Source organism: Squalius cephalus (assembly GCF_949319135.1).
Source record: "Squalius cephalus genome assembly, chromosome: 3".
Lineage (NCBI taxonomy): Eukaryota > Metazoa > Chordata > Actinopteri > Cypriniformes > Leuciscidae > Squalius > Squalius cephalus.
This window is the reverse complement of record NC_137124.1, coordinates 48,549,000-48,621,088: the sequence shown is the minus strand read 5'-3', so window position 1 is coordinate 48,621,088 and position 72,089 is coordinate 48,549,000. Positions and strand designations below refer to the sequence as shown.

The 72,089-nt window shown below is 39.1% G+C and overlaps 1 protein-coding gene and 3 long non-coding RNA genes across 4 annotated transcripts in view; 1 reads left to right on the top strand and 3 right to left on the bottom strand.

Annotated features, from left to right (window-relative positions):
- Positions 1–11,250: 11,250 nt before the first annotated feature.
- Positions 11,251–14,659, bottom strand: LOC307155764. The gene is made up of 4 exons (XR_013820564.1): positions 14,542–14,659; positions 11,810–11,901; positions 11,597–11,714; positions 11,251–11,353 (listed from the first exon to the last, which is right to left on the bottom strand). It is a non-coding gene; the product is annotated as an uncharacterized lncRNA (long non-coding RNA).
- A 20,550-nt stretch (positions 14,660–35,209) lies between these two features.
- Positions 35,210–35,750, bottom strand: LOC307155898. Its single transcript, XR_013820607.1, has 3 exons — positions 35,651–35,750; positions 35,379–35,557; positions 35,210–35,252 (listed from the first exon to the last, which is right to left on the bottom strand). It is a non-coding gene; the product is annotated as an uncharacterized lncRNA (long non-coding RNA).
- Positions 35,751–48,011: 12,261 nt separating this feature from the next.
- LOC307156140 lies at positions 48,012–49,303 on the top strand. Its single transcript, XR_013820659.1, has 3 exons — positions 48,012–48,072; positions 48,211–48,302; positions 48,560–49,303. It is a non-coding gene; the product is annotated as an uncharacterized lncRNA (long non-coding RNA).
- Positions 49,304–65,246: 15,943 nt separating this feature from the next.
- The window catches only part of LOC307155267 (uncharacterized protein), a gene marked incomplete at its 5' end in the record, with an annotated part of 8,949 nt that continues 2,106 nt past the window's right edge, over positions 65,247–72,089 (bottom strand). The window contains 2 exons of the mRNA XM_079865829.1: positions 65,247–65,594; positions 70,483–70,815. Of these exons, the coding sequence (XP_079721955.1) occupies positions 65,560–65,594; positions 70,483–70,815 (368 nt within the window). The 3' untranslated portion in view covers positions 65,247–65,559. The remainder of the gene's footprint in view (positions 65,595–70,482; positions 70,816–72,089) is intronic.

Genomic DNA, 72,089 nt, shown 5'->3' with positions numbered 1-72,089 from the left:
CACGCAGTCTAAATGCATCGGACCAGTTAAAGGGATATTCCACTTTTTTTGGAAATAGGCTCATTTTACAACTCTCCCAGAGTTAAACAGTTGAGTTTTACCATTTTCGAATCCATTCAGCCGAACTCCGGGTCTGGCGGTACCACTTTTAGCATAGCTTAGCATAGATCAGTGGTTTTCAAACCCTGGGTCGCGACCCTCGGGTGGGTCGCGAGACTTAAAAAATGGGTCGCCAGGATGATTTAAGGAAAATATAATTAAATTAAAAAACATAAACATTGTTTTCATAAAATCATAGTCTATAGGCCTATATAAAAGAAACACGCGCAATATGGCCATTTAAACAATTAATAGATTAATAAAACGAAAGAAAAAACTGACAGCATGCTGCTGAGTTTGGTTCATTTCTGTGAGGCGCGGCGCCTCACAAACCAGTTGACGGAAAGGAAACCGAGACGGCAGTTTGTTTGTTTTCTTTATTTTACAAAAGCACAATGTTGTGTTTTATTGCGAGTGTACACAAATATAAATAAATACTTTGCAGTTTCGAATGATGTCCTGAACAAAATAACGGAGTATATTTATATGATTCCATCGTGCCGGTGGCGCCTCACACGAACGTATTCCAGCATTGCAATATTGACATCGCAGCCGGTTCATTATCAAAATAAAATAGTCAACCTCACATAAAAATTACACTGCTCTGTTTAAATAGTCAATAGCCTACAATTCGTGCCATTCAGCGTAAGCACCGCTCCACTGTGATGTTTCCAATCACATTTTTGCGCATGTGAAGAGGGTGATTTTCTGAAGAGGGATCGATATTGGAACGTGAGTGAAGTACAAAGAAGCCCACGAGCGTAAATTCCTATGGGGACAGGGGGGACATGGCCTCCCCACTTTTCAAAATCCCAAATCCCGTTTGCTATTTGTTTATATAGTGTGCACGCGATGTTCCCGGACGCGCGCGCATCGACATAGGCTCGGTCCTGCTCCTCCGTGGTATCGCGTTTGCGGCACAGGCGATGAAACGCCAGAAACAACAGGTGACTAAGCTATCGTTATATGATCCCGCTCTTATTCATGCAAATGCTTTTTCATGCGCGACAAGACAAAAGAGAACGCGCTGTCAGTGAATGTCCTCCTGACACACACACACACACACGACCCACAGATAGACGCGCGCCAGTATCAAGTTCTCTTTCGCGCTAGAACGAACAACACACATGTATGCCAAAATGTCCGTTTTGTCGAGGATCCTCACAAGAACAGTCTTAAATGAGTTAAATAAAATCTTAAAATTAAAGTAAAGAGTAGTGAGAGAATGGGATGCGTGAGATCGTCAGCTAAAGTGGCAGCAGCTAATTCTCGGAGTCGGAGAAAATTACTAACTGCTCTTGACTAAAGAATGCTTGTAGCTTTAATAAGGATTTATCTATATTTAGTTTATAATTTATGCAGTGCAGAATGTTTTGATAACCTTATTCAATTTCTGTATATTTCATACCTGTTAGACAGGAAAGGCACAGGTAGGCTAAATATGACATTTATAATGGGTTTATGTAGGCCTAAGGTTTGTTTGAAGTTCACTTAAATTAAAAGTTTTTATATTTTTTGAAGCCTATAATCAATATTTAAAATTTGGGGGGATAATCATTTTAATTTTTTCTTAGAAGCCTATAATAAATAATAGTTTAGCATCCAAATAAATCGCGAATATGGAAAAAAAAATATTCGAATGAGAGAGTTACGTGAGCCCAACGCCACTTACTTTCACTTTCGCTTTAAATTATTTTGCTTTGGCTTGTTTATAGATATATATTTTTTTCATTCTTGTTCTGTTCTGAATATCATTAAATTTAAAGGATTTGTTGTGGAATATTTTTAGTGAATTTTTTAAGCATACAGCAAACGATAGTAGGCTATTAATTGGTTAAAATTCTTACAATGGTTAATCGGTTAATTAGCATCCCTGTAGCTTTAGCTAGATCAAAAGAGTGCAGAATCAACTTTGCGTTACGATCGCGTCATGGATAAGCCACTGCACGTGCATCATCAAAAGCGGTTGTTAACAGAAGGCTTAAGAATAGGCCTATATAGGCCTATGGGTCACGTCAATTAAAAAAAAAGAAAAAAAGGGTCGCTCTTGAAAAAGTTTGAAAACCACTGGCATAGATCATTGAATCAGACAGGACCATTAGCATCTCTCTCAAAAAAATGACCAAAGAGTTTCGATATTTTTCCTATTTAAAACTTGACCCTTCTGTAGTTTCATCGTGTACTAAGAGATGCTAATTGTCTTGTCCGATTCAATGATCTATGCTAAGCTATGTTAAAAGTGGTACCGCCAGACCCGGAGATCGGCTGAATGGATTTGAAAACGGTAAAACTCAACTGTTTAACTCTGGGGGAGTTGTAAAATGAGCCTATTTCCAAAAAAAGTGGAGTATCCCTTTAAGAAGCACTCATTTACACTGCTTCAAAATCACTGTCATCTGAACTCTCAAAATCAACTTCTTCATGGTCCTCTGGTATCTCCTCGGGCCCATCCTCCAGCAGAGAAGCAGCATTTGGTCCTAAAGCCAGGCTGTAACTTGAGCATACGACTTGGAATTTCTCCTCTACATCTGCAAGCCTTTTCTGAAGAAGACACAAGAGCCCGCGATGACCCTCTTCACTTAAACTGCCTAGAAGGAAAAATTAAAAGCGAGGTATGACAATACTTCCATTGTTGTTGAGCTATTCATTAACTGACTTTACTAAAGAACTACAAACCATTTAGATCCAGCCACAAGGAATCCATAATGTAACACTTGAGGATCTCAAAATGAGTGAGGTTATAGGATCCACAAAAGCATTACAGCAAGAATGTAATAAAAGTTAGCTTCTTACCACTGTTTCTGCCAGAAGACATTTCTGATATCATTGTCCTAATGTTTCTAGCCAGCTCTCTGAGATAGGTGCAGTGCTGTCTCATCTCCCTCATCACAATGATCTTTTCCTCTTGAAGCCGCACTTTTGACATGAACACTTCTCATCTTCTTCTTGGTGAGGATGTTGCTGTATTCTGAAGTCACACAAATAACATCCCTTCAATACAAATTTGACCTGTACAGTCTAAACAGCAGGCAAAACACAAGTAGTGTATGGACATCCCATATACTGGTGCAGAGTGCAAAAATGAAATAGAAATTTAATCAGATAAAACGTGGCATATGTTTACAGTAGCATATTCAACATATCATTAGTTTGCTTAATCACACAGACAGAGACACACACACACACACAGACAGACACACACACACACAGACACACACACACACACAGACACACACACAGACACAGACACACACACACACACACACACACACACACACACTTAGAGAGAAATTGCTACTTACCACTGCTGTGCACTTCCCACGGCCATATTAGACTGTCTCCTCCCCCCACGGAGAAACTGCTCTCTACCTTCTCCTCAACGATGCGTTCCTCATCTGGCACCTGCTCATTGTAGAGCTTGATTGTTTGCAGGAGTTTTCTCTTCTCTTCCCACAATTTTCTTCGACGCAAGTGTCGAATTTTGTTGCTGTCTAAATTTTTTTAAAAACACAGAAAACATGATGCACAAGCATATGTATACAGATATCAGAAAGTTACATGAAATACTTATAACTGACTTAAGAATTAATACATCAAAATGAAAAAAAAAAATCAAATGACTTAAAAGGCATAATAATAGGCCTAATATCTGTAAAATTAAAAAGAAGACATTTTAAAATGAAGGACCTAAAAACACTATAATACAAAAACAATCCACATAAGACATCTGCAAGTAATAAAAAAGACACAAATATTAGATGAGTTTTCAACATACCAGTGTGTGTGACGTTTTGAGGTCTTTGAGTTCTGTTTTATGAATCTGTTTCTATGTTTTCAGTTTCTGTGATCCGTTTTCCCCTGTCTTTTGTGATTTTGGTTTAGTCCTGTTTTCCCCGGTCTGTTTAATTAGTTCATTTGTGTCAGCTGTGTCTTGTTTATCATCCTGTTTGCCTGTGTATATATACCCCAGTGTTTTACTCAGTCTTGGTCTGTCGTCGTCAGATTATGGTTGTCTTTGTATGGTTAATGTTTGATTCCTGGAGTTTTGTCTTTTGATTTTGTAATCTGAAACCATTTCAGTTCTAATAAATAAATACTTTGTTTTTGAATTACTTAAAGGTGCTCTAGGTAACTTTTTAACCTTAACTGAACAGCTTCGGAGTCAGTGGAATGGTTATATTACTTATTTCGGGTTGAATGGTGGTGGTTTCGCACCCCCCTGGTGCCCGAGAGCGGAAAAAACTCACTTGCAACTTTGGGACGCGGGTCGGTGTCAGGAAGTATCGCGTGATATCAGGTCTCGCGATGTAACGAATTGCTTGACGGCACTGCACACGTACACGCCCCTATTCAAGCACCGGCGGGCTAGCTATAAGCAAAGGGCAACGATAGATTGAGTTATGGCTGAGGCTGAGCCTGTAAAAAAGAAGCAGAAAGCTAGGAAATCTTTGTCGGAGGACCAACGAAAGAGGAAACGGGAGACTGACCGAGCAAGAAGTCAGACTCGAGTAAATATATCGGACCGGCTTTTTCAGAATGGTGAGAACTGAGAGAAACAGAAGCCTGCAAAACGGATGCTGATCCTGCTGTTGCACTTGTAAGTTAAGTATCTTTGGAATAAACTGTTTAATATTTAAATTTCAAGTAATTGCGACCTCAGGATGTTTGCTATTGTCTGTAAAGGTTTTTATTATGATCGCTGTCTGTTAGGGGCTTACTAGTACGCTAGATACTATAACTTTGATGTTAGCATTGTCATAGCAAACACGTTTGATTTCTGTAGTTGTTTGGCCGTTCCTCTGTCGGTTTTATTTGTGTAACTTACACTTTTATTTTATGTCACTAAGTCAACGCGTCTGATAGTAGGCAATATCAGACGCGCAAAATGTTGCACATATCATGATCGAGCTAGAAAAAACGTTCTGATGTTTTCTTAGACAAGCAAAGGTAAACCATCATTCTACCAGATGAACTTATAGACCTTGCTAATATAACTTTAGACAAATATTAGCCTCCGATATATATATTTTTTTATGCTCATGCCCATTCTCCCAAAAACAAACAAACAAACAAACACGAAAGCAGTAGTTCGCCTCGTTCATATCGTTCGTTCCCGGTAAAAATACTAGTATGCATGACAACCAAGGCCGCCTTAATGCACGGGCTTACCTGGGCTGAAGCCCAGGGGCCTCCCAAGTTCAGGGGCCTCCCATGTTCAGGTTCATGATGAGCTGAAAAGGTCATATTGTTTTGTAACTTGTCAGATTTTGTCGCTAGTCTCTATACTGTGAAGTCGCTTGTGGCCGTTGGTAGTGCTGTCGCTCTAATGTTATTGGTAGACTGCTCGTCTGGCCACATACAAAACACCATCACAAGTGATACAACTATATTATTTTAATTTAACTAGGAATTAGGCTCAAAAGAAACAGTATGCTGTTCGGGAGAGTGTTTTTATATTACCACACAACAGTGTTCAGGGATTAAATAATTTACTAGATTAACGATCGATCAATCTACAAATTAAACTCACTCATACTGTCATAAATTACTAAAACGTCATCCGAATTTAACAAATAATACATTTTATTGTCCCTAATAGTCAACATAATGCAGGGGAAACTGTAAAATGAATCGAGGGGATGGGGGGCCTACAAAACCTCTCAGCCCCGGGGCCTAACATTAGGTTAAGGCGGCTCTGATGACAACACAATAAATAAAAAAAATCGCCATCAGTTGGAAAGAAAGTATTGCTTTACTTGCCTCGGTAGACATAACTGGTTTTGAAATAGCCGGTTCCTCTGCTCAGCTAGGTTGACAGCTGATCAGCTGGGTTGCTCGTGGCAAGGGGGGAGGGACAACAGTTCGTTTTTACGACAGAGTGTTTGAAAGCATTATACTACCAGACACTAGGTGGAGCTCGTAGAGAAAAAACACTCAGACTTGCATAGTGTCCCTTTAAACCTCGTCTCAGCATTAGTGATGGCAAAATGAGGCTTCCTGAACCACTGAAACCTCGCAGCCCATTGCTTCAGCCAAAGGTTCATTACTCGAAGCTTCATTCAGCATTGCTCACTAGTGACACCTAGCTACTGTGCAAAGAAATAGCAGACAAATTCATTCATTCTGAACCAGTGTCGCGCCCCCCCCCCTCCTTTCCTCCTTTTATATATTTTTTTATATATATATAAAAATGTATATTTTATAAAAATACTTTTATAAATACAAACATTTATTTGTAATGTAAATATACAAATACATATTTATATTTATTTGTATATTTATATTTAAATGTATATTTTATAAAAAAATATATTTTTATAAATAAAAATATTTATTTATTTTGTACTCACTGTTGATGTCTGTAACCTTTCATTTGCAATAATAAAAAGACAGGATCATTTGTCCATTACTGTGTATAATATAAAATATGTATCTTTCTCTGTCTGAATTTACTTGTGCAGTCACACACAGAGTTAATTAATTATTCATAAATTGTTTGGATAGTGACAGTATGAACAACAACAGTGACACTGTGTTGAGTGCAGTGCTTATGTTGGAGGGAATGTAATAAAGTACATTTATTCATTTAGAAGATTATAGATAACAGATTAAAGTAAACTGCAACAGAATATTCTGGAAGGAAGGATACCAATAGATTTTTTATTGAGAAACATAATTATTTCAAGTGTGTTGGGGTTTAGACGATTCCTCTTCTTGGACAAAATCTCTCCAGCCTTGGAAAAGATCCTTTCACAAGGAACAGAGGATGCAGGGGAACATAAAAATGCCAGCTGGTATAAATGAGGATACTGCTTCTGTTGAGCCCAGACAGGGGAGGATTCCCTCTTTCTTGCTGCTCCGTTACCAGGAAAAAGGAAGAGTCACAAAAAGCAAACAAATCCAAAAGGGCAATCCAAATCAAAAAGCAGTCCAGTCCAGAGGCAAAAATCCAGAGCAATCCAAATAAACTTATCTAATTAATATAACAAGACTATAATATAGCTAGGCCTACTATAATAATAATATACTATAACTATTCTAACCAGAGGGGTATTGCACAAAAGTAGAATTAAGAAAGCCAGGATAACAGAACAGTCGCGGCTTGACCTAGTTTAATCAGTGTATCCTGGTTTAATCCGTTGCACGTTTGCTGAGCCAGGATGAGAACGCGCGGATATGTCAAGCCGGGTGCATATAGTTTGGATAAATGCGCGTTCACGGCATTCTTAAAAAGATCACGAAATCGATCACAGAATCACCGATGCAAAAATGGACAAAACCCGTGCGGCATACTTTTCGCCTAATGAGCAACAGCTTCTTATGGAAACGTATAAAGAAGTGAAACATATAATGTAAAAAAGCAAAGAGAGAATGCTTGGCAAACAATACGGGACCGATTGAATGCATAAGTAGTCCAAATAACCAGTACTCCACTGAAACCCTCATAATTACAATTCAAGGAATTAGGCCCTACTTGTCATTTTCAAAAATAATTGTATACTTTGCCTTAAATGTGACCAGTGGACATGCATTTAACATGTAGAATAATTGCAAACACCTACCCACTATGTGCATCTATTTGATCTATTTAGTTTATTTTATGTCAATAATCTGTTTAATCATTTTACTCTTATCAATTTGTATGTAGGTTTTGTTTCTAATTGATTTGATGTAATCTATAATCAGATAATTTGCTCTATTTTTATCCATCTAATAGCCCCACATCATCACATAGCCTTCACCATACCTAGAGATTGGCATGGAGTTATTTCCATAAGATCATCTCTCAATGCAAATCATTAGGCTAACTGAAATACAACCATGCCAGTCTCTAGGTATGGTGAAGGCTATGTGATGATGTGGGGCTATTTTAATTCCAAAGGCCAAGGGAACTTTATCAGGATGCATAGTATCCTGGCTCCATGAAGTAACTGGCCTTTAAAAATACAAATCTGCCTGCCTCTATGGGAATTTAACATAGGGGTGTCCAGACTTATGCACCCTGTATTTTAAGGAAGAACATTTATTTATTTTTACGATACATTATTCATTCACAAAGAAAATTGGTGTCCTTAAAGGTTGGATTTTTCCTAATTTTTTTAATTAAGGCATTAAGTTCAATTTCCAAAAGATGATTTTTTTATTCCTCTTTTTAGTCAACTTTAGCATGGGTGTCTAAACTTATGCAGCACTGTATCTCATCAACTGCAATAAAATATAATATATTGATATTTTTTCTCATTCAACAGTACATTTCTACTCTATACTTGCATATATAGATATACATAGTCTATATTCTATTTCTCATATTGTATTGTATAGTTCTTTTGCACTGTGTTGGCATTCATTGTGGACAGTAAAGTAATAATTGCTCAGGAAAATCGGTTTTTCTCACTGGGTTTATGACAATAAATGCTTTAAATCTCGAATAATATTCATCAAACCTCTGACATTGAAATAAACAGCAGTTTTCAATAATAACTAAAATAACAGTATGCATACTTGGATGAATGACAGTATATATCACTAGGATTAATCTTAGCCTGGTTGTTAGCCTGCTCCGGAGCAGGCTAGCTGCAAAGTGTAAATCTCCATAGTAACTTAATGTAGATTAATTTAGCCTCCCTTCATGCAACCGAGTCAGGGCTAAATTCAGCCAGGATAACTGGAAAATCCCAGCTTAATCCCTTATCTTGCTTTTGTGCAATACCCCCCTGATAATGTAATAATATACAGCCCTCACATATGACACAATAACGACAATGGCAATGATAGTTATCTAACTCTCTGACTCTCTGACACTACTACAACTGCTTCTACTACTCCTGACAACACCCACAAGGAGGCGCGAGTTTCGAACCGGCTTTAATCCGGAAGCGACACTCAGACCGAACCGATGACGTATCCACACAAACCGAGGCCTCGTTTGTCATTAGTCACGTGATTTTCACGTTAACAACACAAGCCTCGAATCGCGGCTTCATCTGGCACGCCCACTTTTTCTCGACACACGCTCCGATACCTCGCTTCAAATGTCACATCACTACTCAGCATCCTGCCTGCATCAACCCTGACAGAACGACAGACCCTAACAAAAAAGAAAATGTGCTGGGATCAACTCACAGGGGTAATTAAGGAGAGCCACGACCTGCTGGAGTATACGGTGAAGTTCAGTGATATGGCTAAAGACTGGAATGTATGTGATGAAACCATTATCACAGCATATATGATCGGTGCTGTAAGCGTCGATCCTCATCAACTCCCCGATTTCTCGGGGTTGAGCTGGAGGGAAGCTGTTGCCATCTGCTGGCAAAGTTTTACCCCCCAGTACGCCTCACATCCAACCAACCCAACCGATTCAGTTCCAGTGCCAGTTCCAGTGCCTGAGCCGTTGGTGCCAGTTCCAAGTCTTGTTCCGAAGCCTGTTCCGAGTCCAGCACATTTTAAAAAGATCACCTGGCCCAGAGCACGAAAACTTATTTCTAATAGTGCTGATCTTGGGTCTAAAATGTTTGACCCACCTTGGGTATCCGTTCGGAGAGCACGCAAGTTTTTTCCACATACCACCAGATCTACTGATCCTCTCATCAGCCCAGCCGAACCTGAACCTAAGCCTGAGCCGGTGGCATCTGTTCCTGAGCCTGAGCCGGTGACGTCTGTTCCTGAGCCTGAGCCGGTGGCGTCTGTTCCTGAGCCTGAGCCGGTGGCGTCTGTTCCTGAGCCTGAGCCGGTGGTGCCAGTTCCAGTGCCTGAGTCGGTGGTGCCAGTTCCAGAGCCTAAACCGGTGGCGTCTGTTCCTGAGCCTGAGCCGGTGGCATCTGTTCCTGAGCCTGAGCCGGTGGCGTCTGTTCCTGAGCCTGAGCCGGTGGCGTTTGTTCCTGAGCCTGAGCCGGTGGCGTCTGTTCCTGAGCCTGAGCCGGTGGCGTCTGTTCCTGAGCCCGAGCCGGTGGTGTCTGTTCCTGAACCTGAACTGGTGGTGTCTGTTCCTGAATCTGAGCCGGTGATGTCTGTTCCTGAATCTGAACCAGTGATGTCTGTTCCTGAGTCTGAGCCGGTGGTGTCTGTTCCTGAGACTGAGATGGTGATGTCTGTTCCTGAGCCCGAGCCGGTGGTGTCTGTTCCTGAGCCCGAGCCGGTGGTGTCTGTTCCTGTTCCTGGGCCGGTGGTGTCTGTTCCTGAGTCTGAGCCGGTGGTGTCTGTTCCTGAGCCCGAGCCGGTGGTGTCTGTTCCTGAGTCTGAGCTGGTGGTGTCTGTTCCTGAGCCCGAGCCGGTGGTGTCTGTTCCTGAACCTGAGCTGGTGGTGTCTGTTCCAGAGCAAGAGCCAGAACCTGTCAATTTCCCCATTAAAATTTTGGGGGGGCGCATACCTGCTAGGGGAACAGCGGAGGGTTCTCTGACGTGGTTCCCAATACCACCATGGCCACCTGAAAAAATATCTCCACCATGGCCGCCTGAAGGGTCATCTCCACCATGGCCACCTGAAGGGTCATCTCCACCATGGCCACCCGAAAGGTCATCTCCACCATGGCCACCTGAAGGGTCATCTCCATCATGGCCACGCCCACAGCCTGCTCCACCATGGCCACGCCCACAGCCTGCTCCACCATGGCCACGCCCACAGCCTGCTCCATCATGGCCACGTCCACAGCCTGTTCCACCCTGGTCTCCTGACCAACCTGCATCCGCCTGGACCGTCCTGGAGTCTAGGATGCCCACCCTCCCACCCCTTTGGATGTTTTATACGGCGCGAGGACGCGCCTTTGGGGAGGGGGGAGGTACTGTGACGTTTTGAGGTCTTTGAGTTCTGTTTTATGAATCTGTTTCTATGTTTTCAGTTTCTGTGATCCGTTTTCCCCTGTCTTTTGTGATTTTGGTTTAGTCCTGTTTTCCCCGGTCTGTTTAATTAGTTCATTTGTGTCAGCTGTGTCTTGTTTATCATCCTGTTTGCCTGTGTATATATACCCCAGTGTTTTACTCAGTCTTGGTCTGTCGTCGTCAGATTATGGTTGTCTTTGTATGGTTAATGTTTGATTCCTGGAGTTTTGTCTTTTGATTTTGTAATCTGAAACCATTTCAGTTCTAATAAATAAATACTTTGTTTTTGAATTACTTAAACCTCGTCTCAGCATCCTGCCTGCATCAACCCTGACAGTGTGATTATAAAGGCTGGCTTTATTTTGATGAACACCAAGAAACATTTGTTCAATTGATTTCTGAAGGTTATGTTGGTCATCACATCTGGTACCTACAGAATCTTAAAGCAACAACAATAATACAAGTTTATTATGATGTCTTTCAAGTTCAAGTTCATTTAGAGCCCCAAATCACATCACTGTTAACAGTGTCAAAGGAGTTTACAAGCCCACAAGTTTATAGCAAACAAAAACAGGACAACGCCCCCTTACTTAATCCTTATGCATGGCAAAGATTCTCACTTTGTATTCTCACTAAGTAGTATTAGTAAACTACTTAGAAGAATGTCCATAAAATACTGTACCGTCAGTAGCCCATTGTCTGACATCATGTACCCACTGATGCACAATGTTCTCAGGACACCCCAGTTCACTGCTCAAATCCTCCAGTTTCTGAGACTCAGCCTCAGCCTTTTTCAAAGTCTGGTGTAAAAAAAAAGATTTTTGACTTTGCAATCTTAAAAAGTGAGGAAAGTCATGAAAGGCTTAGTATACATTACTCAGGCATAACATAATACCTTGATGTATCTGCTGGATAGGGCAAGATGAAGGCCTTCCCACTTCCGTCGGTTCCACCCAATAGCATGGACAGTTAGCATGTCATTCCTGGCTTTAAACAACAGAATGATGTGATGGAGGAAAGTACCATTAATGCTCATGGTATTGCAGTTCATCCACGCATTGACAATTGATTTTTAGTTTAAGAGAGATGTAATGCAGTTTTATTAATGTACTTCTGTCATGATTCTGCCTTCATGTCCTAGATCTCTCTTGTTTTGAGGCAGGATCATGACAGACCCATGTTTTATGTGTAAGCACATGGCCATTTGTTTTGGCTGTGTGCTTGCGTTGTCTTGTCACCTTACCCCGCCCCCTAGTTATCTCTTCTTGTAATCATTAGATTGTTGCTTTCACCTGTTCCTGATTAGTTTGCTCCCTATTTTATCCCCTCATGTTCTCTGTCCTGGGTCGGTACATTGTCTAACATTGCGTGTTATTCATTGTGAAACCTTGTGAGTATCCTGTCAAGAGTATTGTCTAGAGAAAGTTCTGTTTTTGCTGTTTGTTTATATGGAGTTTCACAGTCGGGAGGAGTTACAGGCTTCTTCCACGGGATCTCCTTCTACCAGGCTTCCGGTGGTCCCGGAGGGTCGAGTCCTTGCTGTCGTCACTCAAGGGGATCAGGCTCTCTCCGTTACTTCTCCCGAGGTCTCCTCCACTCCCGTTGATCTTCGTGGCAAACGAGGGAGACGGACTTCGTGGGATTTTCCGTCGGAGTCATCCTCGACCGAGTCAGCGCTGCCTGAGACTGCCCTTTCAATTCAAGTCACAGATCCCGCTGAGCTTCTCCAACCGGCCACAAGTCCTGCTATGACTTCCACACCGCGACCTAGGAGAAAGAAGAGAAAGGGAGCTTCTCGTCCTTCATCTCAGCCTGTTCCAGAGCCCGCTACTGCAAGCGCTGTTCCAGAGCCCGCTGCTGCAAGCGCTGTTCCAGAGCCCGCTTCTGCAAGCGCTGTTCCAGAGCCCGCTACTGCTAGCGATGTCTCAAGCGCCGTCCGAAAGCCCGCTACTGCAAGCGCTGTCCCAGAGCCCGCTACTGCAAGCGCTGTCCCAGGCGCTGTTCCAGAGCCCGCTACTGCAAGCGCTGTTCCAGAGCCCGCTACTGCAAACGCTGTTCCAGAGCCCCCTACTGCAAGCGCTGTTCCAGAGCCCGCTACTGCAAGCGCTGTTCCAGAGCCCGCTACTGCAAGCACTGTCCCAGACCCCGCTACTGTAAGCGCTGTCCCAAGCGCTGTTCCAGAGCCCGCTACTGCAAGCGCTGTCCCAGGCGCCGTCCCAGAGCCCGCTGTTGCAAGCGCTGTCCCCGGATCTGCTGAGAGAGTTGTGGCCGATCTAGCCGCAAAAGAGGTTCTGCAAGAAGTTTCTGCCCAAAAGGAGATGCCTGTCGTCTTAGCTGCTCGAGCCGTGTCTGACTATCTTACCGCTCTTGCCAAGATCCTTGAAATGCCACCCAGACCCAAGTTACTTTCAAGTCACAAATCCTCGACATCAGACAGCGCTTCTCCCGAGTCAGATGTATCAAGTATGGATGATTCTGATGAATCGAGTCCTGTCCTGAGTCCTGTTCGGTCCGTCTGTCCTCTCATACAGGATCCTGTCCCTCAGTCACCTGCTTCATCCCCTGTTTTGTCTCCTGTATCGTCGCCTCCTGTTGTCCCCATCAAATCTCCTGCCAAGTTGCCATGTGTTTCCCCTGTCACCCCTGTCTCTGCCCAGCCCCGGACTGTTTTCACCAAGACTGTACCTCGTGTTTCTTCGTCTATGCCTGCCCATAACCCCTGTCCAAAGCCCTCGTCCCGTCAACCCAAGACTCCCATCTCACCTATCCCCTCAGGTGTTCCCCCCCATGGACTCAATGTTTCCTCCTCCTCCCCTTCCGTGTTTGTTGTTTTTATTGTTCCACCCCAACCCTGTTGTCGTGTTTTCGTGTCTGCCCTTGTTAGTTTTTGTCATGTATTGTTGGTTTGTGTCTGTCTCAGTCGGTCTTGTCCCGTGTTTCATGTCCCCTCTAGGGAGCGTCTGGAAGCCGCTCCTTGGGGGGAGGGTTCTGTCATGATTCTGCCTTCATGTCCTAGATCTCTCTTGTTTTGAGGCAGAATCATGACAGACCCATGTTTTATGTGTAAGCACATGGCCATTTGTTTTGGCTGTGTGCTTGCGTTGTCTTGTCACCTTACCCCGCCCCCTTGTTATCTCTTCTTGTAATCATTAGATTGTTGCTTTCACCTGTTCCTGATTAGTTTGCTCCCTATTTTATCCCCTCATGTTCTCTGTCCTGGGTCGGTACATTGTCTAACATTGCGTGTTATTCATTGTGAAACCTTGTGAGTATCCTGTCAAGAGTATTGTCTAGAGAAAGTTCTGTTTTTGCTGTTTGTTTATAGTCTAGTTAATTGTCAGAGTCATAGTCTAGTTTAGTCACTCGTAGTCCTGTCTTGTTTTGCCCCCTCGTGGGCTTTGTTTTTCCTGTTATTTGTACAATAAACTGTGTTGCTGTGACTACTGTCTGCAATTGGGTTCATCTCCACACACCCCCATGACAACTATATTAGAATATTTACAGCTGTATATTTGCTATGTTATATAATATTTGTAATCTCAGTACGAAGTATTAGACAGTTAGAATAAAAAGAAAAAAAGAATAAAAGACAGGTTTCCTAAAATAATATAAATCAGCAATAATTACCAGATTTTGTCATGTACTTGGTTGTGAGGGCACAACGAGACAGGTAGCTGTTGACCATTTCGACCTCCTCCCCTGCAGTTGTGCCAGCACCTTCCTGATTTTTGCCACTCCGGATTATCTTACAAATCAGCATGGCACTTAAATTATAGTCATATCCAGTGTATTATATAAGTTATTATTATTTATTTTTTTAATGGTATGATAAAGAATATGCAGTACCTCACACTTGGTTGAATGAGCCTTGGCATGCATGACAGAAAGGAATGGTCTCATCTGCAGTAAAGGTCTGAGTTCCAACATGGAGACTGCCAACTTCTCAAGATAAGGCCAATACTTGCAAGCAATATCTGTGCAATAGAACTGTCCGTTTGTGGCTGCTTGGAGCTCCTTCTGCAGGTACAGCGGATAAGCAAATATTTCCCCCCTGTACATGTTAAGAGCCTTGAGTAGCACTCCATGTCTGCAAACAACCACCTCAAGGCCCTCTTCATCCAGTGTGCTTGCTCTTCTGGCCGTTTCACGTGCAGCAGACCACTGACTGGCTCCACAGATCCCTTTGCCGGCAGTCTGCATGACACAATAATTCTGGTTAAAACTGAAAGTTGCTATTTTTTCTAACTAGTTACTTCATCCATCAGGATGAGTCAGCCCAGCTAACAGGGAACGTTCCCAGAACTTTCACTAACGTTCTTTAAAAGTTGTGTAAATGTTAGTACAAAACGTTATTAAAATAATGTTTTCAGAACGTTCATATAACGTTATTAACGTTCTTGTAACGTTGAGAAAAAAACGTTCTTAGAACAACATTCTTGGAACGTCTTTATGACGTTATTTGTGTTTGATGAAAGTTCTCATAATGTTGATAGAAAACGTTCTTAGAACAACGTTCTTGGAACGTCTTTATGACGTTATTTGTGAATGATGAAAGTTCTCATAACGTTGATAAAAAACGTTCTTAGAACAACGTTCTTGGAACGTCTTTATGACGTTATTTGTGAATGATGAAAGTTCTCATAACGTTGATAAAAAACGTTCTTAGAACAACGTTCTTGGAACGTCTTTATGACGTTATTTGTGTTTGATGAAAGTTCTCATAACGTTGATAGAAAACGTTCTTAGAACAACGTTCTTGGAACGTCTTTATGACGTTATTTGTGAATGATGAAAGTTCTCATAACGTTGATAAAAAACGTTCTTAGAACAACATTCTTGGAACGTCTTTATGACGTTATTTGTGTTTGATGAAAGTTCTCATAACGTTGATAAAAAACGTTCTTAGAACAACATTCTTGGAACGTCTTTATGACGTTATTTGTGATTGATGAAAGTTCTCATAACGTTGATAAAAAACGTTCTTAGAACAACATTCTTGGAACGTCTTTATGACGTTATTTGTGTTGGATGAAAGTTCTCATAACGTTGATAGAAAACGTTCTTAGAACAACGTTCTTGGAACGTCTTTATGACGTTATTTGTGAATGATGAAAGTTCTCATAACGTTGATAAAAAACTTTCTTAGAACAACGTTCTTGGAATGTCTTTATGACTATATTTGTGATTGATGAACGTTCTCACAACATTGATAGAAAACGTTCTTAGAACAAAGTTTTTAGAACGTCCTTGTGATGTTATTTGTTCTTGACTGATGTTCTCATAATGTTGAGTGAAAACGTTCTCATAACAACGTTCATGGAACGTCCTTGTAATGTTATTTGTTCTTGACTGATGTTCTCATAACGTTGAGTGAAAACGTTCTTAGAACAACGTTCATGGAACGTGCTTGTAATGTTATTTGTTCTTGACTGATGTTCTCATAATGTTGAGTGAAAACGTTCTCATAACAACGTTCATGGAACGTGCTTGTAATGTTATTTGTTCTTGACTGATGTTCTCATAACGTTGAGTGAAAACGTTCTTAGAACAACGATCATGGAACGTCCTTTTGATGTTCTCATAATGTTGAGTGAAAACGTTCTTATAACACCGTTCATGGAACGTCCTTGTGATGTTATTTGTACTGGACTGATGTTCTCATACTATTGAGAGAAAAGATTCATAGAACAACATTCTCAGATACAAAAATATGTTCTTAGAATGTTTTTCTAACATTCCCATTAAGTTTCTGAATGTTTTCTGAACATTCCAAAACAACCGTTTTTTTTTTTTTTAAGTATTAAAGTTTTCTCATTTTGGAAATGTTATGAAAACATAATTTTGTTTATGTTTTATAAACGTTCAAAACATTCAGGTTTTTTTAAAAAATGTTTTAAGAACGTTTTGTCTAAACATTTATACATAACTTTTAAAGAATGTTAGTGAATGTTATGGGAACACTCTCTTTTGGTTATAAAAAACTATAACATGCAGGGAACGTTCTGGAAAGCTCTCTTTAAAATATACTGTAAAATAAAACCTAAAAATAACCTGCAGGGAGCATTCTGGGAAGGTTTTCCTTGGGTTATAAAATAAAACCTAAAAATAACCTGCAGGGAACGTTCTCAATTAAAAAAACTGGACATTTTCAATGTTTAAAAAACATTCAGAAATAACTTTTTCCTAACTTAATGGGAATGTTAGCAAAACGTTCTGACAACTTATTTTTGTTAGCTGGATTAATGGTTAATGGTTGCCTGGAGACGCTGGATGTTTGGTGTAAAGATGGCATGGAATGGAGCGCATGCACAGAGTTGTGAGTGATAGAAAGACAATGAGAGAATTTAGTTCAGAATCAGATGAAATGCTGTTACCGAATGGAAATTCAAAGTTCTGACTGATTAGTGTAATGCATAAGAACCCAACAAACACAGAACTTCCCCCCTAATGTTCCCATATGGTTTCCATTTGGTTATTGTTTTGGGAACCAAATAAGAACGTTCTAGGAACGTTCTCTGTAGGTTCTTTTTTTATAACCTAAAGAGAACTTTCAAGATCTCTCCTAGCAGGTTATTTTTAGGTTTTATTTTACAGTATATTTTAAAGAGAGCTTTCCAGAACATTCCCTGCATGTTATAGTTTTTTATAACCAAAAGAGAGTGTTCCCATAACATTCACTAACATTCTTTAAAAGTTATGTATAAATGTTTAGACAAAACGTTCTTAAAACATTTAAAAAAAAACCTGAATGTTTTGAACGTTTATAAAACATTAAAAAAATTATGTTTTCATAACATTTCCAAAATGAGAAAACTTTAATACTTAAAAAAAAACAACGGTTGTTTTGGAATGTTCAGAAAACATTCAGAAACTTAATGGGAATGTTAGAAAAACATTCTAAGAACATATTTTTGTATCTGAGAATGTTGTTCTAAGAACGTTCTCAATAGTATGTTCTCAATAGTATCAAAAGTTCTAAGAACTCTTAATAGTATGAGAACATCAGTCAAGTACAAATAACATCACAAGCACGTTGTTATAAGAACGTTTTCACTCAACAGTATGAGAACATCAGTCAAGAACAAATAACATCACAAGGACGTTCTAAAAACTTTGTTCTAAGAACGTTTTCATTTAACATTATTAGAACATCACAAGGACGTTCCATGAACGTTGTTATAAGAACGTTTTCACTCAACGTTATGAGAACATCAGTCAAGAACAAATAACATTACAAGCACGTTCCATGAACGTTGTTATAAGAACGTTTTCACTCAACATTATGAGAACATCAGTCAAGAACAAATAACATCACAAGGACGTTCTAAAAACTTTGTTCTAAGAACGTTTTCTATCAACGTTATGAGAACGTTCATCAATCACAAATAACGTCAAAAAGACGTTCCAAGAACCTTGTTCTAATAACGTTTTCTATCAACGTTATGATGAGAAAGTTCTTCAATCACAAATAACGTCATAAAGATGTTCCAAGAACCTTGTTCTAAGAACGTTTTCTATCAACGTTATGAGAACTTTCATCAATCACAAATAACGTCATAAAGATGTTCCAAGAACCTTGTTCTAAGAACGTTTTCTATCAACGTTATGAGAACGTTCATCAATCACAAATAACGTCATAAAGACGTTCCAAGAAACTTGTTCTAAGAACGTTTTCTATCAACGTTATGAGAACGTTCATCCATCACAAATAACGTCATAAAGACGTTCCAAGAACCTTGTTCTAAGAACGTTTTCTATCAACGTTATGAGAACGTTCATCAATCACAAATAACGTCAAAAAGACGTTCCAAGAACCTTGTTCTAAGAACGTTTTCTATCAACGTTATGAGAACGTTCATCAATCACAAATAACGTCAAAAACACGTTCCATGAACCTTGTTCTAAGAACGTTTTCTATCAACGTTATGAGAACGTTCATCAATCACAAATAACGTCAAAAAGACGTTCCAAGAACCTTGTTCTAAGAACGTTTTATATCAACGTTATGAGAACTTTCATCAATCACAAATAACGTCATAAAGACGTTCCAAGAACGTTGTTCTAAGAACGTTTTTTTTTCAGCGTTACAAGAACGTTAATAATGTTATATGAACGTTCCGAAAACATTATTTTAATAACGTTTTGTACTAACATTTACACAACTTTTAAAGAACGTTAGTGAAAGTTCTGGGAACGTTCCCAGTTAGCTGGGTTTCTATTGTGTTGTTCTCCACATGTCTTATAAGATTTGACTTGTCTAGTTGTATGTTTGAGTTTGTGTTCTTTTTCCTTTGTGGTGGGTTTGTATTTTTGGTTTAGAAAATGTAATTATTCTTCTTTATGATTCCATTGTTTGGACTGTGTACTACCCAGAGACTCGTACAAAATTTTGTGTACTACACAGTAAAATGTGAATCTTGAAGTAAAGTTTTTTCTGTTATTTTTGTAATTCAAATATTTAATTCACTTAGAAACTTTATACTCTGGAAAAATATAAACACTCAAGTTTTGAGTTTTGACCAAACTTAAGTTTTGGTACTTAAAAATCCTGTTACTCTGAAATCCAGACCTGTAGCTGTAAGAAATTAATTGCTTACATTTTAAGTAAGCAACAGGGCAGCACAGCGGCTCAGTAAGTAGCACTATCAACTCGCAGCAAGAAGGTCCCCGGTTCGAGTCCCGGCTGAGCCAGGAGTTAGCAGGTTCTCTGTGATATCCTTCAGGTAAGCTACAACAGTTTCAACCACAGTTCAAACCCATGCAGCATAGGTTAATTAGCGATACTCAACTGTCTGTGAGTAAGCCTGGTGATGGATGGGCCAACCACATCAGGGTGATGTAAACATTCAGAAATAACATTTTAATAACATTTTCAAAATGAGTGAATGGAATGTTACTTTAACGTTCACATTAACCAAGAAAAAACGTTGTTAATACATTAAAAAAACGTTGTTAATACTGTAAGGACATTAGCTCTAAGGGGAAATATTAATAATAATCCATAATTACCAATTATGATTAATTATTAATATTTGGGTCAGTTAATCAGATTAACTTTGAGGTAAGCCAAAGTAATATTACAATCAATTAATCAGTTCCAAAGAACTCTTTGATTATTCATTTATTCTAAGGAAAATGTATTGTTCATGGTCACTGAAAAATAATTATTCCTTATGTACAGCAATTAGCATGTAGCAAGATCAAAATCGTAAAAGGGACTTTGTATGCAAACAGAGGATCAGAAACCAAATTCATAATCGTGCACAAATTTTATTAACTAAATCACAAACATAACTAACACTAAACAAACATAAATACATTCATACATCCATACATACATGCATAGGTAAAGGGGTGAGTGGTGTGGAACAGGAAATAGAACTATGGAATAAGATCTCAGTATGAGAAGAAGAACCATCAGCTTATTTCATAGCAATCTCATCAAAGAATACTTGCATGGCAGTTGCAATCGTGGAAACTTCTTGGATTGGATTGGATTCGTTGATTGGGTCTATGGCCTTGAAGAAAAGCATGGTGGCTTCGAGCACATGGCTGTTGTGAGTCGAAGCCTGCTGTCCTGGCTTGAAGACCAGGAGTGGATCGTTGAGTCAGTGATGGTAAAGTTGCAGTTGTTTTCTAGATTGAAGAAAAGTCTGACTCCCTTTTTGGAGTATGAAAGCATGGCAGGCATTGCTCAGGCCTGTTTGGGCCCAGGGAGCTGGGCCCAAGTGGGGGGGAAGGGGTCCAGCCCCTTCCCCAGTAACAGCAGAAGCTGCCTTGTTGTCGGATGAGAAGCTTTTAGAAGAGAGCGCGGTCACTGTGGTCAGTCTCTAATAAAGCCTGAGAAATGGCCACCCCTCTCTGGGTTTGCTGTACCAATGAGAAGGGTGGACTGTCTGGCGGGAGTTTCTTCTGTCACCAGGATTTACAAGCCTTTGTCTTAAGCGTGCTCACTCGGACTGGCATGCTGGATTGGTGTTTAATGACACTACTAAGGAAGATTCTTAGTAATTCTAATGTGTTGCACAGCTATTGGCATATCATGTACACAATCATTTCGATCTTCAAAGCACCAATTTATCGAGACCAAACATGGTTACATAGACAGTTGTCTTGTAATAACTACATAGTATCAAAGAGATCATAGTATCAACAGAATTATTAAAAGACAAAACACACAACAGTAAATCATTCTCAAAATGTTCTGGAATGCCTGTTCATTTCATGTCAGTCAGTTCATCAATAAATGAATGCAGGAGAGTTTGTTCTGATATCTGTGGCAGAGTTAGTTACTTGTTAGCATTCCTGAGAGTCATAAAACATCCTATCTGATCGCGGCCATGGCAACCAGGCCCCTTTCACCCCGCCTGGGGGTTGGGACCCTGCTCTCGGATGGAAGTTTTAAAGATTGGTGTGTGCATATGGCAAATAATTGTGTCTGATTTGTCTCAGTCGCTACAGATTCCCCCCCCTTTCGGTCGTTGTTGTCCCTCTCAAGGACAACCACGAACGATGTTGAAAGTGCAGAAAGATCAGACACTGTCATTCAAGGCTGGAAGGCCATGGTGGCCTCTGGTTGCTGGTGTTTCCTGGAGCGGTGGTCGTTCCACCAGGTGTTGTAGACAGTAGCCAAGTACAGGTCTTTGAGTTGGTGTAGCAGGTGCCGAGGCAGCAGGTGCCTTGACAGGGTGTCACCGGTCATTCTGAAGTTAATTAGTTTCGGGGCAGGTGTTTGCCTGTGGTTGCAGGAAGGGGTTAGGGCTCTATGTAGCATAGAGAGGTTTTCAGGCCGACCTAGTGCTGGTGGCAGGAGGTCAGAAGGTAGTCTGAAGAATTGAAGTGTTGCTCCGTCCTTATGGCGGTGCTGATGTGAGCTTGCCTAAGCTGGGGTAGGCAAGGAGTCAGATGCTTGTATTTTACAGGACTCCTCGGGTGAGTCCTGTTCAGGGAGCTGGTTTGCGTGTGTCAGCAGCTCCTGTAGCTCTGAGTCAGGTGTATCCAGCTGTCCTTGTGGAGCCTCCGATTGACACCTGTGTGAATGGTGTGGAGGAGGATGTTGTCGTTGACAGCCTATGGTCATTTTGTGGTGTTTGCAGGTGGAGGGTGCTGTCCTCCATGGCTTCTCCAAGAGCTTGACTGTTACCTGGGTTACCTGGACAGTTCTGCGCTGGTGCTGGGCATGCTCAGTCCAGCTGCATTGAATCTGGTTTGAAACTCAGTCTCTAGCTGGTGTGTGAGGCTTTGAGCACAGGTCCGCTCCTTGTGGGACGCTGTGATCTTTATAGAAGGTTGTGTACCTTCTGTTTCCCACCCAAAAGGTGGGGTAAGGAGATGATACTCTTGATCAGCCTGGTGAGGCTATAACTCTGGCTTGGGTCATGGGTCGTTGGTCCTCTTCTCTCAAGGTTCAGTAACGTTTGGCTCTGGTGCTGTAGGATGTCAGCAGCCTTGGTGGAACAGTGTTCCTTGTGAGGGCTTGTCAGTTCTTTCGGTCTCCTGTCTGGTTAGGGTCAGATTGAACAGAGGATCTGCGACATTTTTGACACCCTAGGGGTGAGAGGCTAATGCATGACCCTAAAGAGTTCAGAGCTAAGGTTTGATAGGTTAGCTAGGTATGTAGCATAAAGCTAGGTGTTTATGTGTAGCTTGTCAAGTGTGTCTTGTATCCTTATCATCTTAGCTGTGGGTGTTAGTGTTAGTAGACCTTTTTTTTGAAAAGGGCATAAGCCAAGAGGAAATAAATGACTTAAGATGGTTCTTATGGCTAAATTATTTCTCTGGACTTAACTGGTTGTTCACAACGGGCTTGGCGAAGTGAATGATAGTAGGAAAAGGACAGTTTTCCTATTCAGATTATGCTTATTATCAATCCTCAGGACTATAGTTATGCCCTAGTAATCGTTGAGATTACTTGTTTTGCAGGGTCATAAAAATGAGTGCACTTGTTGAAAATAAACAAAATCACAAATAAAGGTGTCTCTGGTTCCTTTCTGGGCCCTATGGGGACTGGAACCACATTAAAACAAGAGGGGAAATGTAAATAAATCAAATAAATGAAAGAATAGACAAGTGAATAGCTGACGGCTATTATCAAAGTAAAATAATAAATAAAAAGGACTTAAATAAGTGATAAAAACAGCAGGAATCATCTGAAATTGGGAATAATCAATGGCACGAGTGGCTAAACTTTGCACTGTGCACAGCACAAGCTGTAGAAAAAGGCTTCAAGTAAATGATGCTAACCGCTAACTGTAGCAGTTATTATTTAGCTTGGTCTAAGCTGAACGGACGCTAGGTTAGGTTGGCTTAGCTCTCTAGGCTGATTTGTTTACAATATGACGTTATGCGTTTGCACTTCCTGTGACAAGTCGTTGTCAAGGGAACCATGTCAGAGCAATTCAACAGTCTATGACGAATGTCTGTACATTTGAAATGAGTCATACATGTTTAAACAAGTTAAAATGTGGCGCCTATACTTTGAGTCTTTCCAAAACTTGATGTTACATTCAGTAAAATGCAAATGTGGTTTGGCATTTGAAACTTTTACTCATGTAATGCTTCTCTTACTTTAAACAACTTCTTCTAATTGTTTAAAAGTGAGGAAATGGATTTGCTGTAAGTTAAAGCTTGTCTAAGCATACAAGGTTACGTCCATCTCATGCATAAATATTGACTTTCAGCGAGTGAAACAATCTTGATCACTAAGTAGCTCTGCTTGTAGATGCAGCCCAAAATCTAGATGAATTACATCAATCTAACAATAATTTGTAAGGCCTTTACATTGTAGAAAGGAGGGGACATCACCCAAGTCTACGTGTATATAACACTGTACTGAGATTTCTTCGTCCGAACAGATTAAACAATGCTGCACTTTGGATTTCTCCAGTCAAGGCAGAATAATAAATACCGGCACAGCATGCCGCTGAGTTGAGCTTCCTTTGTCAAACAGACTTAAGCTTTAATGCTGAAATTGCCGATACTAGTTAAAAATCTATGACTTTTTATTCTTAGTAGAGATGTCGATTACAGCTATCGTTTTATCTGCACTTAAACAAGCCAGTAACTAGTGATCAAAGTGCGTATCGCAGGTTGTATCCTATTTGGATTGCAATGATCAAATGTCTGTATGGTTCGAAAGCAGTGCATAGTCTGTTGGCGCGTTGGGCTTACGTATGCATTCAAGATTTTCTTTAAGTCAGTAAAATTCTAATTTTACTAATGCCGCTTCCTGCTTCTTTTGAGCACACATTTTCATCTACTTTAAAAGTCCTATGTCCTATGCTGACTATGAACTTTGTAGCAGCGGTTTGCATTATGGTCGGGCTGTGTGTCTTCTGATCTTTGCAGTTCAGAGTCAGTGGGGTTTATGAACCCTTTCTGATGAGGCCTCGTGTGTTAAAGGCATTCTGCGTCAGGTCACACATTGTTGAGTGGGCATTGCATGGAGCTGCCAGGAATGGTGACTAACTGGTTTTGGAGAAAAAGGTTCTTGGAGCATCGCTTCATGTGTCGTTTCAGGGTTTGTCTGAATTAAACCTTTTCCTCTGCACCTGCAGAGCCTCTCAGGACACTGGCGGGTGACTGTCGAGCCAAGGGTTTGACTCCTCCCCCCCTTTGTGCAGGGCTGGGGGAGCTTATGCGGCTGATGTGAAGTTTAGCTTTAGCAAACTTTAGAAGTTTATGTGAAGTCCATTTGCAGGTGGTTGGACTGTTTCAGTTCTGTTCAGGGTCACATTGCGTTTGTCTATAATGTTGCAGCATTGCTGAGTCAGTGTTTGGACTTCAGCTCTGACTGGACACTGATGGCTTTAGTGTCTCTCTTTGAGCTCAACCAGTTTTTTAAGTTAATTTACCTCCTGTTTAAGGCCTGAGGGAGCGTGGCTAAGGAGAAGATGATGCTGGTCAGCTCTTGTTGGCTCAGGCTGGGTGTCAGACGTCCGCTTTCGTAGTCGTCCAACGGTTCCCTTCTCTGCCTCGGCAGGTCGTTGTCTGCTTCAGGCTGGAGGATGTCGAGGACGTGGCTCTGCCGGTCTCCAGGTGGTTCTGGTGGGTGGCAGGGCTGGATGTCTGAGGCCTACTGGCATACTTTGTGGGAACACAAGAGAGGAGTGACAAAGGCCAATGCAAGTTTCTACAGAGGTGGCTCTGTGGGCCATTAAATTTAGTGTTGGTGAGCACACAACAAAAGGGTTTTGAGTATTCAAGTTGATGTGCTTTAAGCAGCATCGACTGATGACTGGCCTCTTACATGTCCTAAAACTATTACTCAAAACTGATGGTTCTTTTCACGTTTTACTACGAGAGTAGCAAATAGAGAAAAACAAAATAGAAACAATAGAAATCTGAAAGGCAAGGGAAGGTGTGTTCTACCTATTTAAGTTTAGCTAGGAGACATAGGTAAACAGGTGTCACGCATGGGTTAAGCTGCTGTAAGACGAAGCTAGCAGGGACACATCAAACATCAGACAAAAAGGTCAAAAGAAGAAGAAACAGCGGGAAGTGTCTCCCGTTCTGTCTTTTGCCTACTGTGCGTTTACGTTAACCGTACTTCATGTACTTAACTTGGTGCTAAGGAGTAAGGAGGGTTAAAGCACAGACAGGGGTTAGGATTCTAATGACCTGGGTCGTTACAGAAACAACAGTTGCTATAATTACTGTAATCCTATAGAGAGAGGGAAGATGTCGATAGGAAGTACCTAAGATAAGGTATAAGTAAAGGTAGAATGTCCTTATAGCTCAAAACCAAAGGAAAGGGAAACAATTGATTTAGTTAAATCTCAAATTTAGTTAAACTTTATTTAGCTGAATATGGAAATTCAGGCTAAAATAAAGTAAGTAAATAAATTGAATAAAATCAAAATCAAAAGTAAACAGGGATTGTCCTCATAGCCCTGGTAACTAAAAGGGAAATTGAATAAGCAAATGGATTTAATTAAATCTCAAATTTAATTAAATTCAACTTAACTGAATAGGAATATTCAGGCTCATCAGGTGTAAATACACAAAATAAAATAGGGGTAGACTTAAGTCGAAATAAATGAAACACAAATAAAACCAAGGTATCTGGGTTTCAACTAAAGTGAAACCAAAAAAGGGGGGGTCGAGAGAGAGAGAGAGAGAGAGAGAGAGAGAGAGACAGAAATAGAGAGAGGGCGGAGTAGTTTAAACCGCCTATGATACGTGCTTCGTGAAGCTCGGAAACCGGTGTGAATCATTTGTCTCAAATCAGTGATTCTGAGCATGTATCAGACTGTTAAAGTCACGGGATTTCAGTAAACGGGCTTTGTTGCGCGTCATAGATATTTAGAAATTATTCTAAATTTCAACGGTTCGTGAAACAATGTGTATTTGATTTCTATGTGATCTTGTATCACTTTATAGATTCGTACACATTTAATGACACATTTGATAAAAGGAAGAGGCGAATTTAATAGTCTCTTTCATAAACGAGCCCTACAGTTTATTAAATTATTGTGCCTTGAAAGACACCTCATAGTATTAGATAGTTTGTGCGTTGCTATAACATGCTTACACCTTTGATCAAACCTTTGCGATTGGTTTGTTAAAGGTGTTTCATTACGCTGAGTTCTCTACACTTACACTGTTCTGACCAGCAGGGGTCGCCAAAGAGGGCGCTTCAAAACAAAGAATCATTTGTGATGCAATTGACTCCTTTGATTCAAAGCCTCGAGAAGCTTTGACTCTTGTGTTCAAAACACTACCCCTTTGTTTCAAGGGCCACGGTCCAAAGTCTGTAGTCTTTGGTTTAAAGGTTACACTTTACACTCGCACGTGTCTAAGTTTTAGTCAGTGCTAAAAGCTATCACTCGAGGTAAAGGGGCTTGTATGCGCGTAGGGTTGCTAGCGAGCTGGCTTTGGCTACACGCATTCACTTGTTTACACAAGGGGTCTGTGAGATTGGTGCTGTTCTTCACGTAAACAGAAGTGCCTGCTCGCACTTCAGACACACTGCCAACCAGCAACACAAGTCGAATGGAGCAGCGTTCGCATTGTGCTGAAGGTTTGCACTGAGTCAGAGATTGTCTAGTTTAGACACATGACGTTGCATGTAAGTGATTCTTTCACAAATCAAACAGCACCGTTCTTTCACAGACAATGGCAAATTCCTAGTTAGCTAGGCTAGAATTTATACCACTAAATCGACACGATTGTTTCATATGTGCGGTTTAGCAGTTTACTATGAATACAATGACGTGACGAATAATAATAAGGCCTTAAATCGGTGAGGAGGAACATTGCTCAAACACCTTAAAAATTGCTGAAAATGGGGATTTCTTCACCCATCTCAGACTAATTTGTTCTGGTACCATCTATACGTGCGGCTAATCTGAGATTTCTTCGTCAGAGAAGGCTTACGATCACTTTAGAACTGAAATTAGGGTTGCTTCGCTAATATCAGGAATCATTTATACGTGCGGCTAATCTGAGATTTCTTCGTCAGAGAAGGCGTACGCACGCTTTATATCTGAAGTTAGGATTTCTTCGCTAAAATCAGAAGTTTCTTATTGTACGATTTAAACATGCATAGTAGCATTGAGAAACTTTCTGCCATTCGTAGGAAGGCATATTCAAGCAATAGTTTTGCTGATTTTATCAGAAACTTGTACGTGCATGTATGAGATGTTAATAAAAACTTATGGGACAACATATGATTGATTAATGTCTGCTTGCATACAATGTTTAATACAATTCCCAAGATTCTCCACCATATGTAAGGACATTAGCTCTAAGGGGAAATATTAATAATAATCCATAATTACCAATTATGATTAATTATTAATATTTGGGTCAGTTAATCAGATTAACTTTGAGGTAAGCCAAAGTAATATTACAATCAATTAATCAGTTCCAAAGAACTCTTTGATTATTCATTTATTCTAAGGAAAATGTATTGTTCATGGTCACTGAAAAATAATTATTCCTTATGTACAGCAATTAGCATGTAGCAAGATCAAAATCGTAAAAGGGACTTTGTATGCAAACAGAGGATCAGAAACCAAATTCATAATCGTGCACAAATTTTATTAACTAAATCACAAACATAACTAACACTAAACAAACATAAATACATTCATACATCCATACATACATGCATAGGTAAAGGGGTGAGTGGTGTGGAACAGGAAATAGAACTATGGAATAAGATCTCAGTATGAGAAGAAGAACCATCAGCTTATTTCATAGCAATCTCATCAAAGAATACTTGCATGGCAGTTGCAATCGTGGAAACTTCTTGGATTGGATTGGATTCGTTGATTGGGTCTATGGCCTTGAAGAAAAGCATGGTGGCTTCGAGCACATGGCTGTTGTGAGTCGAAGCCTGCTGTCCTGGCTTGAAGACCAGGAGTGGATCGTTGAGTCAGTGATGGTAAAGTTGCAGTTGTTTTCTAGATTGAAGAAAAGTCTGACTCCCTTTTTGGAGTATGAAAGCATGGCAGGCATTGCTCAGGCCTGTTTGGGCCCAGGGAGCTGGGCCCAAGTGGGGGGGAAGGGGTCCAGCCCCTTCCCCAGTAACAGCAGAAGCTGCCTTGTTGTCGGATGAGAAGCTTTTAGAAGAGAGCGCGGTCACTGTGGTCAGTCTCTAATAAAGCCTGAGAAATGGCCACCCCTCTCTGGGTTTGCTGTACCAATGAGAAGGGTGGACTGTCTGGCGGGAGTTTCTTCTGTCACCAGGATTTACAAGCCTTTGTCTTAAGCGTGCTCACTCGGACTGGCATGCTGGATTGGTGTTTAATGACACTACTAAGGAAGATTCTTAGTAATTCTAATGTGTTGCACAGCTATTGGCATATCATGTACACAATCATTTCGATCTTCAAAGCACCAATTTATCGAGACCAAACATGGTTACATAGACAGTTGTCTTGTAATAACTACATAGTATCAAAGAGATCATAGTATCAACAGAATTATTAAAAGACAAAACACACAACAGTAAATCATTCTCAAAATGTTCTGGAATGCCTGTTCATTTCATGTCAGTCAGTTCATCAATAAATGAATGCAGGAGAGTTTGTTCTGATATCTGTGGCAGAGTTAGTTACTTGTTAGCATTCCTGAGAGTCATAAAACATCCTATCTGATCGCGGCCATGGCAACCAGGCCCCTTTCACCCCGCCTGGGGGTTGGGACCCTGCTCTCGGATGGAAGTTTTAAAGATTGGTGTGTGCATATGGCAAATAATTGTGTCTGATTTGTCTCAGTCGCTACAATACAGATCTGGCCTTTAAAAACGCGCGTTTTCTCCCGCGGCATTCGGCAATTCGTCTCGTAGAGTCTCGCAGAATTCTGCAAGTGCTTCGGGGGGGCCTACTTAAAAAAATCCCTCAATGTGTTTCGCTTCACAGAATATCCACCAGGTGGCGCATAAAAAACAACTTTACATTAGATTTTTTATTTTACTTCACATTACGTCATGATTGTGAGAAAACATCCACAATAAAATATAAATTATAAATAGTAATAGACACAAATATTTACAGTAGGCTACTGTATTATACAAACATTTGAAAATATTTGTAAATGCAAAAGGTTCATTAAGACAAGAAGGGGTATTTGACAACGTTTACGAATTTTTATATGCTTTGTCATTGCTGTGGTTTCCAGGAGATGAGTGCATGCAGAATATTTAACATTGCTTTTATTAAAACAGCAAAGTGACGTTCTTGCCAGCGCATAACTTTTTTGTACAACTATTAAGATGATTGTGCATGCAATGCGCATTTATACTAAGCGCAACAGAGAATTTAGTGTGAGCATAATGCACGTGGCTCTGCCTGTAAAAACCCAGTATTTTTTTTATATATATACACAAAATCATCCTAACATAATGCAAGGCTTAAATAATGCGACTTACCCAGATTCTTAATTCGTACAGATATTTCTTGTGTGATTGTTCTTGGGCAGATATTTCTTGTGAGGTAATGTCGCAGCACAACGCGTAGCATACGTTGGGCGCATCTGATTTGCCATTAAATTATTAATAAATATTTTAATTAAACTGTCTTAATGCATTAAGCATAAAGATTTTTCCACGTTAGTCTCAGAATGTCCGGGGTTGGCTTGAGGTCTTGCCGACAGTTTGTAAATATTCTAAATATTCATATTCACAAAATCCATATAAAGGGTGATCAACAGTTATGACTTCTAAAATAAAATAAAAATGACCAGATAAGAGGTATATGATTGACAGTTTGACAGATGTTGTTTTAAAAAAAGAATTACAACATTATGGGGAAGTGGTATTAAATATTCGGTAACACATAGCCTAATACAATTATTTTAATTATGCATTTTGTTCAGTTTTGCTTTTACAAAATGTTCCCTGTTTTTTATAATTAATTTAACCTGAGATGTGCGTTATATCGCTTTTGGATCATTCTTTGTGTTGTCGAATTTTGACACGGTTTCATTACTTGTTCATAATAATTTGATTCATAATTATTTATTTCTAAAAGTAAAAAAACTAAAAGTTTTTCTAAAAGCAATATTCTAAAGAGATACAAAGACAGTGTACGTGTACCCACCAGATTTCGTCATGAGTCATTTTGTACCCACTACTTTTAACTTCCGTTGACCGTTTTGGTTATGAGGAGCAATATGAGAGAAAAATTTTGTAATCATTGTCTGACACACACAAAAAAAAAATATATATATATATATAATATTCATTTTATTTTAGTTTTCGTGTTCGCATTTATGAGGGAAAAAACAACGTGTCAGTTTACGGTTATGGACGTGAGCGCTCTAAAGCGGCACTAAAAGACTGCTTTAAAACTTTCACAGAGACCTCAAACAGAACAGCTGCCTTTCTTTAAATCGAATTTCGTTTTGTATTAATTATGTCTTAATTTTAATCAGTGTTTCGTGAACCAATTGCCTGGATTTAAGAAGTAAATATAGCAGACAATCACGACATTGGAGGCCCCGGCGATATCTCATAAATGAACCGAAACTCAGCGTGTAATGAACATTAACATTTACAGTGTATTTAGACACATTTAGACGCATTCATAATCATTACTTTTACCGGTTCTTTGTGGCAAGCTTTATGCGTGCGGTCGTGCGCTTGAGTGCGGCTATATTATAGTAAATGCTCATTACTTAAAACAAAGCATAAGCCTCTTCCTGGCATGCAATGGAATCTACAATGTCAGTTGGTTATATCAACATATGTCAAATTAAGTTAAGCGATATCAACAAATTAAGCTATAAACATTAATTTGAAATAACTTAAAGCGTATGTATAGTAGATTTGCTTAAATAGCATTTAAACAAAGGAACTGCAAGGGATTAAAACCCCGCCCCCACGCTGGTGAAAACTGGAAAAACCGGTTTTCTTTTGATTCCCTGAGAGGAGATCGATTAGCATCTGGGGTTGAATCGGCAGACCTGGGGGGTGGGTGGTTGTACTTTCTTGAATCTGTGCAATTGTTAGCAGCTAAAACAAGCAGCTAAAACAAAGACTGTGCAATTAATTACATTTTGGAAATAACTTTCTTAATGTCGTTTTATTTAGCCTATACACTGCAAAAAATTTTTTTTTTTTTTTTGAATTTGTAAGTATTAAATATGTTTTACAAACTCTTGGAGGTTTGTGGTTACCATCATTCAGAAGAGTGGTGCTTGTGTTTAGACTTATGTTTTACGTGATTAAATCAGGAAGATTATATTGGTTTCTGTCCACGAAAACGCATTTAAGACTATTTAATCAGGAAATGGAGGCACCGGCGCGATATAACTTGCATTGCTCGTGAACTGAGCTCGTCTCACAAATGAACCGAAACTCAGAAATGTATCTAGAAAGCTTGAAATGTCCACTTTTAAACAAAACAATTCAAAACGAAAAGAAACAGACAACTCTCTTATGTAAGTGTGCATTTCTCTCTATAGGCACGTTCACAATATCTGCGAAGATGACGAGTCAGCATTGTCAACATCTTTGACTGACACATAAAACACTAGATTATTAGTAAACAATTAAAATGTCTCCTTGCTATACTTGACACATGATTACTTTTGCCAGTTCTTTGTGGCAAGCTTTATGCATCCGTTAACTATCGAATATCGTGACTCATATTTTGTACCAGACCATTTATGGTTGTTCATATTGTTCAACAAAGTTCTTGATAAAAAAAGAAAAGAAAAAAAGAAGCTACTGTGCCTAATATTATTGTTGTATAGCGCGCAAGGTTTATGCGCATGCTTTAAGTCTTCTCCGTTTTTAGTATACTGTGGCAGAATTACAGTGCCTGGTCTGGTATGTATAGCCTACTAGGCTACATCGTTTTAAAATCGGTTTCAGTGGTTTCGTGTGTACGCAGATATTTCTTGAGACGACGCCATGTTTTTATGTTTTTATGCACTTTTACTCTTTTAGTTTTGTTGCAATTTCACCAAAAGCTTATAATTAGGAAATACACACAACACGCTAAACTTATATTCTCTATTATGTTAAAAATGTTGTAAAAAATACGTATTATTCTTATATAATAAGAATAACAGTAATGTACATTTATATTATGGAAATATGGAAATATGGATATGGAAAGAGGAATTCTTCTCAACTACCACCAATAAAGTTTTAAAATTCTTCATTAGAAAATATTATATTTTGATGATTCTGCAAGTTCAGCAGACAGTGAGGTTCGGGTTTGTTCCGATCAGAGCTCGTGAGTGGAGAGCGCATTTCTGAATATTCCGCTCCGCTATTCATTCCGGTCGCTCGCTCAACACAGATGTCATGTTGCCTGGTTCGAAAATATGTGGAATAAGGGCTGCTTTCGACTAAAAGGTTTTTTTATTTTTTTTTTTTTTTTCTAGTCGACTAGTATACTAGGCTAGTAATTCATGGACAAATCGCCCCTTTATATTAATTTAATTAGCCTACTTATATGGATCATGAGTGTTTACGTAATATAGCCGCACTGCGCACGACCGCACGCATAAAGCTTGCCACAAAGAACCGGTAAAAGTAATGATTATGAATGCGTCTAAATGTGTCTAAATACACTGTAAATGTGAATGTTCATTACACGCTGAGTTTCGGTTCATTTATGAGATATCGCCGGGGCCTCCAATGTCGTGATTGTCTGCTATATTTACTTCTTAAATCCAGGCAAATGGTTCACGAAACACTGATTAAAATTAAGATATAATTAATACAAAACGAAATTCAATTTAAAGAAAGGCAGCTGTTCTGTTTGAGGTCTCTGTGAAAGTTTTAAAGCAGTCTTTTAGTGCCGCTTTTAGAGCGCTCACGTCCATAACCGTAAACTGACACGTTGTTTTTTCCCCTCATAAATGCGAACACGAAAATTAAAATAAAATGAATATTATAATTATTTTTTTTGTTGTGTCAGACAATGATTACAAAAAATTCTCTCTCATATTGCTCCTCATAACCACTGAAAACGGTCAACGGAAGTTAAAAGTAGTGGGTACAAAATGACTCATGACGAAATCTGGTGGCGTACACTGTCTTTGTATCTCTTTAGAATATTGCTTTTAGAAAAGTTTTTTTTTACTTTTAGAAAAAAAGGACATAATTATGAATCAAATTATTATGAACATATAATGAAACTGTGTCAAAAATCGACAACACGAATGATCAAAAGGCGATATAACGCACATCTCAGGTTAAATTAATTAAGCTCCTCATAACCACTGAAAACGGTCAATAGAACCCAAAGTCAAATTATTATGGACTGAAGTTAAAAGTGGTGGGTACAAAATGTCTCATGACGAAATCTGGTAGGTGCATACCCACCGTCCCCACCGAAATCGACTCCTATAAGGGAAACATGATAATATAAAAAGTACTGTGTGTAATGCAGAAAAGCGCATTACAACCATGTTAAAACTATTTAAAACGTTAAGATGCAAAAATGAACTGAATGTAAAATTAGATAATGATAATGCGCAAATGATCTCGGTCTCTTCAAAGGTCTTCGCAAATTATTGTGTTATAAGACTCAGTTATCATAGCCTACATCACGTCTCTTCTACTGTAAGTACACAGAAAAAAAAATAAGACAAATGATGCGCGTTTGAGTCAGATTTTTATGAAGAATATGTGATTGTTTATGTAACTGGCAAAAGAAAACATTGTATTCGTCATACTTCGTCAACTCAGTATGGCCACATGAAACACGACTGCCATCTACAGGTTTTATTATTTCCTGCGTCCAACATCTAATCCCCCTTCTGCACGATCCCGCAGAATTTCGGAAGTGCTCGCAGCATTCTTCTCTCTGAGACGCGCATTTTTAAAGGCCACATCTGTACATTAAAAAAACTGGACGTTTCCAACGTTTTAAAAACATTCAGAAATAACGTTTTAATAACATTTTCAAAATGAGTGAATGGAATGTTACTTTAACGTTCACATTAACCAAGAAAAAACGTTCTTAATACATAAAAAAACTGGACGTTTCCAAAGTTTAAAAAACATTCAGAAATAACGTTTTAATAACATTTTCAAAATGAGTGAATGGAATGTTACTTTAACGTTCACATTAACCAAGAAAAAACGTTCTTAATACATTAAAAAAACTGGACGTTTTAAAAAACATTCCGAAATAACGTTTTAATAACATTTTCAAAATGAGTGAAGGCAATGTTCCTTTAACGTTCACAATAACCAAGAAAAAACGTTCTTAATACATTAAAAAAACTGGACGTTTTCAATGTTTAAAAAACATTCCAAAATAACGTTTTCCTACCCTAATGGGAATGTTAGCAAAACGTTCTGACAACTTATTTTTGTTAGCTGGGAGGTTACATCACACCAACTGGCATCTTTGTAATGATCGGTGACAATAAAGGTTTACTTTCAAACTACTACTAAAGAGGAGCTTCAGAAAATGCATCTTCTACTTTCTCTACTCTACAAACTGCAGAGATAGTCACTAGTATAGTCGCATGACAGAGATAGTCGCATTACAAACTGCATGCATAGTCACTATATCTTGCAGAGATCTGCTATTACATAATTAATGACTAAACTAGCCACTTTGGATGCCACCACACCTACCATATCTAATTTAAACCTCAACACAAGATTGCTTGAAAGAGTGCATCATGCTCAAAGTGCTAGTAACAAACTAAGTGTATTATATAAGCTTACACCAACTAGGGATACCTTATCTAATTAATAAAACAACAATCATACATTGCAAATTTTGGATATAAATCAAAGGTGCAAAAAACTACATATTTTACTAACACTTTTCATTTTACTCCTGATCTCGTCAACAAAATGGTGTACATCAGTGTCCTTGGCAATGAAGGTGCCATCAAAATAGGGTTCCTCTGACCTTGATAGAATAAGAAAAAAATATATGTTCAGTGTCAGACATTATATGTTCTGATAATTTTTAGGGCTGTGAAAAGATTAATCGCGATTACATTAAGTAAAACAACTACAAGTGTAAACAACTAACCCTTTTGACTGCCGAAATCGGTACACTTTTCTGTTGCCATCTGCACAAAGAGCAAGCATGTTGGGTGTACATGCCGGGCAAGTGAAGTGCTCTACACTGGCCATTTTTTCACACTCGTACTGGCAGAATGTGTATTCCATGAAGCTTCTTTGGAATACGTCTCCATGTATTTTCCCAGCCTGTACATTTGATTAGTAAAGAGTAAAATGAAATAGCTACACTAATATTCTCTCATCTCTACTTGAGGCAACTTTGATCTACACTGATCTTACCCTTCCAAAGAGACAGGTCCTCCTCTCCAACATCCGCAAAAAACCTTGTCTCGATAATCCTGGTGCAACAGTTTTCATTTCTTCAAATGAACTGAAGACATCTACCGAAAACAGCGTGTCAGCATTCACAGATGCTGGCCAATACCCACTGCTTATTAGGTCGCTCATGTCAGGTGTACAATGTGCCAGACATAATCTGCACAGCAAGTTTGGCAAGTGCAAATCATACCGACCTAAAATCAAAAAGTAGAACATTGTAACACACAAAGGGACAAGAATAAATAAAAATATAAACCATAATTCATACCATTTATGCAAACCAAAATGATTGCTCTGCCAGCTGATTCTGTGACGTTTGAAGGGTCGCAAGTACATAACTGGACAGGTCTCACTGTAGGCAATAAACATACTGAAAAGAGAAGTGAAATAATTAGTGAGAAAGCATTAAAAATATGTCCAATTAAGATAATAAAAGTAAAAAAATTAAATAGAATAAAACTTTAATCACTTTACCAAAAAGGTTCAGAACACTACCTTGATTGACCAGTGTATATTTGCCATCTTTTTGTACACAGCACACTGTTGGCTCAATGGGCTTGTAAATTCCCTCAATGCAGGACTCCCTGTTATGGAGGGTGAGTTTTTTGTGTATGTATATGTCACAATCCATACACAGCCACTTTTGGGGCATGCAGTCTCTGCAGCGAATGACGGCAGGAGATGTGCAGTGGCTGCAGTTATTTTCTGGAGCCACATTGCAGGACAGCAAGCAGTTGATGTGATGGGACCTTGCTTTCCGCCACTCATCTTGGGCTACAGATTGGCGCAAGCACCATGATGTGGATGTTGAAGGACACTTGCTGGTGCCTTGAACATCTCCTGAGGTCAGAATGTCCTGCAGTTTCTGCATCTCACTGTCTAAAAGACAGAAATAAGAAAATAATCATTCCTTTCATGCTTATTGCTAACTTGCTTAATTACAGTAAGGTCAGGTGTCATCTTACCAAATGAGTGTTGAGAGCAGTTTGATTGGGTAACTGTGGGAACCTCCTCAGATGACTCAAAAGGAGTAGTGCCCTCACTGCCAACAACGGAATCAACTGAAAAGATAGGTAGAAAGGAACGAGATAACAATTTTCATGTCTTACAAGCATATAATACAGTGTTCATTAGTGACTTAAGGCTATAATAGGCTAATTGACATGTCTGACAAATCCATTAATCTCTAAAAGTTTTTTTCCCTCATTATCTGGACATAATCTTGAACTGTTAGCAGCATGAACCTGACACTGATTGCTTCACTTCCACTTAATTTCTTTGGAATTGCTTAGCATTACAGTGAAGTCAATAACATAAGTAACACATCCATCACCATGTTGTGTTTCTGATGGCACAGTTTAACATACAGTATTCAAAGGAAAATTATTAAAAACCAGAAACAGAAATCCTAAGTTTTACCATGGAAAAAAATAAAGGAAAAAGCTGTGCACTGGAAGCCCCACAGTTTGGTGGTCTATGTTTCAAAAGTGACACAAAACCATATTTATGTTACCTAACAAATAGCAAGCTAAATTCTGTATACAATGGGCACAAGTTATATTTAGTTAAGAAAGATTGGGTGGGTAATCACAAAAAATCCTGGAAGACATGGACTACCTGTAGCTGAAGCACGTTTTCGTGTCTCTCCACTTCTGCTTCTTTTTAGCAGTGGACGACCTTCAGCATCTCTCTCCACCCATCGGACATTAAATTTACTGCCTTTAGCAGATGTTGCTTTGCCCGTCGCTTCCTTTGCCTTGCATGACAGAAAGTGAGCATTGTATGATAACACTGAAATACAGCCAACTCTTGAGCAGTTCATTCAAATTTTGCACTCTAATTCCCACTCTTTAGTATTATTACCAATACTGGAAGATCACTGTCTCAAAAAAAAAATACTTACTTTGGTTTGAGCAAGAAGCATGTCTGCAATGAAAATAGCATCATCTGCTCTCCCTCTGTCTTGCTGAGCAGCCATTTCAAAGATACTATACTGGAAAGGAAGATAAAAACACGGTCAGACAAAAAGAATTGAGGACAGAGTATAGACTATATAAAACTACATTTCTAAAAATGTTTTGGACAGTGAGAGAGAGAGTAATGTGAAAGAAAAATAAAGAATAGAGTAACAATACTTACTTGAAGACAGTGAAGCTTTAGGAGAAAGAAATTGAGAGAGAGAGAGAGAGAGAGAGAGAGAGAGAGAGAGAGAGAGAGAGAGAGAGAGTGAGTGAGTGAGTGAGTGAGTGAATTAGAAATAGAGAGAGTGTGTGAGAGAGAGAGGTAGTAAGAGGAGTATAGGAGTGGCTCTTAAAAGAGCCGTTGGTTTTCTTATAAAGAGATACAGGTGGCGGTAACAGGGAAGGATGGTGGGTAAAAACAGGAGCTGTTGGACAAAGGGGAACAAAAACATAGTTAATTCTCTTGCAGCAAGGCTTCATGGATTTGTCATATTCATGGATTTGTCAAGTAGTAAAGTAGTATAAAGTAGTAAAACCATTGTTAATTTTTAAAGGACTGCCACTGTTGTACCCAATAGGTAAAACTTTTGCACATTTTCTTCTGACAGATTTATTAACAACAATTACAGAACATAACACAATCCATTTGAACTTTAACGATCAAACCAAATAAATTTAATTGCACAAACTAGCATAATTATAGAAAATGTTACATGTTACATGCTGCTTTTCAAAAGTTTGGGGTCGGTAAGATGTGTAGCCACATTGGCTATGAATCATGGCTCATTGAATCAGAACACAAACGCACATTCCTTCTTGCTGTCCCACTCTGAACCCCCGAAGGTAAATCAGTTGTGTTGGCTCCAGTTAGTCGGCAATAAATGGTCCTTCGCGACACCTTATTGCACCTTGGAGGATAAGTCTGCATTCCAAACCCCCCCTTTCCCCTCTCTGGACCACAGAGAGATAACGAAACTTGAAACTTTCTACACACAGACACACACACACACACAAACATCATCCTATAGAAATATAGTTTTAATGTATGTAACTCAGATTAGGGTTTGACCTTCCTGTATGCATGTTTTATTAATTTGTTTGATCATATAATTATAATTTTCTAGAGGTGTGGTTTTGAAATGTATTCTTTAATCAATAGTGTTTTAGTTAGAGAAGGTTCACTAACATTCTCTGGCAATCCCTTCCCCCCTGTGTTGAACTGTGTTTTATTGCCTAATGGAATGTTCAGCGACAGAGATTTTAGGAGCAGAGTTAGTGTTAATCTTTAACCCTACTTAAATCCTACATTTTCTATATGTATAACCATTGAAGAAATATGTAAACCTGAATGTAATTTCTCTTTTCCACGATTGTTCTTCTCTGTGATGGGTTTTTGTATTCTTGTAAACCTTAAAGGAATAATGTTTCAGATGTGCACCCTGTTGCAATCATAGATATGCCATGTGGATCTTTTTAAAAGTCCAATTTTCATTTCCATTTGTAATTGTACATCACATTTTGGGTTAATCTTATTCCTAGATTGTTAGTAGAACTCTTAATGCTTATTTTACAGAATAAGAAGTCATTTCTATGCCGTAGCGTTTAAACATAGCAAATGTGGTCTTGAATTGAACCTCCATATACCCGTAGGAAAGATATGGGTACCAAATTATGATAAAATGCATTTTACTGCAGTTATAATTGTTTAAAGTAGAAATGGCATGATCCTAAGACTGTCATAAAACATGCAAATCGAACTCCTAAGTGAGACAAAGGAAATTTCTCCCGCCTGGAATTTCGCGTTCCAATTGGCCCAAGCGCCAGGGAGGAGGAATTTTTCGCTACCCTAGAAAAGCGGAACACTCCGCGTTCCGTTCAGTTGAGTTCCGTTCAGTTGAGTTCGGTATTTTCTTTCGTCTTGTTTGTTCCTGCTTGTTCGAACCCTCCTCATCAGGGAGACCATCAATGGCTCCCGTTTAGGGGGCTTTATATTTTATTTTCTTTAAGTCTTTTAGTTTTGTTTCGTCTTCGAACTTCAGCCGACAACTTCAACTCAAAGGAAAAGACTCTGTTGAAAATCCCGCGGCGCGCGCTCCTCTTCATTGAGGACGTGCACGAGCACTGCGTCTGAGGAAATTCCTGGCTCCATGGGACCTAGTCCTCATCTCCGTTTTATTTTCTTTACTAAGTTTTATTTTCATATTCGTTACTCCCTCCACAAAGGGAACTGAACTCTGAATCATGTTTCTGGCCACTTCACGTTTCAGTGAACCTTTAAACTGCGCGCGAGTCTGCTCGCCCCGAAGACACGAGGAAACACGCCCCGCTCTTAAAGGAGCTCTTCTTCAGCAAATACAAAGAGAACCATGTGCCATGCAAGTATCGATTATTGAATTGAACTTACAATGTGATTTCTTTGTTGTCTCTTACGGGTTACTGTCTGTGATTTTGCCATGCTGAGATCATCTCGGTGATCTCTCTCGTCCTGAAACTTTAGTTTCACTTTCTCCCTTCCTCTCCCTCTCTCATCTGTTATCCGTTTAGTCTTGTATTTTGTTTACGTGTCCTGTACATACATATTTACTCGTGTAAATTGTAGAACTTGTATTCCTTAGTTCGATGTAGTATTAGTCCAATTATTAAATTCCATATGCCCTTGACTGACTCTGATTTAATTGCCCATGCTACTTAGTCCCTGAAATGTTCGATCTTAGCTATATGCTTTATCTTGGTAGGCTACGATTTAAGTAACCTAATTTTAGTCTACAAACACCGAGAGTGTCTTTTCAAGGCCTGGAAAAGATACTCTTTCTCGTGTTTGTAAGAAGGATAATTTTCCTTGAGAGTTAAGTTAATCTTACGTATGTTTGCTGGACAAACAGATTGTTTGATAACTAAATTAATTCCATTAAAGTTATCCCATAACTTCGAGCTGAAATAAGAACAATTGATGTATTAATGACGAACCATAACCCGTTATGGTAATCGTTCATATATCAATCTAGTTCAGCTGCGATAAATTAATGTAACTGTAACATACAAAATATTAATCATATTCATGATTAATTATTAAAATTCCCTATAGATCATTTGAGCTAATATTAATATTAATGTACAACCCATTGTTCTTACAGATGTCTAATGTTGAAAGAAGTCTAATCTGCTTACCAAGGCTGCATTTATTTGATAAAAAATACAGTAAATATTTGTAAAAACAAATATTGTAAAATATTATTGCAATTTAAAACAGGCAATCTGTTTTCCATTTGAATATGTTAAAATGTAATTTATTCCTGTGATCAAAGCTGAATTTTCAGCATCATAATTATTAGGACAGCATTTACATGAAATATATATATTTGTGTAACAATGTAAAAGCCTTTACTGTCACGTTTATTCAATTTAATGCATACTTTCTAAATAAAATAAATTCGTGCTAAATAAATAAAATAACTGTTTTTTAAAAAAACACCTTAGGATCGATATTTTTTATGTGAGGATAGATCCTTTAGATTAGAATAGATACAACATCAGTAAGTTTAGGCCTATCGATATTTCAGGATCGAAATTTGCGCATATTATCATCATCATCATCAAGTTACTTCCCATCGACCATAACAACTTTTTATAATGTTAATATAACATAATATGCAGTCATTGCAGCTTTCTGTGATTAATTAATTAACGTTAGCCAATTAATATCAATTTCCATTAACGTTATTGACCACGGTAACGTTAACAGCACCATAGATTAAAAAGCCCCACAGTACACACACACACACAAATATAACGTTAGGCTACAGCAACGTTAGTATTTCTTAAATTACAGAACCATAATAAAAATGTATGGCTTTGCCTTTGACCGACCTGACGCGGGAATTTTGGAGAATGCAATATATCGCTTCTCTCTTTGCTCCGTGGGGAGTTGTTGGCATTGAGGAAATCATCGCCCCCTACTGATACTCAACCTTCATTCATGCGTGTCATTTTCACGCCTAGAGGAGGCAAAGCATGACATTGACACGCATCCGCTTGTGGACCAGCATGTGTATTACACGCTTTAGCGTGATACCGGGTTGATACACGATATTATTGTGAGGGGGGCGGGGCTTACTTATTTGATTATTAACTTGCTTATTTACTCTAGCCTGGCTAATGTCAGACCAAGTCTCATTTGAGACTTGGTCTGGGAACCACGTGTTCATTTTCTCGTATTTGAGGCGTGGTTTACGAATGCCCAGAGCCGTTTATTGGGCGCTATGAATGTCTATCAAATGCGCCTGTATGTAGCTCATAGCCAATCGCTTCAATTATACCAGATGACGTATGTAGAGTGACAGAAATTCGACGAGGAAAAAGACGATGGGTCAAAGATTTATTTGTACACGATGCCGTTTTGCGAATATTACCGTTTGTGCAAGATAAACATGAGGGTAGAAGGTAAAGTCGAGTCTGATGCCATGTTGGATCCATAGATATAAACAAACTGCTTCGGTGTCGTCATCGTCTTGCTGCTCCCTCCCCGTTCTGTGATTGGTTCCCTTTTTCAGGGGAAAATTTGGTCCATGGTGTCCAGACTGCCTAGCAGCGTGAATAAAATCGCGCTGCGAGCAAGGCAGTATGGGGAAACCCAGGCTATATTTACTCATCAATTTGCTTGTTTTATTACTTCGTTTTTAATGAGAATCTTTTTCTATTTTGCTTGCAAAGGTGGAGTGTTTATTAATAGGCTAAATCAGGTTATTTCCTGGTATAGTAAGGTAAAAAAAGATCCTAATCATTCTTGTATCTGACTCTGAGTATTTCAACATGTCAGCGGGAAATTTACGGACACACATATGCCGTTACAGATGCAGCATTCTGACTGTACGTCTGCACGAGATGTGAACACGTTTTAATAATTTCTTGGGTCAAGAAAGAGTCGGAGTCTGCGATATATGTCCTCCTACCAGTGCTCTCTCTGTCTGGATGCACTTCACTTTGCGCACCGCACTTTAAAGGTCCCGTATTATGCCCCTTTTCACAAGATGTAAAATAAGTCTCTGATGTCCCCAGAGTGTGTATGTGAAGTTTCAGCTCAAAATACCCAACAGATCATTTTTTACAGCATGTTTAAATTGTCATTTTTTTGGGGCTCAGAAAAACGCGCTGTTTTAGTGTGTGCCCTTTAAATGCAAATGAGGTGCTGCTGGACGACGCAGGGGGCGGAGCTTCATGAGCTCACGTTCAGTCTGTCAGGACAATTTCAGCTCAAGGAATGATGATAATATCAGAAACTCTCAGCAACGGTGTTCAGTTCGAGTCGGACAATACTGCCTACAGAGTCAGAGTGCTGTATAGAGATGAAACAGGTATAGTTTAGTAGTTTAATTACGGTTATTATTACGTATTTGTCATCTGCTTGTAGGCTATGTATCCATTATTTATTAATAGCCTACAAGTCTGCTGTCTGAATGATGATCAAACATATACTGATGAGTTTAATAAAGTTTATTGTACATCACACAAAAGATGAAGCGTCAGTTTTACTTCAGAAAATCACCGTAAGAGCTGAGTAAACAGTAAGTTATAAGAAGTGCGCAAGTAGCCAGTAGAGTTGAGGGAGCATTCCTGTGGGCGGAGGTTAGTCAAAAAACGGTTCTAGTGACATCATTAAAGAAGGAAGTAGAGGGATGTAGTCCAAACGAGCCGTTCACTGTAGTCGACTTCTGTTAAATAAAATATCTCGCTTGGCATTGAACTTTGAGCTTTATAATTTTACAGATATTATTTATGCTCTAACAGCAACATTACACACTAACTAAAGTTTGAAACATGGGATCACGAAGAACGGGACCTTTAATAAGCCCAAATAACGCGGGTTTTAAATGCCGGGAGAAATCAGAGGCAAAAATCTAAAAGTCGATCGGTTATACGCCTACTTAAACTTATGACTTGACTCTGATAAAGGAAAACGGGTTAATGCGTTTACATGACCACATGCATTGTCAGTTTATTCAGCATAATCGAGTTAATAACGTGCATGTAAACGCGCTCATTCCCTGAAAACGAAAGCAGAAACGGACTGAGCTTTCGCTGCATTAACGGCGCGTTCTCTCAGAGACGACGGTGGATATAACGGTAGGCCGATAGCAACTTAACAATCTTAATTTACTGGCTTAATATATCTCTTGTGGACTTACATTATTGACAGTTGTAGCCAAGTCAACAGGGGGCGCTGCTGGGCATATTTGTAAAAGGTACGCTGGGCCTTTAAATACAGCACTTCCTTTGAAGGCTTGTAGTGATATGGATCAGCAACCAAATCTGTACTTCGGAGGCTTGATGTAATACAGGCTAAAGCACTGAGATTATGTTTAGGAGCAGTTAAAACATCACCAGTGTGTGCTCTACAGGTGGAAGCGGGAGAAATGCCATTGAACATTCGACGTAAACAATTGCTAGTAAATTATTGGGTAAATCTAAAAGGACACAGAGATAGTCATCCAACTAAAAGAATACTACAAGGTAACTGGGAAAGGGAGAGAGCACAAAAGTTCAGTTTTGGGTGGATAGGAGATGAGGCAGCGAGAGAATTGGGAGTCAATGAAAAGGAATTCTGCCCAACTGTAACATGGCCTGATACACCGGTATGGAAGTTAGAAACAATGGAAGTTGATTTTAAGTTACTTCGAGTCAAAGCAGTAAGTAATAGTACAGATCTGGTAGCGGAATTTTATAGAGATATAGATTTTAAATATAAAGAGTATGTTCAGATTTATACAGATGGATCAAAGGATCCAGAAACAGGAAAGACTGGATCTGCAGTTTACAATTTTAATCAAAGAGGTGAGATAAGCAGACGAACAACAAATGATCTGAGTGTGTATGCAGTTGAATTATACTCTATTATGATAGCACTAGAATGGATTGAGGAAAACAAAATTAAAAAAGCTTTGATTGGAAGTGACTCAGTGTCAGCTTTATACAGTCTCATGACTGGTACATCTAATAGCCATCAGGATTTACTGTATTCAATATTGATAATGTACACAAGAATGAAGGAAAAATGCTATGAGATTCAACTGACGTGGATTCCTGCTCATATTGGCATTGTGGGTAATGAGAGAGTGGACAAGTTAGCTAAACAAGCTGTTAAAAAAGAGAATATTGAAGTAAATATTAAGTTGTCAAAGTCTGAAGGAAAGAGTGTAATATGGAAAGAAGCCATTAGAGAATGGCAACATCAGTGGGACAGGCAGGCCCCGGGGTGGGTAATCGGGAGAATCGGGAGAATTCCCGGTGGGCCGCCTCACTTTTGGGCCAGTCGAGGATTTTTTTTTTCTTTTTCACATTTGTCACTTTAGTTACAGTAGGCTACACACGTTCCGCATTCTAACACCGCAGCGCGCAGCCTCTGCATGGGTTGTACCATGTGAGGGAGTTCTCCCCTCCCCTCCCATAGAATTGGTTGGGTCCATAGCCCGTCTTTTCCAAAACGTTTTCTCAGGTAGACTACCGCGGCCGCGGCACCGCCGGCGCCTACCGATAGCTGGGCCGGCCCTACCGTAACGGTACGCGTCAGGGAGGATGGATGGGAGGAAGAGGGAGGTATGGAAGCTTGTTTCCGCCACAGAATAAAACATTTTAAAAGATAATTGCGACTTTTTATCTCACAATTGCGAGTTTACACGCAATTCTGACTTTATATTTCGCAATTCTGAGAAATAAAGTCAGAATTGCAATTTGCGAGATATAAAGTCAGAATTGCGTGTTATAAAGTCAAAATTGCGAGATATAAAGTCAGAATTGCGAGATATAAAGTCAGAATTGCGTGAAATAAAGTCGCAATTGCGTGAAATAAAGTCGCAATTGCGTGAAATAAAGTCGCAATTGCGTGTTATAAAGTCAGAATTGCAAGAAATAAAGTCAGAATTATGTGAAATAAAGTCGCAATTACTTCTTATAAAGTCTAAGTGAATTATTATTTAACCTTTACATTATTTGTTGAACCATGGTATTAACCCCCTGAGGTCGGCTATCGCGCCGGCGCGATAGGCTCGTTTTTTTCCGTATGAGTGCAAAAAAAAAAAAAAAAAAAAAAAATTAATTTTTATCTTATATGCTTGTGTTATACATCAATCGATCCTGTTTAGTGTGTTTTTTTTTTTGTGTATGCTCATAATAAAAACAAAGTGTTGTGCTTTTCGCTAAATAAAGAAAAATAAACATGATGCGAGTTCTGCCTACTCTCCGTCAGTGAAGTCAATTCTGAAACGCGTCCGAAAATGAACTGTAACTCAGCGAATACTCAGTCAAACAGGCATACAGACACACAGGCATGAAGCTTGAATTCTATTCTTTTAAATGAAGTAATTTTTATAAAAAACTAATATTCACAGTTTATATACTATGTATGTAAAGAGAGAGATGTCAGTCGTTCTCATCTCAGCTAATTAAGTTTTAATGTGACTCCGCCTACGGAGACCGCGCTATTCAAATGCAAATGTGAGGTCGATCCATACAAACCTGTGAAACGCCCACATCCGCTGGATAAGGCCGGTGAAACACTGGATGCGTGGCGTAAGCGTCTCAGCTGCGTGGCGTGTCCGTTTTTATTTCGGCTCCCATGTTAACCCTCTGGGGTCTGGGGTGTTTTTGGGGTCCTTGAGATGTTCTGACATGCCCTGACATTTGTGCTTTTTTCAGTTGCTTATAAACATATTAATGGCAAAGGTGTAAATTCACTCTATATAGCACAAACAGGACTTCCATAATATGTGAGCCACATGTATGTACATGTTTTCATTTTTGAGAGAATAATGTTTATGCATGGTTATCGAAAAAACTAAAAATTAAAGTTTCTGAAATAAGGCCACAAAACACATACTAAATATGTGGCAATAAGACTTTTGACTAATGGATGTCATCGCCTAGTGTTTTTTCTTCAAAATGATATGAAAATCATCCTGCCTAATCATTCACATAAAACGATACATTGATTTTAGTTTTGTGAAACACTTTTAGTTTGGAAAGCCAATATGTGGATGGGGCGTAAACGCTCCAACAGCATCATGCATATTTAGTAGTTCACACCTGGTGAGACTACGTCCCTGCATACTTAATGAGCCATTCATTCAGGTGTGTCACCTATAGCTAACTTACAAGCTTCATAAAAATGATCATTCTAGGAGAAAATTTCAGATGGCATTTAGAGGCTTTTGCATCTGAACTCTTCATATATACACACACACATATATATATGCATGCACATACATACTTTATAATCTTTTCAAAACTAGTCAACGTCTTTCAAAACTAAAGTATACATTTTATCATACGTATTTCAAAGTAAAGGATTCATTAGTTAGTTGATGACTTTATTTTTGACAAAACACATACAGTATATATTCCTCATCTCAGTATAGCAATAGAGTTTGCTAAAAGCTGTTCATTCAATACAGCAGTATTTGAAATTCGATCATATTTTGTAAAATTACATTTATATTTGCATTTATGTCAAAACCTAGACACTTTTAAACATCAAAAGGACATTTATTAATATGTATTCGTGTCAAAATGACAAATAAACAGATTTTCCTATTCAATTTTGCATGGAAACGCTTCCAAGACGCTTGCGTGTCGTGTGAAAAATAGGCGTCGGTTCTATTTCTAGAATGCACGCGTTTTCCACGCGGCTCGTGCAGCGCCTGAGACGCGCGTCTCACACAGGCAGTGTGCAAACTCTAAACTGTTAATACAAACTACACAATAGTACGAGCTGAACTGTTGCTTCATTTATCCAATTTGGAAAAAGTGCTAATTTGGAATTCCACCATGGAAAAAGTGGGCCGGTCTTGGGCCTGAAACTCCCGGGCTGAAAAGTGTCCCCTGGGGACAGGGAAACTAAAGGGAGACATTTGTATGCTATTCAAAATAAAGTAGGGATTGTGAAGAACAGGGGAGGGAATAGAAAAGAAGAAATAGTTATGACAAGATTAAGGATAGGTCATAGTAATTTGAATAGCACACTACACATTATAAGGAAGCACCCAACTGGTTTTTGTGGTTGTTGTCAGGTTGCAGAAACTATAGAGCATGTGTTGTTGAGTTGCAGACAATATGAAGAACAGAGGAAAAATATGATAGAAGAGTTAGGAAAAGTTGGAATAATAGGGACAGGAGTGAGGGAAATACTGCAAAGTGGGGAGAATGAACAAAGCAGAGGAAATATTTTCTTTTTTTTATCAAGAACAGGTCTGATGAGAAGAATATGATGTAAATGGACATGAAAGGAAAATAAATCCGGAAGATGGCGGTAGTGCAACATTAATGGATGCAAGCTGCCAATAAACCCTAAAGAAGAAGAAGAAGAAGAAGGCTTGTAGTGCCTGAATTGTTTGGCGTGCAGGTGGTGGTTAGTCGCTGGAAGAACAAGTTCTGGTAGGTCTCTTTTAATGAAAAGTGACATTGAGTAGATTTTTTAGTGCTTCTAGTGTTTGACCATGTTGAGCTGATACTTTGATGCAAACAGCACAGGATATTCACAGCTGTAATCATTTTGGCTGTTTTCTTTCCCAGTTGATTGTAGATGTGTGCTGAAAACTCCTACTGCTAATTAATTTGGGCTGGAAGAGCAGTAGCTGCTGAATGTTTGTTACGAACTATTGCACGTGAGTTTACGATGTATTAAAATCGAATGAAACGATTAGCTGCAAACTTTTTGTATGTATCAAGACCAATGATTCTCTTTTTTTAGAGAAGTGTACTTTAAAAGCCTTCACATGTTAATGAGTTGGAAGAGCAGTAGTTGCTGAATGTTTGGTACGAAATATTGCACGTGAGTTTACGATATATTAAAATCGAATGAAATGAGTAGCTGTAAACCTTGTGTATGTATCAAGACAAATGATTCTCTTTTTTTTTTTAGAGAAGTGTACTTTAGAAGCCCTCACATGTTGAGTCGGATGAGCAGTGGATGTTGAAATAGTGGTTCAGATACCTGTGGCACACAATAAAGGTATTCTTTTTCTGTAATGCTGGGATAGTTAGGATATTTTAAAATGTTTTTATTGTGTATGTGGATGAGGGTTTGTATTTTAAATTGTAATATGATTTGATGTGTAGTAGTTTGTGTATTTTCAGTGTTTATGTATAACAATCAGTTTCTTTATGTGATTATTTCATGGGTTGACTTATTGTGTATTTTTGGTTTTTATTGTTTTTTTTTTTTGTTTTTTTTGAGTCTCGTGCTGTTGATCACTGTTTTCCCTACCTTTTATTTTCGTTGGTTTATTTAATATTTTTTTGGTTTTGTGAAATATTGCCCATTTAGTTTTGTATTTTCTGTGTATTGTTTGGTTGGCCTAGTATTAGTCGATTTGTGTTGTATTTATATGGTTTATTTTGTGTTTCGCCGTTAGGCCACACCAGCTTGGAGTAACTAAGAGGGGACATATTCACTTCCACTTATATGAGGGTGGTGTGGAAATGGCGTGTGGTTGAGTTGTGTATTATTGTGGTGTATAGGACATTGCCTTTTCTTTTGGGGTTAATGTGTATTTTTAGATTGAGGTGTTTCTTTTTAAGTGTTATGTCACACCCTCTAGTTACTACTACTTCTGTAACATCAGTCGCCTGTTTTGAGTGAAACCAAATGAGACCAGAACTTATGTATTTAAATAAAAAAGGTTTTGTTTATAGTAATTCTGCCTTTGAGTTTATTCATTGAATTGAATAGCCGTGCGGGGAAACCTTTAAGTGATTTGGGGATCTCCTACCCAAGTAAAATTGGAGTGGCGTAGTCAAGAGTAGTTTAAAGTAAATAAACATTACTTGGCTCCATTACACAGTGAAAAAATTAGAAGAATATTTCTTGTTAAACAAGTTTGAAGTTGCTTGTGATTTTCACAGATGGCAGAGTTTCACAGATGCTTCGTGAACTAAATACTTTTATTAGGCCTAGGCGGCCTATATAATTTTATTGATATTATTATTATAATTCATATTTTGTAATTGTATTGTTTTTAGTGTTATTAGTGTCATTAAATATTTTGTTAATGTGCTATGGAAACAAAATACTGACGAACAACGATGCCGTCTTCATCTTGGCTCTGTATAAGAATGATGCGTCTGTTAAAACAAGCACTCTTGACAATTTGTGAATGGATCACCTTGCAATGAAATTTCGTTGTGGGATGTCGTTTTTTTAGTCTGTTTAGTCCTCATACGCGCGCGTCGGTGATGTCGCAAGTGTGGTGATGTCGCAAGTGTGGTTATGTGGTGATGTCGTTATGAATTTAGGCAAGGCAAATATAATTGTAGTTCCTAATTAATTTAATAACTATACTAGCTCAATAATAATAATAATAATAATAATGATTTAATACATTAATGGGAAAACGAGCCAATTATCGTATTGATATCATCAAAGGCATCTGCCATCGGCGATATCTCTGTCTATCGTCGATACACGATACTATTGTCTATCGGCACAACCCTAACTGACAGTGACACTTTACAATGACGTTCGAGAGAAAATGACATCGTCTCTAGATAATGAGGGTTAGCTTATGTTGAAGTTAGCTAACCATTTAGCAAGCCTAATTTCACAAGAGTTTTATTTATGTTTTGCTGATAACGAGAAAACTATATTGGTCGGGCTTTAATTCGTTGCCCTAACATGTAAACCATGTGAGTCTAATGACAAAGAAAGGCATGAATTATGACATTTAAGCAAAACGTATTCATTAAGCCAACTTATCTGGACGGTGGTTTGAGATCACTGCACACAGCAATGAAATCACTGAAGAAATCATCCAATCGCAAAGCGGACTGGCTCCGTCTCCACACAGATGCCGAGGTTCATGGGTAATGCTGGAGTCAACAAATTAAATTAAATTAAATTAAATGAATTTATTTAATTTTATTTAAATTTAATTAATATCCAAAACATATCCCCGTTCTCACAATCGAAGGAGAAACAATTTAAACTTATGGTCATATCAGTCGATCAGGCTCTGTAGATTACCGTTAGATGACACACCAAACCAATGGAAAAACGGTATTTCTCAAAAAATAAACAGCAACATTTAGAAACGATAGCCGTAGCAGAACTCTTCAGTCTCGTTAATTGAATAGATTTACTATATTATGACTGGAAGGAAGGAACCACAGACGATGGATTACAATGGCGAGAAGCCTACAGAATATAAAGCAATAAAAACAAGGACAAAAAATGTCTGATTAAATGTTGAGTAATGTAGCGCTTAAAGTTTAAAAAAAAAAAAAAAAAGACAAATGAGAAAAAGCAATGCTCCAGATTAGAGCCCGACCGATAAAGGATTTTTAAGGCCGATACCGATACAAATATTTGGTGATTTAAAAATCCGATATTCCGATATATCGGCCGATATACAGTGAGGAAAATAAGTATTTGAACACCCTGCTATTTTGCAAGTTCTCCCACTTAGAAATCATGGAGGGGTCTGAAATTGTCATCGTAGGTGCATGTCCACTGTGAGAGACATAATCTAAAAAAAAAAAATGCAGAAATCACAATGTATGATTTTTTAACTATTTATTTGTATGATACAGCTGCAAATAAGTATTTGAACACCTGAGAAAATCAATGTTAATATTTGGTACAGTAGCCTTTGTTTGCAATTACAGAGGTCAAACGTTTCCTGTAGTTTTTCACCAGGTTTGCACACACTGCAGGAGGGATTTTGGCCCACTCCTCCACACAGATCTTCTCTAGATCAGTCAGGTTTCTGGGCTGTCACTGAGAAACACGGAGTTTGAGCTCCCTCCAAAGATTCTCTATTGGGTTTAGGTCTGGAGACTGGCTAGGCCACGCCAGAACCTTGATATGCTTCTTACAGAGCCACTCCTTGGTTATCCTGGCTGTGTGCTTCGGGTCATTGTCATGTTGGAAGACCCAGCCTCGACCCATCTTCAATGCTCTAACTGAGGGAAGGAGGTTGTTCCCGAAAATCTCGCAATACATGGCCCCGGTCATCCTCTCCTTAATACAGTGCAGTCGCCCTGTCCCATGTGCAGAAAAACACCCCCAAAGCATGATGCTACCACCCCCATGCTTCACAGTAGGGATGGTGTTCTTGGGATGGTACTCATCATTCTTCTTCCTCCAAACACGTTTAGTAGAATTATGACCAAAAAGTTCTATTTTGGTTTCATCTGACCACATGACTTTCTCCCATGACTCCTCTGGATCATCCAAATGGTCATTGGCAAACTTAAGACGGGCCTTGACATGTGCTGGTTTAAGCAGGGGAACCTTCCGTGCCATGCATGATTTCAAACCATGACGTCTTAGTGTATTACCAACAGTAACCTTGGAAACGGTGGTCCCAGCTCTTTTCAGGTCATTGACCAGCTCCTCCCGTGTAGTTCTGGGCTGATTTCTCACCTTTCTTAGGATCATTGAGACCCCACGAGGTGAGATCTTGCATGGAGCCCCAGTCCGAGGGAGATTGACAGTCATGTTTAGCTTCTTCCATTTTCTAATGATTGCTCCAACAGTGGACCTTTTTTCACCAAGCTGCTTGGCAATTACCCCGTAGCCCTTTCCAGCCTTGTGGAGGTGTACAATTTTGTCTCTAGTGTCTTTGGACAGCTCTTTGGTCTTGGCCATGTTAGTAGTTGGATTCTTACTGATTGTATGGGGTGGACAGGTGTCTTTATGCAGCTAACGACCTCAAACAGGTGCATCTAATTTAGGATAATAAATGGAGTGGAGGTGGACAGTTTAAAGGCAGACTAACAGGTCTTTGAGGGTCAGAATTCTAGCTGATAGACGAATGGCTGTAAACGCATAATGTACTGTCTTTATAAAGTATCTTCTTATTAAACTGTCTGTATACTTACAAAGTTCTCAATGCTTCGGTTTGCATGTAGGGACCCTCATTATGCTACCGTGTTAGTGTGAGGCTATTTTGAGCCTTGTTAGTGGTATTAACTAGCGATTTACTTTTACTTACTCTGTGCCCCATATACTAGTGTTATAAGATAATCTGTTTTTAGAGATAAAACTCTTTACATTCGATTTTCATGAAAACGCATCCCAGGGAACGATCGACGCTGTAACCATGTGTTAATTACCCCTACAGTAACGCACACTTGGATTTCACACACGTGTAAAAGAAAAGCTAACTTTTATGCACAGGCTAGCTGCTATGTTTGATACTTTTTCTCTACGTCTAAATGTTCACTCCTCGCGTGCCTAACTTACGTTTTACAATGCAGGGACTGGAACTACAGATATGCTAGTTATAAATACAGTAATCATTACTTTATTTAGGCAGAATAAGTTCGTTGTGATTTCCAAGCTCATTGATGTTAGCGATCTTCCTTGTAGAGTGCGCTCTGGTGGACAAACTATGCAGCGCCAACACTCATAACATGGTTGCAGGGTATTTCGTCCGCTTTTATTTTATTTTTTAAATATTAATTTATCGGCCGTTATAAATGCCGATACCGATAGTTTGGAAAATGCCTAATATCGGCCGATAATATTGGCCCGCCGATATATCGGCCGGGCTCTACTCCAGATTGGCAGAAAGAAAAACGTGGTGCAGACACGAAATGTACTTCCCATTGAAATACATTGGATTGAAAGTCGTGCTGAGTGACACTAAAAAAAAGGGGAAATTCGTGTTCACGAACACGAATCAATAGATTAAATTTCGTGACTATGACACGAAATGCTGTGAGACTGGGTTGCAACATGTTAAGAGCTAAAGAAAACAAATGAGTTTTAAGAAGATCCTATTTGGACTGTGAACACTGGCTGAACCCTCATACGCTTTTTGGCCATTTTGAATCAATTTCTTAGGAATAAAAATGGTTTACTTAGGAGTTTTTCCTAGATGTGGTGACTCATTTGTTCTGACTGCACGAGTGTAGTGGTCGAAAGTCACAGCAAGAATTAGATGCTTTGTTTCCAGACAAGACTTAGAGAAACTTGTGCATGCTTTCATCACCAGCAGGGTGGATTATTGTAATGGACTCCTCACTGGCCTTCCCAAAAAGACCATAAGACAGTTGCAGCTCATACAGAACGCTGCCGCCAGGATTCTGAGCAGAACTAGAAAATATGAACATATCACACCAGTCCTCAGGTCTTTACACTGGCTCCCAGTTAGATTTAGGATTGATTTTAAAGTATTATTACTGGTATATAAATCATTCAATGGCCTAGGACCTCAATACATTGCAGATATGCTCACTGAATATAAACCCAACAGATCACTCAGATCATATCAGCTAGAAATACCAAGGGTTCACTCTAAACATGGTGAATCTGCTTTTAGCTATTATGCCAGCCGCAGCTGGAACCAGCTTCCAGAGGAGATCAGATGTGCTCCTACTGTAGTCACATTCAAATCCAGACTCAAAACACATCTGTTTAACTATGCATTTACTGAATGAGCACTGTGCCACTGTTCGTCCGACTGTATACTGTACTGTATTTTATTTTTTATTTTTCTAAACTGTTTTAATTATTCTTATTTCTTTTTATTATTTTAATTTCTTCTATGTAAAGCACTTTGAATTGCCATTGTGTATGAAATGTGCTATATAAATAAACTTGCCTTGCCTTGCCTTGCCTATTAGCCCCATTGTATCGATCTTGGTTGCAGTTCCATTAGAATTCCACTGGAGGTGATCGCGGGCGAGTGCAGACTGAATGGGAGTCTATGGGGCTAGACGGCTAAATTTGTCTCTTTCACCTGATTGCCGTTGAGAAATCTCAGATTTTATTGTAGGTTTTGCAAGTTCAACATGGGTTATAGGTTGAAAATTGAATGAACGAGTACTTATGTCCTTTCGATTTCTTACAGGTTGAGTTGTTGTTGCCCATAACACGCTAGCATTCTGCTAATGAACGCTGATTGGTCAGTGAAGGACTGATTACGACCAGAGATACCGCTTGATGGCATCGTGGGATCCGAAGCGGGACCAGAAACAAACAAAACAAAAACTCTTCTAGCACGTGTATTTACCTGTGTCAGCTGTGTTGTCGATGCCTCGAGAGAAAAGAAAGTGCAGAGCGCGAAAGCACCAAAGCGACTGTAGGATCTCTGGTCGTACGATGTGTACTTTTTAAAGCAAATAAGTGACTCCCAGCACCCAGCAATGTGCAATTTCTTTGCATCTCCTTTTGAATACAACATTCAAATTACTAGACAAAAAATTATATCCTGAGAAATGTGGATTTTGATGGGTATAGCATCATAGACCTCCATTCATTCTGCACTCGCCTGCGAGCGCCCCCGCATGGACAGAGACGTGTTACTGCAGCCAGTCCAGAAACCGGAAGTAACCAGAGAGTGCCAATTCTCTTCCTATTAGACATTCTCTGTCATTAGTCCTATTTTAGGACCTTCCGGCCCGCCGTGCATCCTGTTTGCGTATCCTGTGCGCTTTCGTCATTGGCGGAGCGGTCGGTCAATCCCACCTTTCCAGTAAATACGACTTGTGATTGGACTGTACGTCAGCAGACAGCAAAGCATTGGCCAAGAGCAGAAGGCCCTCCCTCCAGGCTTTTTTTTTAAGTTGCGAAGCTTCATTTTCGCTCAGTCTGAGTTTCAGAGCAGAGCTGCGTGACCACGCTGCCACAAATCACGTGAGTCGCAAGCTCGCAACTGTGTGGGCATATCTCCGCAAAATGGGTTTTGTAAACTCAGCTCTGAAAAAATAGTCTGCAATAGGAGTGCTAATGTAATGTAATAAGTTTCGCCCTTTCGAACCTCAGTTTTCAGAGTTTCAAAACTTTTTTCACCTATTCGCACACCAGTTTTCAGATCACCATTTACAAGGTTTCAAATCTGGAAAACAAACTATTCACTGGGAGAACAGTGACAAAAACTCTGAAAAATGATTGCACAACACCATAAAAAACAGTGTTGCACTTCTGAAGAAGGAAAACTCAAAAACAAAATTATGTTTGCAGAGATTTTATGTTTTTTACCACTTTGAAAGCCTGCAAAACTCTGTTTTCAGAGTTTCAAAACTTTTTTTCACACATTCGCACACCAGTTTTCAGATCACCATTTACAAGGTTTCAAACCTGGAAAACAAACTAATGCAGTGGGAGAACACTGACAAATTTGAAACTCAAAAACAATGTTTGCAGAGATATTTTTATTTTTTACATTTTGCAAGCTTGCAAATCTTATTTTTTAGATCTTGCAAAACTTTTTTTTGTAAGATTTTGAGTTTTCGAACACTTAGTTTCAACCTTTCAGAACTTTATTTTCAGTTTTAAATCATGGCAGGATATTAATCCCATAGCTTTAGTGCCTGGTTACAAATCATACAAAATCATTTTATTATAGAAGACGTTTGTACTACGTTATAACGAGTCATTAATGTATTTAATGTATTTTAAATTATACGTTTCATATACTCGTATTTAACCGAAGCTATAGATTGTGAAATTAAACATTTCTCGCTGTTAGTGTTTTTTAGTTAGCTTAGATAATAGCATAGCATACAGCTAACGTTATCCGATGATCTAAGCTAACTAAAAAACACACTAACAATGAGAAATGTTTAATTTCACAATCTATAGCTTTGGTTAAATATAACGTAGTACCAACGTCTTCTATAATAAAATGATTTTGTATGATTTGTAACCAGGCACTAAAGTGATTACCCATAAAACGTGCTTTGAGCCGGCAGATCTGACGTGCCTCACGCAGCATCCTGGTTTTGACGCATGCTGCTTCGTAGCCACAAACCTCACCCAGGCATGAATCAGCCGTTTTTTCTTGGGGAACTTGTGGAGCTTCTGCCCTGTTTTTGATGTATTCGTACATCCCGTACAAACACAACAGTTAACCATTTTTGTTAGCTAGGTCTCCAATATAACTGCTAGCCTACTTGCCGTTAGACTAATGGTAACTCTAGGCTTGGAGTCCCTCTTATGACGTCACGCCCAGCCTAGTGGAAGGGAGGGGGAGTACTTAAAACCACTGTAAAAAGTACCAATTTTTCATATTATATTCAGCATTTTGATATAAAAAACATACAAAACAATGGTGGGCGGTTCTTATCTTTATGTTTAAAGGGGGGGTGAAATGCTCATTTTCACTCAATCTCCTGTTAATCTTGAGTACCTATAGAGTAATATTGCATCCTTCATATCTCCAAAAAGTCTTTTGTTTTATAAAATTTTTAACATAAAGATAGGCTGTACCGAATCTTTCCGGAAAAAAACGAGCGGCTGGAGGCGGGCCCTGTGGGCGAAGCTTAGCTGTGCTAACGCGCCGAGCTAGTGACAACACACAGAGACATTTGTTCAACAAACAGTTTTACTCACCGTCCGGTTCCAACGCACGGCCGCGAACCTTTATCATTGTGACTGCTCGATCCTTAAGCATTAGACGATCTGCAAATCCGTGGATCTGGGCTTTGTTTATAAAACAATCATCGTCGAAATGCAGGGAACAACAGTCTTACACAACTCCGTTTATGCTCATGAAAACAAACTCCATCCACGGGTTCCTTAACGCTGGGTTCTTTGGGAATCTGTGCAGGGTTGTCTTGCCCTGGCAACCAAAAACACACTTCTTTGGTGACATTGACTTCCCAAAAGCCGGGCAGGGCGCTTTGATGGCGAACTGCTTTCACTCTCTTGCTCTAGTCTACGAGTGCGCGCGCGGCCGCGATCTTACCGGAGAAGTGCCCTTAGGACCCATATAAGGAAATTCCGCCCTATCTTACGTAAGACAGAGCCATACTCGAAAAAAACTTTCCGAAACTTGTGACAAACCGGAAGGAGTATTTTTGGAACAAAAATACTCCTTCAAACGTACAACTTAGTTTTTGAAACTTTGTCCATGTATAGCATGGGAATCCAACTCTTTACCAGTGTAAAAAACTCAGTATGCATGAAATAGCATTTCACCCCCCCCTTTAATAAGCACATTGCATTATCTTCGTGAAAAATGTAATCTGCAATTTATACTTTAAGCTCTTATTGAGAATTAACAGGGGTTAAGATGTTGATGATTGTTTCGTTTGACGTTACCATCATGGTGATCAGCGTTTACTTTAGTTGGGCTCTTGACCCTTGACGTTTGTTAAGTTACTTTATACTTGAAACTGGACATTATTAGTTTCTTGGAGTGTTGAATTGATTATCAAAATTAAGTTGAAATAATGTTTGAGGAACATTATACCTTCTAAAACACGTTCCTCTAACGTCAAGAAAACTGGACATTTTTTATTTTTCTAGAACCAACCCTGAATATTTGGAGAACATTCTTGTAATAAAACTGTTAGCTGGGGAACTTCCACTAGCCAAAAAAAAAGAGAGAAAAAAAAAGGAAGAAATAAACTACATTAACTATGTCATAACTTTTATATAATAAAATTTGAATTTCATACATTAATTTCGTATTCGAACCAATTCCTGTCATCCAGCATCTCCTCCCTAAGTAAAGCGCCAAATCGGCAAGTGATTCGACAGCGCTACCCGCTACCGTTGATTTTTGCCAGCATTTGGCTGGTGTTAAATTCAAACCGTGGTTGATGATCTTTCAAGTTGATGATCTTTGACTGTTTTGTCCATTAAAGGTAAACATTTGGCATCCTGTGCTGCCATGCATTTCACTGTTTTGTTTTTGTTGTGGTTTTTTGACTGTGTGATTCTGGTTGTGGACAACAGGTGTGATAACAAAGGGTCAATCATCACTTGATTAATAATTTCATTATCTCATTGCATGTATGGAAAGTTCATTGCACTTAAATGATCTGTTGGGATTTAAAGTGTTTCTGTTATCTGTGTTTTGTGGGCCACCATTATACTGATGTGTCTGTGTTTAGGTCGAGGAGGAGAAGACGATGACGCATTGAAAATGTGCTGCATTTTGCATTATTTCAAGATAAATTTCAGTGTAGTTGTCAATGCAGTGATTAATTCATACATGTGTGCTATTGCTAATGGTTGGATTGAGGTTATAAAGTTAAGTTGATATTCAAGTGGTTATATTTTAGTTTAAATTTATAACCAGTAGGGTTCCTTATTTGTGGACTCAAATTAAAGAAATTGACAGTATTAATACAGTAACATAATATAAATAACATAACAAATATACAATGTAATTTTTTTTTTTGTTTACAGATAAAATTCAGTATAATTTTACAATAATTTCACAATTTCTTTAGAAGTGTGGAATTCCATAAAATGCATTCATTTACACCAAATGTGGTGAAATTTTTTCCAGTTATTTAACTGACTGTGTTACTGAAAACAGTTATTTTTACCTTAAAATAAAGGCAATTGTTGTTTTTTATGTGCAAAAATATAATTTTAACGTGAGATGTCCATAACATGTACATGAATATAATTGAGTGATGATTGAGTATTCTAAATAAACTAATATATATATATATATATATATATATATATATATATATGACTTCTTTTTAGTTCCCTATCATATACTGAAAGGCGGGTCATTCTTTTCTCAGTTGTGAATCACAGCATAATTCTGGATTATTCACACCCCCACGCAGGGACGTGCACAGACATTTTGAGGGGCAGGGGCTCAAGTGAAATAAAGGGCACTTCTCATAATTACTTTTATTTTTTTTATTTTTTTTTAAACAAAAAAGTAGAGCAGCAAAGGAAACCATTCCACAATGTGCATGTTTTGAAAACATTTTCTATGCTAATAGTTTCAAGTATATATTTAGAATAACCTAAATAACTGCATCAGGCAGAGGGGCGTGTTTTACTAATAATTTGTTTATTTTTGCACAAGGCACTACATCATTTTAGTTATTTTGGTATTATCAGAATACATAACACTTTAAAATCAACACAAATATTCACTCTAAACTGAAGAGGGCTGTTGCTGCTATTTTGTTAACTTTACTGAAAAAATCACTGCAAAAATGATTGACAAAATACAAAAATACAGCAACTTAATAAAATTATTACAAAACAAAGGTCTTCTACTTCAAAATAAAATCGGTTACTACCATTGCCTGGTTGTCTCTCCTTCCTCCCTTACATCGGCAACCTTCTGGGGGCCATGTCTCTGGAAATCTTACTTGATTGTTTGAATTAAACTTACCAAAATAACTGAGTAAAATTTCAATAAAAGCCAATGTCATGTATGTATTTGTGGTTGTATGGAATACTATTTTATAAAGGTTTAGAGGAAATAAAAAAAGTTAAATTACTCATAAATAAAAAGTTAATTTATAAATATTGTTATTTTTAATGTTTAATGTTAACTTATTTCTACTCAGTTTTATTTATTAATGTACCAGATGCAATTACTCAGATTTACTACATTTTTTTGACTGTATCCTCCATCTGTTTGCATCTGTAGATTTCTTCTAAATTCACCAATTTAGATTTCTACATTTCAGGGGGAAAGACTCTTGATATGTATGCAAATTAGGCGTCAACTAGTTAAAATGCGCAAATTTGCATCTAATTGATAGGGCAATGCAGGTAAATAGGATAAACAAAATAACTAAAGCATATCACCTGGTGGTGATATATGGTTATTTTATTACTAACTTATTTTATTACATGGCTTGGTTGAATTCCAATGTAGAATGCGGTGTGTTATTTCTTGATAACAGACCGCTGTGTGGAGTATAACAGACCGTTGCCATGAAAAACAGAGCGTTGCTATGGACTCACAGGATTCTAACCGTAGAGACGGAGCGTACTATTTTCTTTAGCGGAAGCAATACAATCGGGAGGGAGCGCTTCAGAACTCCTGACCTGATATTTAGATATACTATTTTTCAATAAATATATTTGTTTTGACAGGGAAGCTGTGCGCTCAGTTATATATATTATTTTTACTCCAAATCTTTTTTATTGGTTTTCAACGACAGTACAGAATATAACATCATAAACAGTATAAAGTAAGATATTGTCCATTATTAACCCCTTACATGATCTCCCCCCCACCATCCAATAGTTCAGAAAATAATAATAATAATAAAAATATATAATAAAAAATAAATAAAAAAAAAATAAAAAATAAAAAAAAAAAAAAGGTAACAAAAAACAAATAAGTAAATGATAAGTAAATCCTCCTAATAAGCGAAAATTATGTACCATTGCCAGTTACAGATGCACAAGGTAAACCCTTAATGTAATTTAAAAAGGGATTCCAAGTCTTGTAAAAGGATGTAAGTGAACCAGAGAGTGAATATCTTAACTTTTCAAGTCCAATACAGTGAAAAATGTCCTGTATCCACCTGTCATGCGTCGGAGGGGAAGCATGCCTCCACTTAAGAAGGATGGCCCGTCTGGCCAAAATTGTAGTAAAAGCAATGACTTTACGATCTCGGGCAACCAAATCAGGCATAGGGGAAACCCCAAATAGGGCTATAATTGGATCAGGGCCAATATTAGTGTTGATAGCTTTTTTAAGCGTCTGAAATACATTAGACCAAAAGGACACCAGCTGCGGACAAGTCCAAAACATGTGTAGATGGTCGGCAGGAGAAAGTTTACAACGGTTGCAGGCAGCACTCTTGTCTGGAAAGATTTTTGCCAATTTGGCATTGGTTAAGTGCGCTCGGAAAAGTATTTTACATTGAATTAAGCCATGCCTTGCACATATGGAAGAGGTATGTACCTGGTTCAAGATGCTATTCCATAGGTCCTCTGTAATAGTAACACCGAGGTCTTGCTCCCAGGTATCTTTAAGAGTGGCATTAGTGTCAGAATTAATAGAATTTATTAAATTATAAATGACTGAGATTAAATGCCTGTGGTTGGCATTTAAAGCAAGAAAGTGATCCATTTTTGTTTCAGGGGGACGATTGGGAAAGTAGGGGAACTGCTTCTGAACAAAGTGTCGGATTTGAAAGAACCGGAATAAGTGATGACTGGGTAGGTTATACTTTTTAGATAACGAAGAGAAAGAGACAAATACTCCCTCATCATAGAGGTCACTAATCTTGAGAAGGCCATTAGATGACCAGAGACGAAATGCAGGGTCTGAACTAGACGGGGGGAAAAAGTAGTTATTGATGATGGGCATATAAGTGGAGCCTCTATGCAAACCGTAATGTTTCCTAAATTGGACCCAAATTTTAAGAGAGCTAGTGACTACTGGATTATCTGAAACTTTGTTTACAACTAAGGGAAGCTGAGAACAGACAACTGAATAGAGAGTGCTTTTCATTGATGATGTTTCTGTATGCACCCAAGGAGGGCTGTCAGAGTAGATATCTTTGTTCCAAAAAAGAAGCTTGTTGATGTTACAGGCCCAGTAATACTGCTGAAAGTTGGGAAGTGCAAGGCCTCCTTTAGCTTTAGGAAGTTGGAGAATTGATTTCTTAAGGCGAGCAGGCTTATTCCCCCATAGAAATGACCGCAAAATACTGTCAAAGCCAGTAAAGAAAGATTTCCTAATACAAATAGGTAAGTGTTGAAAGAGGTACATAAATTTGGGTAGAATAACCATTTTGACCAAGTTAATTCGACCTACAAGGGATAGAGGTAGAGAGGCCCACCTACACATATCAAGTTTTGATTTGTCCACAAGCGGTTGAAAATTTTTTGCAAATAGATTACTATATGAATTCGTAAAGAGGACCCCCAAGTATTTGAAACCATCAGGCGCAATCTTGAAGGGTAAGAGTGATCGTGAAAGTTTTTTAGCTTCAGAGTTAACCAGAAAAACTTCACTTTTTTGTACATTTATCTTGTAGCCAGATAGTTGACCAAATTTGTCTAGGATATCCAAAACTGGGGGTAAGGAGGCAGCAGGGTTTGAGACATATAATAAAAGGTCGTCAGCATAAAGAGAGAGTTTGTGAACTAAACCATGACGAGAAATTCCCTCAAAGCCATTGTGGCTACGGAGCCAGATAGCTAAAGGTTCTATGGCTAGATTAAAAATTAAGGGAGAAAGGGGGCATCCCTGTCACGTCCCACGCTGAAGCGAGAAATAGGGTGAACGTATGCCATTAGTATGAACAGATGCCATTGGGGAGGAGTAAAGAAGTCGGATCCAGGAAATAAAATTAGAATCAAACCCAAACTTTTCCAAAATAAAAAACAAATAACCCCATTCCACCCTGTCGAAGGCCTTCTCAGCATCCAGAGACACAATAATTTCGGGTAAGTCAGATGGGCGGGAAAAGAGAATGTTGAGAAGCCTTCTAGTGTTAAAAAAAGAGTGTCTTCCTGGGGTGAAGCCTGTCTGGTCATGAAAAATTAAACATGGTAATACACGTTCGAGGCGAGAAGATAAAACTTTAGCCAGAATTTTAAAATCTACGTTCAGAAGTGATATTGGTCTATAACTACCGCAAGAAATAGGATCTTTATCCTTTTTAAGGAGCAAAGAAATAGAGGCCTCGGATAAAGTTGGAGGAAGGCAGCCCACCTTAAAAGAGTCATTGAAAAGCAATGCTAAAGTAGGAACTAAAAGGGGAGCAAAAGCTTTATAGAACTCAACTGTAAAGCCATCAGGGCCAGGAGATTTTCCCGGTTTCATGGAATTAATTGCTACCTGTATCTCTAATTCTGTAATTGGGTTGCCTAGATTCTTAGCAGTGTTTTCATCAATTGTGGGATATTCAAGAGAGTTGAGAAGATCTAAATTTGTAGTATTATTGGGAGGGCTTTCTGAAGTGTACAGTCTAGCATAATAGTCTGAGAAAACCAGGTTAATTTCAGCTGGATCCGTAACTAATTCACCTGTTGGGGATCTGATACCAGAAATCCATCTTGAAGTGCTAGCTGATCGAGCCTGATAGGCCAAGAGTTTGCCAGCCTTGTCTCCATGCTCAAAAAAATGCTGTCTACATTGCCTAAGCTGTCTCTCTATTAAATCGGTCAACTGAAGGTTGAATTCTGAATGTAATTGAACTCTTTTAGCATAGAGGACAGGTGAAGGGGAAGCGGCATAAGAGACATCTAACTTAGACAGTTCGTCAGCTATTGCGGATAGTCTAAGTTTTTTGGCTTTCCTTACTTGTGAGGAATATGAAATTACCTGGCCGCGAATGAATGCTTTGAAAGCCTCCCACAAGGTGAGACTGCTAACATCTGGAGTCTGATTGAGTTCGAAGTAAAACTTAATCTGCGAGGAAAGGAAATCTTTGAATGCGCTATCTGATAGCCCGGAGGAGTTGAATCTCCAGGGTGGGGGCGACGGTCTGTTAGTTGGCAAAGTTACGTCAATAGATACTGGGGCATGATCAGAGACCACTAATGCGTGATAAGTGCACATGGAAATACAGTGTAACAATTTATTATCTACCAAAAAGAAATCAATTCTAGAAAATGTATGGTGAACATGAGAAAAGAATGAAAAAGCCTTGCCTTGAGGGTTTTTAAACCTCCAAGGGTCAGAGAGTCCCAGTTGAGAGGCGTTGTTTAGCACCACGTTAGCTGATTTTGTTAGAGTAGACTGTTTAGAGGAAGACCTGTCCATGGATACATCTTGAATCAAGTTAAAATCCCCTCCAATAATTATATGATGTTCATCTACTTTGGGTAAGCTTGCAAAAAACTTAACAAAAAACTCATCATTGTCCCAGTTGGGGGCATAAATGGAAGCTAAAATTACTGGTATGTTTTGGAGTTTGCCCGAGACCATAACAAAACGGCCATTTGGATCTATAATAGCATCAGTGTGTTCAAACATAACTCTTTTATGGATAATGATAGCAGCCCCGCGAGCTCTCTGAGAGAATTTGGAATGAAACAGATGACCCATCCATGATCTCTTAATACGCAGTATATCTACCGTTCGTAGGTGAGTTTCTTGTAGAAACATAATATCTGCCTTGAGATCCCGTAAATGCGCTAAAATCTTACTAGCTTTGACGGCACTGTTCATCCCCTTGGTGTTCCATGACACTAAGCGCAGGTTTCCATCACTTAACATTATGGTATTAACCATTCTGTGAGTTTAACGAAACAGGATCGCATTGAACCGGCCGAAAGCATCAGTTATATATATTATTTTTAAAAATAAAAAAAAGCACCCCAGAAAAAAGGGCACTTTCTCTCCAGGAATAAAAAGGGCAGGTGCTCAAGCCCCCTTTGATGTCTATGTGTGCACGTGCCTGCCCCCATGCAAATTTTACGGTGGCCAAGAGAGCTCAACGCGCTGCAACTAAAGAAAACACATGCATTGCAAATAGAAAAAAACACCCGCAAATTAAGAAAACATCTTCATCAGTTTCACAACACACATGTGCTCCAAATACTCACAACACAACCAAATACAGAAACGTGCTGCAAATAACAGACCACAACGGAAATGTTTCCAGGGGAACCAAAGAAGTGATGAACCCGGCTGATGTTCCTTCATCCATGCGGAGATATCCGCAAGACAGCTTGAGATCCGTGCAACTACTGTGGGATCATCTGGTTGAAATGAGAGGAAGAGTTGTGTGTCATCAGCATAGCAATGGTAAGAGGGTTTCTCTTACCATACCAGTATGCTGTGTCCCAGTGATGTGGTGTAGATGGAGAAGAGGAGGGGTCAAAGAACTGAACCCTGAAGAACCCCTGTGGTCAGTTGATGTGCTTTGGATACCTCGCCTCTCCATGCGACCTTGAATGACCTACCTGTGAGATAGGACTCAAACCAGTGGAGGGAAGTTCCTGTGATGCCCAGAGATGAGAGGGTGGACAGAAGGATCTGATGATTCACAGTGTCGAAGGCAGCAGACAGATCCAGGAGAATGAGAACTGAAGATTTGGAAGCAGCTTTTGCGGTCTATAGGGCTTCAGTGACCGACAGTAAAGCAGTCTCAGTTGAATGCCCTTTCTTGAAGACAGATTGGTTGACATCCAGCTGGTTGTTCTGAGACAGGAAGATGATACTAGGTTGAAAACAACTCGTTCAAGTGTTTTCGCTATGAATGGTAGGAGAGAGACAGGTCTGTAACTCTTCAAGTGACGTGTTTAATGTGGTGGCACAAACGCTCTGGGAAAACACATGAAATTGAAAATTAGTAACATTATGTGAAAAGAACACAATGGCTCTTTTGTGATGAAATAAAACTTAAATTTTAAATTAAAATTAAATGAAATTAAATGAAAATCATCCAACAATGGAACAAATACAATCATCATTGAGCCACTTTTAACAAGTTTATAAGCGTTATGAAATCCAGGAACTCATAGATACTATCTTTAGGCTTTTTAATATGGCAAGTTCAATATATAATCACTGTTCTATTTAAGGATGGCTGACGCGAAACAGTCGTTCCGAAGCTTTGCGAGATCCCGAAGCGCAGATGTGTCGAAACACTGATCCGAAGCGTGATTCAAAACACCCATGTCACGTGACTATGACCAAACGAAGCCTCGAAGTGTTTCACTAAGTGTTTCATCAGGTGTGGTCCGCCGAATCAGCGTTTGATTGACAGGGTCGGTAACAGACCACACAATCGCACATCTGTATAAAAGTGAAATCAACGCATATTGACCTCGTGGGTTTATGTGAGAGGAGTTTGACTTTGAGATAGCGGATTTTTGGTGATATAGTGACATAGTGCGATTTGATTAGTTATAGGCTATTTAGGCTTACATTTAAATTTAACTGGAAAGAGATAGCAGTAATCTTTCCTCATTTGTATGTCCTAGCTAAAAAATATATTTGCATGCCAGCAACAAGTGTCCCTTGTGAGAGGATTTTTTCAAAGGCTGGAGAAATTATCTGTAAAAAAAAGAAGTAGTCTAAGTCCTTTCACAGCAGAGAAATTAATATTTTTGAATAAAAATCTCTAAAAAAGTGAGACATTGTGGCTTGATTTCTTTTATTAATATTCATTTTTCATGACCAAAATAACATTATGCACAGTGAGGAGCCTATAGGTTACAAGCTTCACATATTAGAAAATTATAATAATAAAAAAACAACAATTTTTTTTAATGGCTCGTCAAGGTTGTTTCAGATCAACACCTGCAAGTGACCACTAGGTGTCACCGTTGAGACGGGTGTCAGATTGATTCGAAGCCTCGAAACAATATGGCACATTTGGTTCAACTGTTTCATTGCTTCACGAGGCCTCGATCTGGCCATCACTAGTTCTATTCTGTCGAACAACTTCATTTACATAGTTTGGTTCAATCCATCTCTAAAGGCGGGCATACACTGTGCGATGTCTATGTGAATTCAGCAAGGTTACCTACTCACACTGAACGAGTAGATCGCATGCGATGTAAAGCCAAAGCTCAGGATTTATGTGCTCACACTATACCAGGGGTGCCCAATCCTGCTCCTGCCGATCGACTGTCCTGCACAGTTCATCTCCAACCCTAATCAAACACACCTGCCTTTAATTTTCAAGTGATCCTGTAGACCTTAATTGGTTGCTTCAGGTGTGTTTGATTAGGGTTGGAGATGAACTGTGCAGGACAGTCGATTGGCAGCAGGAGGATTGGGCACCCCTGCACTATACAGTCCGAACATCGAGCTGCGACTTCACTGCTCACACTATACACTCACCTAAAGGATTATTAGGAACACCTGTTCAATTTCTCATTAATGCAATTATCTAATCAACCAATCACATGGCAGTTGCTTCAATGCATTTAGGGGTGTGGTCCTGGTCAAGACAATCTCCTGAACTCCAAACTGAATGTCAGAATGGGAGAGAAAAGTGATTTAAGCAATTTTGAGCGTGGCATGGTTGTTGGTGCCAGACGGGCCGGTCTGAGTATTTCACAATCTGCTCAGTTACTGGGATTTTCACGCACAACCATTTCTAGGGTTTACAAAGAATGGTGTGAAAAGGGAAAAACATCCAGTATGCGGCAGTCCTGTGGGCGAAAATGCCTTGTTGATGCTAGAGGTCAGAGGAGAATGGGCCGACTGATTCAAGCTAATAGAAGAGCAACTTTGACTAAAATAACCACTCGTTACAACCGAGGTATGCAGCAAAGCATTTGTGAAGCCACAACACGCACAACCTTGAGGCGGATGGGCTACAACAGCAGAAGACCCCACCGGGTACCACTCATCTCCACTACAATTGGGAAAAAGAGGCTACAATTTGCACGAGCTCACCAAAATTGGACAGTTGAAGACTGGAAAAATGTTGCCTGGTCTGATGAGTCTCGATTTCTGTTGAGACATTCAGATGGTAGAGTCAGAATTTGGCGTAAACAGAATGAGAACATGGATCCATCATGCCTTGTTACCACTGTGCAGGCTGGTGGTGGTGGTGTAATGGTGTGGGGGCTGTTTTCTTAGCACACTTTAGGCCCCTTAGTGCCAATTGGGCATCGTTTAAATGCCACGGCCTACCTGAGCATTGTTTCTGACCATGTCCATCCCTTTATGACCACCATGTACCCATCCTCTGATGGCTACTTCCAGCAGGATAATGCACCGTCACAAAGCTCGAATCATTTCAAATTGGTTTCTTGAACATGACAATGAGTTCACTGTACTAAAATGGCCCCCACAGTCACCAGATCTCAACCCAATAGAGCATCTGTGGGATGTGGTGGAACGGGAGCTTCGTGCCCTGAATGTGCATCCCACAAATCTCCATCAACTGCAAGATGCTATCCTATCAATATGGGCCAACATTTCTAAAGAATGCTTTCAGCACCTTGTTGAATCAATGCCACGTAGATTAAGGCAGTTCTGAAGGCGAAAGGGGGTCAAACACAGTATTAGTATGGTGTTCCTAATAATCCTTTAGGTGAGTGTATGTGTGAAATATGTGACCCTGGACCACAAAACCAGTCTTATGGGTATTTTTTTTTTAAATTGAGATGTATACATCATCTTAAAGCTGAATACACAATCTTTCCATTGATGTATGGTTTAGGATGGGACAATATTTGGCCGAGATACAACTATTTGAAAATCTGGAATCTGAGGGTACAGAAAAATCGAAATATAGAGAAAATCGCCTTTAAAGTTGTCCATTTCTATTGGCGATAGTGCTGCATCTATTCACAAAAATAAATGTTTTATATATTTAAGGTGGGAAATTTACTAAATATCTTCATGGAACATGATCTTTACTTAATATCCTAATGATTTTTGGCATAAAAGAAAAATCTATAATTTTGACCCATACAATGTATTGTTGGCTATTGCCACAAATATACCCGTGCGACATAAGACTGGTTTTGTGATCCAGGGTCACATATGTGCGATAAACCCCCGTGCCGGGTAGCGCCAATAGACGATATCATGTATCCAGAGATACTGTCAAAACAAGCATCAGCTATCAATATCAAAATGATTTAGCATTTCCAATTTATGTATTAAATTATTATTATTATTATTGTATTATTATTATTATTATTATTAGGGAAGGCTACTTTTATTATTAAACTGATAGGCTATTATAATTAATTTGCCATGCAATAATTTCATAGAACATCACCGCATAACCAACGTGCTGTGAGGATAATAAAATATTACATAGAAGCTTACTCCACCTCATTGAAAATTGTCTAAAACATTTAGGTCGATTACAATGAATTATAGGCATATAATTAATTATTAACAGTCTATAATATGTCAGAACACTGCAATAATTAGTCATCAATGAAAATTAAAAACAGCTTTATTTCAAAAACACAGTTTAACAAATTAATAAAAGAGGCACGGTGTAGATACATCGCAGGTGGCTTGGAAGACGTGGGTAATGTTTAATGCAACAATAATTTGTAGCTAGTTTGAACTACAGAACTTAAAGATCTCCCTCTTTTCGTTTTTTTTTTCTTGCTGCAGATGAAATGGTTAAACTTCTGTTTTCACACAGGCGCAGTGAGGGAAAAAACACTCAGTTTAGGGCAATCGGTTCGTAGCTCTGCTTCAACTGGCGATATAGTCACGAGGAGCGACCAAAATTTCTGACATGCCAGGAATTTATCCGACCATCCGATTGCCGGTCAGGAGATGTTAATCGGTTAGGTTAATACACTGCACGAGCACTGAACAACAAACGACTCACGACAAAGCTGAAAATCGGCCCGACCTGAAAAAGAGTCGCACGAGTCAGAATTCGGCTCAAAATCGGACGAAAATCGCACAGTGTATGCCCGCCTTAACTCTCTCAAACCACATGAAAGCGCAATGTGACACTGCCTCCTACTGGCTGAATCTACAGTTTCAGGATGAGCTCAATGAGTCCTTTATCCAGATTTACTGACGAAAAGACACTATGATGATTCAGGAGCAGTTTGTTCTTTAGCGTGTTTCTTCTGGTGGGTCTGAAAACCCCCTAAATAAGTGAATCTCTCATCGCAGATGGAGCAGCGGTAAGGCTTCTCTCCTGTATGAACTCGCTCATGAGTCTTAAGGACGTCTGATCGAGCAAACGTCTTGTCACACTGAGAACACTTGAACGGTCTTTCTCCTGTATGTATTCTCTGATGCATAGCTAATTGAGTGTGTTGTTTGAAACTCTTCCCACAATCGCTACAGTGATACGGTCTTTCTCCAGTGTGAACTCTCAGATGAACTCCAAAATGAGCCAGACTAAAGTAGCTCTTCCCGCAGTAGGAGCACAGGTACGGTTTCTCTCCGGTGTGAGTCCTCTCATGGCAAATCAAATTAGATTTTTGACGGAATCTTTTATCACAGTGTGAACACTGATATGGTTTCTCCTCAGAATGTATTTTCTGGTGTGACTTTAGATAACTTGAGTTTGTGAAGGTTTTCCCACATTCCCTGCACTGGTAAGGCCTCTCTTTGGTGTGAATGCGCACATGCTTCTTCAAATGGGATCCATACATGAATCTTCTATCGCAGTGAGGGCACTTGTACGGCCTTTCACCCGTGTGGATTCGCTTATGAACATTAAGATTCCCTTTGGTGAGGAAATACTTGTTGCACTCACTGCAGTGGAAAGACTTTTCGCTGTGTATCTTTATATGAGCTCTCATAATAGATGGAGTGGTGAAAAAATCCTTCCCGCACTGTTCGCATTGAAACTCCTTCTTCACGCTGTGCTCTTTTGAATGAAGTCTCTTCTCTTCTAAGGTAGGAAAGCTGATGTTGCATCTCTTACAGGAGAAGCTTTTCTGTTCTGTGTGTTTTCTCTCATGTCTCACTAAATGTCCCTGTGAGCTCAATATTTTCCCACAGGTGACGCAGGAGAGACTCTTGATCTTCAGCTGCTCTTTTGATGTCGAGGTTGTTTCTTCATCAGTAGATGAACCTCCATTCACATCTGAAAAGAAAAAAAGGTAATAAAATGTATAACTTTAAATAAACACAAACAGATATAATGAATCATGCACTTACCATCATGAAATTCTATAATATCTGACTATATTTTTCTATAACTTTGAGAGCTTAAAAATTAATCAAGATAAATGTGAAATTGTGATGCAGCTAATGATACAGTGTTTTCAACACATCGGTTCACAGTAACTAATGTCTGCACCTGCTGATTTAGGAACACAACTAAATGTTTATTAGTGATCGACCGATATATCGGTCGGCCAATAAATCGGGCCGATATTTGCGGGTTTGCGGCTGCTGCGTTTGCCGATAGTTTTTTTTCCCCGGCATTATTAACAGACAGGCGTCCGCAGGCAGCTCTGTGTTGCTGGAGATGCTGCAGTTCACGTGCAGCCCATGCACTGCCCCTCCCACACTAGCAGAGTGCTGGAAGCCTCTTCAAGACAACGGTTAGTTTTAAACTTTCAAAGCATCTTTTAACTGTTTGACTTAGCTGAAATATTGGCATACACTTTGAAAGTGGAAACACGTTGCTCTATATGTGCGTGCAACTAAGCAAGTTTGTGGGTCCGTCCAAATGGAAAACGCGAATGCCGAATGCCTCATCTATAAAACTGCTTGTCATTGTATTTAGGCAGCTGCAAATAGCTAACGTTAAGTTTGAGGCTATCCATATGCATACGGCAGCTGTTACAAACACTGGTCATAGGATTAAATAACGCTGACGTTGTTCCGTGATTCCGTGATATTTGTGGGAGTTTTATTCAGCGACCACCTGGCTGAGGTTTGGACGTGTGCTCATAAAAGAAGCGACGCGGTTGCGACACGCATGCGATGCAGCACGCTCGTTTGTCCAGGCGCTCCTATGCCGTGGTGAGATGAAAACATCTAAACTTTTCAGAATGCCGCAAGCGCATGCAGGTCATGTGACAAAAAACAACTGACCTTTCCATGACAACATCGAAAGCTCGGCCGAACAGCTGATCATAGCTGGACAGGGCGGGTTTTTATTTCTCATCTCCATAAATATATGTAGTCGTAAAGGGCTAGAAATAAATTAATCCTTACTTCCTCGTCATCATGGAGAGCGCAGTTCATGGTTGCATAGCAACGACAGACGTTTATTATGTTGCTTGCTTGTTACTGTGTGCAATAGTGTAATTATTTTATTTATGCTTAAATATTTATTTTCAGAATTTGGATTATGCTTAAATATTTATTTTCAGCACTGAACTTTTTTTTTTACTTGTTCTACCTCAC